Source organism: Pezoporus occidentalis, unplaced genomic scaffold, assembly GCF_034315485.1.
Source record: "Pezoporus occidentalis ecotype Australia unplaced genomic scaffold, CSIRO_AGI_Poc_V1 ctg346, whole genome shotgun sequence".
Lineage (NCBI taxonomy): Eukaryota > Metazoa > Chordata > Aves > Psittaciformes > Psittacidae > Pezoporus > Pezoporus occidentalis.
The window spans coordinates 161,900-227,310 of NW_026915440.1; the positions used below are offsets into that span (position 1 = coordinate 161,900).

The following is a 65,411-nucleotide window of genomic DNA, read 5'->3' on the forward strand; positions in this document are numbered from 1 at the left end:
CTGAGTATAATGCCAGTATGAGCTACATTTAAACTAAGATCCTAATATGAGCCCAAACATCCCAGTATGGACCAAGTGTTCCCAGTACAGTGCCAGCCTGGGCTGCAGCTCTCCAAGTATGATCCCAGTATGGACCCAAACACTCCCAGTGCATTCTTGGTGTTCCCAGTATGCACCCTAACATGGGCCCTGAAGCTCTAACTACGGCTCCAATGTACTCCCATTGTGAGCCCCAAGGCTCCCTGTGCTCCCAGTACAGGCCCTGAGGCTCCCAGGATGGGCCCCAAGGCTCTGAGTTCAGCCCCAGCATACTCTGGGTGTGAATCCCAAGCCTCCCAGTACATGCCCCAAAGCTCACAGGGCAATCCAAGCACAGGCTTTAGTGCTCCTCCAGTGCACTCCAAGTGTTCCCAGCAGACAGCAAAAACAGTTTTTGCTCTGACCCGTGCCTCTTTGGGCTGCACCCCTAAACCTTCATAATTCCTTCAAAAACAGTATTACCAGCCTGCCATCACCTTTATTGGTGGGTGGGTGCATTGGGTCACAGGATGAGGCCCCCACCAGTGAACTCCATTCGCTGCAGAGGGAAGAGAGAGAAATCGGGTAAGTGTGGGAAACCCAGTATCCAGGCCAAGGGGAACCCTGCCATCAGGCCAAATGGGGTGGGGAGACCTTGACATCTGGGCATACCTGCGGGGGGGCAACGAAGGCCAGCCAGTCGGAGGGGCGGGTGGGCAGCAAACCCATGGCTTGGCACTTGTAGAGAGCCAGTGCCAGCCCCAGCCCATTGCCCACCAGGAACACCAGACCCTGCAGTGCCCGCCGGCTTGAGCTCTCCAGTGCCTTCAGTGCTGCAGGGGTGACAGGAAGAGATGGGGAGGATGGGGGACCTGTCCCCACTGGGGACCAGGGGTAATGACAGGTGGGGATTCACAAGGGGGGGGGGGGGGGGGCCCTGGGTGGATTGCACAGGGGTGGCTGCTGGGGAACACACAGGAGTGACCAACATGGATGCAACTGTCTTAGGGACAACTGTAGGGGAAAGCATGGTGGTAAAGTGACATTGGGGTGACTGCTGCGGGATGCATAGGATGGGGGCAACTGTTCTGGAACATGTGGAGAAACTGATGAGGGATCATATCATAGGAATGACTGCTGGGGTACCTGTGAAGGTAAGTGACACAGGGCCAACTGTTGCAGTGGGACAGGTTTGGGTTAAAAGGGACCTTAAAGCTCATCCAGTTCCAACCTTCTGCCACAGGCAGGGACATCTTCCACTAGTCCAAATTGTTCCAAGCCCTGTGCAACCTGACCTTGAACACTGTCAGGGATGGGGCAGCCACAGCTTCTCTGGGCAACCTGTGCCAGGGCCTCAGCACCCTCACAGGGAAGAACTTCTGCCTAATATATAATCTAAATCTCTTCTCTGTCACTTTAAAGCCATTCCCCCTTGTCCTGTGGTGCCATGCCCTTGTAAAAAGCCCTGTCCAGGTTTCAATGTCCCACATATGTGGGGCAGGGGCTGTTGCAGGAGCAAGTGTGGCGGGATATGAGGGGATGACTTCTGCTGGGGAGGATGTAAAGCAGTGGACCACAGCAGGTAAGTGGGGCAAGTGTGGTGTGGCAGGAGCTGGTTGTGTGGGGACACCCGGGGAGCTGTCACCCACACCCACACAGGGCTGTACTCACTGGCAGAGAGGGACATGAGGGCCTGCAGTGGGCGCCAGCCCATCATACAAACCATCATGGCAGGAAAGATGGAGATGGTGTTGCCAGCCATATACATGATGAACAGGTTCATTGGGATCTGCTTTAGTGGTGCCAGTGCCACATCCCAGCAGCGCTGCAGGGAAAGAGAGAGCACAGAAGTCCATGATACATACAGGACAGCTCTCATACAGCACCTGGGCATGTGGGACTGGGACTACTCTGCCACGGAACACCTAGACATCCGGCGGGTGTCCCTCCTTCCCTCTTCCCCTCCCTCCCCATCCCCCCCCCCGCCTACCTTCTCCATGAGGATTTTGTCGCTTTCGTGGACACCTCCCTCCCCCAGCTGCCGCTCGGCGAACCCTAGCGGCCCACGGCCCTCTGCGGCTCCGCGGGGCCTGTATGGGGATAGAAGGGAGCAGATGAGGACAGGGAGACCCCTGGACCTCACCAAATACGTGTCATTTCCCCCCCCCCACCACCACCACCTCCTGTCCAGGCCTCACCGCCCCCCCGGCGCCGCCGCCAGCTCCAACGACCACTTAAAGCGTCGGCCCCGGACCGCAGCCGCTGCCGCCGCCATCTTGAGAGTGCCCGACCGGGAACGAGGGGGTGTCACGTGAGGAGTCGTCACGTGAGGAAACCGAGCCCTGATGCCCGCCACCTCCGCCGCAGGGCTTCGTGCACCGTAGCAGGTCTATAGTACCGCGGTGGCGGCGCTCGTTCCACGGCAGCGTCCTTGTGCACAGCGACGCGTCCCCGAACACGACCCTTGCAAGCGCGGGGCAGCGCCGCGGGGTTCACGCCTTCGTTTTTAACCCTTTCCTGTCTGTCGGATAAGATGTCTCGTCAAAATTCTCTGTTACGTCTGCTTCTATCCACTGCTCTGTCTTTATTTTTTAGTATTTCTTGCATTCTTTACAGCTCTCGTTTTTTGCATTTTCTATCTTAGTCTTCCTTTATTTGGTTCCCTTGGCCTATTCTGTCATTCACTCATCCCTCTTACCATTTGGATTTTGCAGATTTTGTTGCTATGTCTGCTTTTATCAAGCTTTATATTTAATTTGTGTCCTGTCGGTCATGGGGGGGGGTTGGTTTTTTTTCCCCTGTTTTAACATGGTTGTTATTTTTTTGTGTATGTGTATCTATGTAGTTTCTTGTCTCTGTTTTGTAATCTTTTCCTTTCTAAATCCCCATCACTTTAAAAAGTTGTTGTTTCTGTTTAATTTTGCCCTTATTTTTATGTTTTTCCTTTATTTTCGTAGTTCCCGTTAATTTTAATATTTCCTGTGTTTCCTTTTATCCAGTCCACTGTCTGTATTTTTAAACTTTTTTCTTGTATGTCCTTTTACCTTTGTTTTTTAAATTGTCTTTCCATGGTGGCTTTTATCAAGTTGTCATCCCTATTTTTTACTTCTTTTTTTCTCTGTTGTGTACTATGCTGGTTTTTAAATTTGCTTTTTTGGTCTCTGCATTAGTTCACTGTCCATATTTTTAGTTTTTTCATTTATCAACCTAATTATATTGCTTTCGTTTTGAAATACATATACTTTTATTCATTCCTGTTTCTATTTTGAATCATTTCCTGTCTGTCATGGGATGCATAGCTTTTTAAATTTTCGTTCTTTGTATGATTTTATCTAGTTATTATGGCAACAGAAGGGTGAATTATTTTTGGCCTGGTGGGCCCATGGCACCTCAGGCCATCAAGACAGAGATGGAACATATAGAAGGGGTTGTGATCGAGGGATGGACTTGACCATGGACACTATTCCCAGGTTATTAATGAATGTGAAATGTGCATTTAAGCTCAAGTCTGATAGAAAAAAAAAAAAAAACAACAACAAACCCACACCCGATTCCTTTACTTGTAGGAAAACATCATATGCTCAAGAAGCAGCATATTAAATTGCATCTGTGTAAACATAACCGGTAAGGTTTTGATACTGTGAAGCTTTACAGAAACCCCAGTTAAAAAGCAGACTGAACAAACTACTAGAAAAAGAAAAGCGGTACCAAATTTCCAAGGCTGTCAAGTAGAAATTTTTACCACCAGCTGGATGTTACAAAGAATGTAATTAAGTATCTTAAGAAAAAAGATCTGAATCAATATTCTGAAGTGAAAACTTAAAACCCAACCAGCATCTGTTTAGATAGGTGATGTGGAGCTAAAATAGTATTATGGTTTATGATATGCATGCAAATACAAGTCACCTAGCTACCCTGGATTTGGAGGAGGCTGAAGGTTCTTAATGACTTCTTTGCCTCAGTCTTCACTGCCAAGTGCTCTGACCACACCACGCAAGTCTTGGAAGGCAGATGCAGGGACAGTGAGAATGAAGACCTTAGGCCCACTGTAGGAGAGGGTCAGGTTCAAGATCATCTTGAGAACCTGAATGTGCAGAAGTCCATGGGACCTGATGAAATCCATCTGTGGGTCGTGGGTCCTGAAGGAGCTGGCAAATGAAGCTGCTAAGCCACTGTTCGTCATACTTGAAAAACCACAGCAGTCAGGTGAAATTCTTGATAACTGGAAAAAGGGAAATATAACCCCCATTTTCAAGAAGGGGAAGATGGAAGACTTGGGAAACTACAGACCAGTCAGTCTCACTTCTGTGCCTGGCAAATTCTTGGGGCATTCTGGAAAGCATGCTAAGGCACAGGAAAACCAACAAGGTGGTTGGTGACAGCCGATATGGCTTCATTAAAGGGAAATCCTGTCTGAGCAATTTGGTGGCCTTCTACGATGGGACTACGGAACTGATGGAAAGGGGCAAAGCCATTGACGTCACCTACCCAAACTTGTGCAAAGTGTTTGACACTGACCCACGCAACATCCTTGTCTCTAAACTGCAGAGGCATAAATTTGATGGATGGACCACTCAGTGGATAACTAATTGGTTGGATGGCCAGATGCAAAGTTGTGGTCAAGGGCTCAATGTCCAACTGGAGACTGGTAACGAGCAAGTCCAGAGGAGGTCCACAAGGATGGTAAGGGGGCTGGAGCACCTCTCATTCAATGACAGGCTGAGAAAGTTGGGGCTATTCAGGCTGGAGAAGAGAAGGCTGCATGGAGATCTCATAGCAGCCTTCCAGTATCTGAAGGGGGGCTACAAGGAGGCTGGAGAGGAACTCTTCATCAGGAACTGTAGTGATAGAACAATTGGCAATGGGTTTAAGCTTAAACAGGGGAAGTTCAGGTTAGATCTAAGGAAGAAGTTCTTTACTGTGAAGGTGGTGAGGCGCTGGTGCAGGTTGCTCAAAGAGGTAATGCTCCATCCCTGGCAGTGTTCAAGGCCAGGTTGGACAGAGCCTTGGGCAACATGGTCTTGTGTGAAGTGTCCCTGACCATGGCAGGGGAGTTGGAACTAGATGACCTTAAAGTCCTTCCCAACCCTAACCATTCTATGATTCTATAATTAATTACTTCTATGTCTTAATATCTTGACTGTAGCAGACATTTTAATTAAATAAAGCAATTGAAGAATTTTGTATTCACAGTCTTCAAATACTAGGGTAGGAAATACTTCTATTAAGAAGAACTTGTGCAATTACAAGTTGCAAAGACTCCCAAGGTTCAGTACATCTTGGGTTTGCTTTTACAGACAGTTTCCTTATGCACAAGCTGTCTACATAGCAGAATTAGTTGAATCCTGGGCTGAATTTTTACAGTTTATGCACTATATTCCTAAAGAATCTCCTCAATTCTGCCAAAGAGACACTGCCCCTAACTCCAGAATCTTTCATAGGGTCCACCTCCCTGGATTGCTTATTTTTGCTGTGTGCTAACTAGCTGTAAAGGCAGATGTCTGGGTTCACTCCTATTGCTTCTTTGCTCCACACACTGACATACAGGGGGAGAAAGTGTTTGATCAGGATCACAGAATCATGGAAGTGTTAGGGTTGGAAAGGACCTTAACATCATCTTGTTCCAACCCACCTGCAGGGAGTGTTGTGAGGTAGGGGTGCCTCACACTAGACCATGTCATCCAAGGCCTCATCCAATCTAGCCTTGGACGCTTCCAGGGATGGGGCAGCCACAACCTCCTTGGGTAACCTGTGCCAGTGGTGTTGGTGATGTGCTGAAGCAAAGACACTTCCGGTTTCTGCCAAATGGACAAAGATGCCTTTGCTCCCCAAGACTTTCAAATTGTAAGACACAGTACAACTGATTTATATATAAAAAAAAAATATTGTTGGAAATAGCTGTAGTTAAATGATCTTGGCAGTACTACTGATACCATTTAAATTACAGTCAACAGTTTCAATCACAATCACAAACTAAAATCCCCCAATCAAAATCACAGTAACCATAATAAGGTTTATTAGCTTCCAGGAAAACATTTGCTTATGTATATGGAAGGATTATTGGTTATTAGCATAATTTTTTTCAACTGTAGACATTATGAATTTTCTCATGTTCTATGGGAGCTTTAATGAATTATTCCCAGAAACAAGCTGCATCCAAGCTTGACTTAATGTTTTGCATATTTTCTCGACGTTGCTTGGTATAAATATTTGCCTCTCCTTTTTGCAACTGTTGCCTCAGAACAGACTTTTGCTGTTTGGTCAGCTGACGTTTTATCTTCCGTTTCACCAGTTCCTACAAATAAACAAACAAGTATCAGAACTTTCTGAAGATCATTTAGGACTGAGACATGACACAATGATATTGCATTTTCAGTATCAACAGGTGAAAAAGGCCAAATTAAATCTTGAGTCAAGCATCCAATTTTAAATTAAGTAGTATTAATTGTGGCTAGCAAAAGAAGTGAATGAACTGATTACATGTTAGTACATTAACATACATTAACCACTTATTGGGTAAATGAGAGTTGTTAATGCTGATACAGAGCTTAGGTAAAACACTAAAGACCAATACATGAAGGAAAGATCTGGAAATCATTCCCCATAAAAACCTACACAGCTATCAGTCCTATTTTTCTGTGGGCATGGAAATGCAAACCAGAGAGGTACATGGTAACAGTCTTCTTTAAAGATAATTAATCCTGAAGAACATTTTTACACACAGGTACTAACAGCTGTGTTCATTTTAACATGGTCTGAGAGTAAACTAGATAGTAACATAACAACAATAGTACTAACTGCTGGTATGGTTGAGCAGCTCCCAGCACTTCTTACTGATGTGATACTTTCAGTCCTTGTTCTGTGCTCAGCAATGTAAGTGATGCTCTCTTCATTTCTAAAAAACATAAATAAATTTATTCCACTAGCAAGATAAACATCCTTTGCCTTTATAAGCACAATTTAAATCTTAACTTTGAGATATAATCTGAGAACTCCCAATAGAACACGCAAGTATTACAAAACAATTACATTTTAAATATTAAGACTAGTCCTTCAAAACAGGTATTATATGAAAGGAAGAATTTGTATCTATCAACAGGTTACCTATCATGAGATCAATAGGAAAGATACTGTGATTTTTTCTAAATAAACTGAATTATTAATCTTCAGTTTAAACAAGGGTAGCCAAAGAGTAGTCCTTTTTGAGCTACTTGAAAGATTTACATTTACTGGGGAGAGAGGAGGAACCACACTCCTAGATTGTAAATATAAATCTACCTGTAATGCCCGAATTTCTCATTTGAAGTTGACAAGTCAGCCAGATCAGGGCATTTGTCTTCATCTTCCTTATCATCAGAGCACCTTCTTCCACCTGTCTTACTTTTTACTTCAGCAGCATTTTCAGTTTCGCTTTTTCCCTTAAAAAAGGCAACTGCAGGACTCTCTGCACTTCCGTCGGACTTCCAAAGCATGGTTTGCTCTTCAGTTTTTTCTAAGGCTGAACTTAACTTTGACATATCCAGCCTTTGTGTATTTTCACTACTTTCAGTTGTGTCAGCCTCTCCATTGTTATACAAGTGGTCAGAGGTTCTGCTTCCAGAGAAATCACCCACTTCAGACATGAAGTCTGCATTATTTTCTTTATCTTTGCTGAAGAAGTTGAGCTTATTTTCAGCATCTTCTACAAATTCTGATGCCTCTGTTGTATTACCATCCTCATCAGAACTTCGTGAGTAAAGCAGTTCACCATCTTCCTGTATTTCTTTTGTATAACCACTGGCAGCAATCTCTCTATCAAGGGAACACTCTCTCCTGTGAAAGAAGTATGTTTTCTTTTGATAAGCTGATTCATCAAGCTACCAATATGCTACATTTTGGATTAAAATTACTAATCAAACTAGACTGTAATTACACATACTACTAACAAAGAGGGTGTACTCTGTTGAAACATACAAAACACCAGATGATAGTGCTAAGCTTTGCTTAGGTAAAGTATTAACAGAATGTGACCTGAGAGAAACAAACAGAGAATTACTCCATCTTCAAAACCAGCATTCACTTGTTTATTTATTTATAGAAATTATTTTATGTTAGCAGGAATACAATCTGGCTTTAGGTTCAGATTATGTTTAAGTAAACAGAAGAATAAAGGACACACAGAGACTGACTCAAGTGTGGTACCACATTGAAAAAGTGCTCAGAATGAAATAAAACCCTTTTAATTCCAACAGGTTCAGTCTTAAAATAAGTTGAAAATTATTTTTCAAAAGGGACAAAAGACATTAGGATGAAACTTTGAACACAATAATGTTTGACAAGGCAACCACTATTTACTAGCATTTAAAAAATAAATTTAAAATTGAAACCCAAGTTAACCCTCCAAATACTGGAACTGTCAAATAGCTTTGAGAAATGGGAGAAACTGATTCTGCATCACTGGTAACATTTCCCAGATCCTTTACCATTTGGATCAAGCTTTTGGATGGATCTTTCTTCCTTAGCTGCAAGAGGAAAGACAAAGGCGGCAATAGCTGATTTTAAAGCATGCCCTGGCTTTCTGGAAACCACTTACAGTAACTCTGGTTGAAGAAAACATAATAGGAATGACAAAAATATAATCTAAAAAATGCACAGTTGGGCATATTTTAATTTTTTTTTCTTTAATTTCTTCTACAGGTATCCTACAGACACCCATTTTTCTCATAAAACCAGAACAAATAGGAAACTCAAATTCATCTGGAAGTTTATACCTGACATCTTTGAATTCTGGGAAGACCTCACTCTCGTAGTTGAAGCGTTTCTTAAAGAACTCCTTAATACAGTTCACATCTCTGTCAAAATACCTGAAAAGAAAAAAAACACAGAATTGTACAAGCACAAAATCAAGGTAATGAAGTCTACTGCAATGACAAACTTTTACCATATATTTCTCACCTTATACTGAGTTCATTTGAAAATTATTTCTGTTAGTGATCCCAAGACAAAAGGATAGTGAAAAAAACTGCATGCAGTTTATTTCTAAGCATTTCTTAACTAAAAAACATCACTCTATCTGAGAAGCAGTGAATTATTTATTTATCCTAAAGAGACATTTCTACTCCTTCATAAATCAAACTATGTTTGAAATGTTATTCATGCTGCCTGACAACAATGGTAGAAAAAGCATCAGAGACAGGTGTATGGAAACAAATAATGGTTGACTATTTACTGTCACAAGCACTTGTCAGATTTACTTAGAAAACATCTTTAAATTTGAACCTACCATTCGGCATTTGTGTGTGATGTTGATATCATCTGAGGGAAATCAATCATAGTGACATGGTCATCATTATCCAATATGAGATTAAATTCATTGAAATCGCCATGAATCAAACCATGATTGGCAAGTTTTACAATCAAATCCATTAAGTCACTGTAGACAGAGGCAGGATCTTCCATGTGGTGCACCTGGCACCTGAAAAGTTCAATAAAATACTGTGAACCTCAAAAAACTCTTAATTTTAAAATATTGACAAAATATATGAAATACATCTGACAGAATTCCAGGGTAATTCAAGTTAAAAGGGTCCTTGGGTCTCTAGTCTAAGAAGCTCCTCAAAAGCTGAGTCACTTGTGAGATCAGACCAGATTGCTCAGGGCTTTGTTAGTTGTGGCTTGAAAAATTCCAGGAATGGAGACTGTGCAATCTCACGAAGCACACTGTGGCACTGCCTCGCTCTCTGAAAGGGGAGAAAATGTCTGTCCAGGCTAAATCTCATTTCAGCTTATGCTCATTGTCTTCCCTCTCAGGCACTACTGTCATGATGCATTATTTAAATAATAGATCCATAAATGTTTATGTCTCCTGTTTCAGGTACCATCTTATGGTCTCAGTAGAAAATAGGTATTGTATTGAAATTCAAAATCTCCACAACATTTTCTTTTGCAAAAATGTATTTTTTAGACCAAGTTATGGGAAAAAATAAAAAAAGCTGAAAGTATTGCTGAACATGTATCTGAGAAAGCAAAGTACCTTCAGTGTAACATGTCTTTAGAAACAAACCAAGTAAAGTGGCAGTTATCTTCTTGTACCAGGAACTGTCAGCATTTACAGTTATTGTGAAGTATTTTTATCTAAATGCAGCATTACAATATGATAAGAATGGATCGGTTGTACAGTACAAAGCATGAACAATGGAAATATAGCCGCTATTTAAAAGGCTTCTGTTGAACCCTTTCATATTTGTACCAAAATTGGTGACTGTTCTCACAGGCACAGGTCCGTATTATAGAATCATAGAATATTTAGGGTTGGAAATGACCTTAAGATCATCTAGTTCCAACCCCCCTGCCATGAGCAGGGACACCTCCCACAAAACCATGCCACTCAAGGCTCTGTCCAACCTGGCCTTGAACACCACCAGGGATGGAGCATTCACAACTTCCCTGGGCAACCCATTCCAGTGCCTCAGCACCCTTACAGTACAGAACTTCTTCCTTATATCCAATCTAAACTTCCCCTGTTTAAGTTTTGATCCATTACCCCTTGTCCTATCACTACAGTCCCTAGCGAAGAGTCCCTCCTATCCCACATGCTCTTTGAATTTGGAAGTCATGTTAACTGATACCTTGCAAGATAGGAATCTCAGGTCCCAGTGACCAGGGGGAAAAGGCTGAAGCAAGGAAGATCTACCCTTGGAGTTCACTAAATACTTAGGCAAATGGGACATAGAAGTCCATGAACCCTGACAGGATGTACACCTGAGCTTTAAGGAAGCTGGCAGGTGGCACTGCAAGGCCATTCTTGATAATCATTGATCAATTATGGCAACTGAGAGAAGCATCTGAAGACTGGAGAAAGGCAAATGACACTGAAGTTCAAGAAGGGCAAGAAAAAGGACTCGGCAAACTACAGGCTGATCAGCCTCACCTTGAACCTTGGAAAGGTGAAGGAACTGGTAACACTGGAAACCACTGTCAGGCCCATTAAGGAAAAGAAAATCATCCAGAATAGTCAACCACATGAATTTCTGTGATTAACTGACTGGCCTGCTAGATGGCATGGATAGCAGTGAATATTATCTACCTGGACTTTAGTAAGGCCTTTACAGTGCCTCACATATGATCCTCATAGAAAAGGATCTGATGTTGGTGTACAGTCTAGATATACAGTGAGGTAGACTGAAAACTGAAAGCCTGAGCACAAAGTCTCCTTGGAGACCAGTGACTCACAGTGCGGCCCCAGCAGTTGAAAGTGGTTTCAGTTTCCATTTAACATCTTCATTAATGAGCTGCATGATTGGGCAGAGTTTGCAGACATCACCAAACTGGGTTTGGCTGATATGCCGGAGGATTGTATTGCCATCCAGAGGGACCTCAACAGGCTCAAGAAATGGGCCAGCATGAACCTCATGAAGTTCAATAATCAGTGGAAAGTCCTGCACATAGGAACCTCATGCACCAGTATACACTGTGTATTACTCATCTGGAAAGCAGTTTGGCAGAAAAGGACCTGGGGGTCCATGTTGAACGTGAGTCAGCAATGTGCCCTTCCTGCAAAGGTGGCTGATGGTATCCTTGACTGCATTAGACAAACCATCACCAGCAAGTCAAGAGAGGTAATGCTTCCCCTTTATTCACTGGTGAGGGAACACCTGGAGCACTGCATCACTGCACTTACAATACTGGAGACCAACTGAAAACCACAATGATGATTAAGGGACTGGAGAAGCTCTCCTGTGTGAAAATGCTGAGAGCTGGGACCATTCAGCCTGGGGAAGAGAAGCCTCAGGGGGATCTAATCAATTTATATAAACACCTGAAGAAGGGAGGGTATAAAGAGGACAAGGCCAAGCTTTTTTCAGTGATGCCCAGTGACTGGGCAAGAGCAATGGGCACACACTGAAACACAGGAGAATCTGTATGAACATAGGAAACACTTTTTCCACTGTGGGTATGACTGAGCACTGGCACAGGATGCCCAAAGAAGTTGTGGAGTCTGCCTCCTTAATGATACTCAAGAGTCATAGGGGCATGGTCCTTGACAACCAGCTCCGCATGGCCCTGCTCAAGCAGCGAGGCTGGACTACATGACCTCCAGAGGTTCCTTCCAACCTCAAATACTCTCTGGCTCTGTGAAATGTGAAATAAAGAGGTAGGCTAAGAAAAACTGAGACCAATTTGCCAGAACTTTGAATAAGGTTGTACTTGTCAAAGACAGCATAATAACTGTTTACCAAGGTCACTAACTCTGCACTAGTTTTTCAACACAGGCAACGGACAATAATAAAACTGGCAACTGGCTGTAATCCCTCCAGCTTTTTAGCGATTATTTTATGTTGCTATATTTGAAATAATTCTCATCCAATCCTTATCTCCAAGTTAGAATCACGAAACAAGAAAAGCATGGTAAACTTCCATTGCAGATGTCAACATGGAACTTGGAAGTCCTCTATGTATATGATGGATGTGGAATTATTTAAAAAAAATGAAGGTGGGGAGAAAATATAATGAAGTCTCTTCCATGTTACTCTTCAACTGTTATACTTTGGGATTAATTTCCTTTTGATTAAACTGCCCACTTTAGATCTTGATTACTATACAAGAGCATGGATTTGTTAGTCCTAGAATTACACTTTAAGCCTCTGGATAAGTAGCTAAGTTATTCTACGTTATATCAACTACATAGGCCTTTTGCATTCTGTTTTGCAAGCGGAACAAACCATCCCTTTATGCTCAAACAAAGAGATTTAATTTTCCTAGATGCTGAACAACTCAAGCAAAGTAATCTGTTTTGGAGGAGCAGAACCAGATTATACATAAACAGAGCAGAAGTTCTAAACCAGTAAATTATAACCTTACCCAAACTACCAGAGCAAGGATCACAAACTGGAGCTCAGAACTTGAAGGATATTATATTCAATATTGTACATATCCAATAACATACAGAATATGTGGTTTCTGTGTAGGAAACTGTTGGAATACTAACCTGTGTCATGCTACTCTTTTACTGCATTCTTTAAAAAATTAGTAAATTTCACTAGTTTCATTGGACTAAGAAAAAAACAATTTCTCTTAATAAAAAGGTAAGAGAAGAAAGACTACAAGTTAAGTAGAATGCTAGTAAGTGTGGATTAGAGCACATTATTCTGCATGGTGAAGTCAGAATTCGCTCACATGACAATGAAAAAACATAACCCTGTTACTTTATTGAGCCTAACACTGTTAGGGTTTAATAAGACAGAGAATTCAAGCTTCAGTACTTACAAAGGATAGCCATCAATAAGCTCCATAACAACTGCATGCCTGTTGTAGTCTATGGGTTTCGGAACAGGAAAATTTCTGTCATGTAAAGCCTGGAGACAGTACATTGAAAAATTAAAATTGAATAGTTAAGAAAACATTATATATATTGACAAACTTCCACCTAAGATAAATGTTACTGTGGAGGCACCATACACTACTCAAATGCTAACTGGATACATCGTGACACACTTAAGAAGGAAGACTGTAACAGCCATTTCAGCTTTTGCTGAAAAAAAAAACAAACCTAAGTTTAGACACTAAGTGTGCTTATTAAGAGAAACAAGAAAATATATCTAGACCTGTTGAATAGGACAAAAGGAGGAGAGAAAACTAGATTTTTATAAATAATCATGTTTTTCACTATTAACTTTCAATCACTGTAGAACATCTGTATTTTTTTAAAGCAGGTTAAAAACAAAAAAATCGGAGTAGCAACATATGCTTGGAAATGCGATCTTTTCCCACAGTATAGAACAAAGCCTGCCTTTTCAGATCAGAACACCTGTCTAGATTGAAAGATTTTCCACAACAGCACAGGAACAACTGCAAACACGGGAAATTAGGAAAAAGAAAAAAAAAAAGAAAAGAACGACAACTGAACAGAAAAACTCCCAGTAATTCTGCCAAATAACTGTAAATTTCCTCAATTTTTAAGGTATTTTTGCAAGCTTATGCAATAAATTTTAAAGGAAAAACAGCAGAACTGGTGATACATAAATTGTCTATCCCTAAGTAACAATTGTTGAAACTTTTTCATGACACCTGCTTCTGTTCCACAGGACTGCAGTGGCAGGACAAGGGTTAACAGGTTCAAACTTTAGCAGGAGAAGTTTAGATTAGAGATAAGGAGGAAGTTCTTTACTGTGAGGGTAGTGAGCCACTGGAATGGGTTGTCCAAGGAAGCTGTGAACGCTCCATCCCTGGCAGTGCTCAAGGCCAGGCTGGACAGAGGCTTAGGCGAGGTGTCCCTGCCCATGGCAGGGGGAATTGGAACTACATGATCTTAAGGTCCTTTCCAACCCTAACTATTCTATGATCTCCATGACAAAGCTTCATTTTGTCATTGGAAAGTGTAAAAGACATACAGCACTGAAATTCTGAGACATATACTTTAAGTCCACTTGGGACAAAAAAAAAGTGTAAATCTTACAAACATTGCAAATATAAACTGATCAAAAGACAGTTAGAAAAGTATCTTCCAGCCTATTACACCACTGTTGATACTGCGTGAGTGGTCACCTACCTTCATATAGGCAAACTCCTTCGTTGCTGCTAGCCGGGATAAATACAGCCATGACATTTTATGTCTGTGCTTGTGGTAGTCACGTTTATTTTTCAGACTGCGAAAGGAAGTTCTTCCAAGCCTATGTAATTTCAATGCAAACTGTTGTTCCTCTTCATTTGCAACAATATAAATATCTGCAAGGGACATAATGGCATAGGTCCAAGAAATAAATGATATCCAACAAGCTAGTATCTGATTAAAAAGGTGCAGCAATAAGCTTGCTACGTCACTTCTCACAATTACTATTTCTGGCATGGCCAGTTCTACTACAGTTAGTAAAGACAGCTACACAGTACCCTATTAGAAGAAATATCGATGTGATCTGAAACATCTCATGTAGCACTAGATTTTACCATTCCTATACTCATGTTAACATCCCCAGGCCATCTGCACAGCAAATAACAAGTATAAGCAATCCTTGAGAGAAATCTAGGGCAGATACTGCTGTTCTTAATCACACTGTGGAAGAGCCGCCTTTTTTTCTACTGAGTTGACAACCCAAGGGACCAGCTTCTAAATTTAAACATGGCTAACAAATACCCTATGTTTTATTTCTACCATTTGTCCCAAATAATCACCTTCTCATTCTTCAGTTACACAAGTTATGTACTTCATCAAATAAACATCAACATTAACATAATATGAACCAGTAAAGTATTGCAGTAGTTTTAAGATAGTAAAGTAAAACAGACTTAAGTGGGATGAAAAAGATTAATTATCTTTTTGCCAAAATGGTCCAAAACTCTTCACAAACCATGAGACTATCATGGTTTAAACCCAGCCAGCAACTAAGCACCAAGCAGCATCTTACTCACCCCTCTCTTTCCCCTCCCCCGGCAGGATGGGGAGGAGAATCAAAAGAATTTAAAACCAACGGTTGAGATAAAAACAGCTTAATAATTGAAATATAATAAAATACAATACTAATACTACTAATAGTAATAATAAGGGAAATAACAAGGAGAGATATATCAAACTAAAAGGGGGAAAAAAAAAACAAAACCAAAACAAACCCCAATGAACACAAGTGATGCCCAATACAATTGCTTACCATCCACTGACCCAACAAGTGATCACTCCCTTCCAGGTAACCCCCTGATTTCTATACCAAGCATGACATGCTCTGGTATGGAACACTCCTTTGGCTAGTTTAGGTCAGGTGTCCTGTCTCTGCTCCCTCCCGGCTTCTTGTGCCCCTTCTCACTGGCAGAGCATGAGAGGCTGGAAAGTCCTTGATCAGGGTAAAGGCTACTGAGCAACAACTAAGTCATTGGTGTGTTATCAGCACTGTTCTCAGACTAAAGCAAAAACATGTCACTGTACCAGCTACTAGGAAGAAAAATAATTCTATCCCAGCCAATCCAGGACAGAGACAAACAGCATCTGCATGCAAAGTACCTTTTATGGGATGAACTAAGAATCAGACAAAATGGTCAAAGTAGAACAATACTCCTGTGAAGAAATACTCAAATGCAGCCAGAAGCCTCACATAGTACTTCAACTAGTGAACCACAAATCTCGGTGTTTGACAGATTAACTGATGTGACTCTCCAGAGTAAAACTTGCCTAGTTTCTAGCAAAATATACACAACATTACAGGTGTGTTTACTTAAAAATTTTTTTTTTAATTACCTGATTCTTTGCCAACACCCATCTGGTTTCCAACAGAATTTATGACTTGTCGAGAAGACAGAGTTTTCAAAGCAAGGTAATCATATCCTGCATTAGTTAGCCGATAACCCTGTACAGCTAGGTAAGAATAAACACATTTCTCATTATGTATACATTACAATTGAAGTAAGTCTCAATTTAGTCTTCTTTTAGCTTACAGCACACTACATCCAAGTAATATTTCACCCATAGGCTAACATCAGTCCACTCTGACAGAATGGTAAAAACGTTTAAGTTCCTGCAGGTTTATGAAAATTGACAAATGGGCAAATGACAAACATGCCATCAGCCCCTCTCTAATAGAGACAATCGTAGTATTTTAAATAGCCTGGAAAAACCCAAGGAGCATTTCAGAAGATATGAATACAAGAGAAACAGCAGGGATCTGGGATTTGGGTTGATTACTGTGCACAACTTAACACTGTCTTAACTGATGATTCTTCTATTTTTCATGACTTTGCAAAAAATAAAGTTAACGGTTCATCTTTTTCTGTCTGTCATCCTTACAGGCATAAGCAACTCAGCAGACAGCTACAACATTTGGTGCTGCACAAATCCATTTTTCCAGGGTAGGTCCAGAAGGTAAGGCTAGCAAGTGCTCTGGATGCTCACACGTACCAAGCTGTGGTACTTCTGCAATTACCACTGTGAGACATTAGGGACAGAACAAGAGAGGGAATCCAATACAAAATTCAAACTCACTTTTAGTTCGTTCATAAGCTAGAAGTTTGTGTTTCACCAACTCTCTCAAAATTTTATTGCAGCCACCATGTTTAAGGCTGGCAATGGAAGCAATTAAGCTAGCAGGAACTATTTCATGGTTTTTCATGCCCATTTCCACCTAAAAGAATAAATAAGATTTGTTAGATCCTGTGTTCAACAATGGAATAATAACAGATCCCACTTGAGACTAAAATAGATTTTCACGGATAAATTGTTACTTTTTAATTACTTGACCAAACCTTTAATATGCACTACTGGCCCTTGATATCCTTTGAATAATTCTGTCTTGAAATTTCTACAGTATTGGACAGAAGATGAACAGCTTATTAGATTTCATTCTCAGGAGTTCTACATTTCTGAAATGAGACTCTTTTCCCGTACAATCATGGCTCACTTTGCCTTTCCACTAATAGTTCAGCTGTCAGTAGCAATCAGCATGCGTGGAGAAACTAGTGACAATGACTTATATCACCTGGGCAGCCCTAGTGTTAATAATCCCTTCACGGTGGTCAGAGGAAGAAAAGACCAGCACGACCTCACCGGGCCCTCCTCACCAGGAAACGCCAAACCGGACCCTCGGCAAAGCGGCGAGAACCATTCTCCTGCAGCCTTTCTTCCGCTGCCGTCTGCGTCTCCCATGAACGCACGAAGCGCGCCCAACCCTGCTTAACTAACTAGCCACGAGGAGCTCCGTGAGCAGGACTGGGCCAGGCCTCATCTCCTCCCCGCCTCCTCAGCCAGGCCTCCCCACCGACTCACCGCTGTCAGCACTCTGAAGTGCTCCCTGGAAAGGTACCGAAGCATCACCACGTTCAGCTTCCCCATGACTGCTGCCGCCGGCACGCGTTAGCAGCACAGTCCGCTCACGCCAAAAAGGTTTACCCAGTCGCCTCCGCAGCGAGGAAAGCACCGCACCGCCCAAGCGCATGCGCAGAGTGTTCCACACGGAGCAGCAAGCGCCGCCCAGGTAGGGGGAGTTGTGTGTGAGGGTTCTGGCGGTTGTGTTTGTCATTGGTGGGGGAGGCTAACGGAGCTGGCGAAGTGCCTGGAGTAAACATGTGATGAGGAGCAGCGGAGTTGGCGGTGTTTGGACTGGAAAAGAGAAGGTTCAGGGGGATCTTATCACTCTCTACAATTACCTGAGAGGAGGATAGAGTCAGGAGGTGGCGGTCTCTTCACTCCAGGAAAAGCAATAGGACAAGAAACGATGGCCTCAAGCTGCTCCAGGGGAGGTTTAGACTGGGTATTAGGAACAATTTCTTCACCAAAAGGGTGTTCAGGCATTGAAACAGGCTGCCCACAGAACTGGTAATGGGACCATCCATTGAGGTGTTCAAAATCCGTGTATAAGAGACCCTTAGTAACATGGTTTAGTGGCTTTGGCAGTGTGGGGGAAGTTGGACTTGAGGGTTGTAAGGTCTTTTCCAACCTATATGATTCTATGATGTGTTGGCTAGATAATGTATGTCAGTTAATGCACCTGTGTCAGGTGTTTTGTTGTTTTAGGGTGGTTTGTTTTGGTGTGGGTTTGTTTTTTGTTGTTATTTTGTGGTTTGTGGTGGTTTTGTTGTTTTTTTTTGGGGGGGGGGATGGTTAGTTTTTTTTTTGTTTGTTTTTGGAGGAGGTACTGTGTATTTTTGTTTGGGTTTGGTTTTTTTAATTAATACTATTTTCATTTCATCCATGTTCTCACAATGATGTATTCTGATCTGCTGTCTGGAATCTCTTCTGCAAGGTTTGCTGGGAAGCCTTAGAAGATGTGATGGCTATAACATCTTTGTGCTAGAAACACCAGGAGCATGTGACTGCAAGATGAGTTTCCAAATGAGGTATCTCAAGGCAAAAAAATGAAGACACTAAGCCACTGTACAATTACTTAATTAAGAAACTGGCTGTTAGTTAAGAGCCTGAATATACTTCTGTAATAATAATACTTCTTTCCAGAACTTCATTTTCATTGCCCTTAACAAGGAATAGTAACTTTAAAGATTTCCCTCCTGTCTGTCTCTAGTATGAGCTACTGCTACTGTCCTTCAGATACTTTGCATATTCTTAATATAGAATCACTTCTTTCCAGCACAAATACATTCTGAACTTACAAGGAGGTCTCTAGAAAGTTTAACATGTAAACTGAGATGTTAAATTCCCAGTACAAACAGTTAAAATAATTGAAGCTTTCTTAAAAATTGTTTGTGAGCTTAAAATTATAACCATGAAAAAAAAAATGTTCTCTAGAAGTCTGCACTCATATAACAAAGTTAGTGGGGGCTGTAAAAATATGGTTATTTTTGGCTGATCAGTGTACTTCTAAGGTCATATTGCCTTTATCAGGAAGAATATGAATAGCAAAATAGCATTTTTGATATTTTTAAACTTTGACTCATATGTGCTTGTGTATGTGAATAGACACACACACACACACACACCCCCCCCCGGTATTTGTAAAAACTTTTCTAATGATTAGCAAAGTCTATGCCAGGTGTACAAATGCTGCACATTCCTTTCTGAAGGTAGTTTTATAAATCCCCAAAAAGCTCTAGTTGGATATAAGGTTTGAACAGCGCAGTTCATGTAGTAGACTCTTCGATAGCAGTTTTGGAAAACTACTTTTCTCAAGACAGATATGAATGCTTATAATTTTATTGTCAGGAGTCACTTTTAAAATGAAAATTAGTAGTAATTCTTTAGGGGATAGTTTGTGGCAGTGCTACAGTTTCTAGTTTAGGTAACTCCTAGTATGTCTGAATTACTGAAATATATACATATACTGTATGTATAAGGATCCCACAGCAATTGCTGTATTTTACCTACATGTTTATACCTGGAATTCCAAGTCAGCATTTGGCACTTGAAGAGGTGTTTGGTCACTTTATGAATGTTAGTTGGTGGTCAGACAGCTCACTTTGCATCAAAGTTGTAGCTCATGCAATATGTGTGAGGTCTAGGTGTGATCCATTCCCTCATTACGGCTGAAAATACCCTCCTGGAAGACAGTTAAAGCAGGGTAGTTTTCAGAGTAGGTAACATGGGAACTTTTCTGTTCTAATTAAATGACATAGAATGTTTAACACTCATAAATCTTTCTCAGAATAGCTATTTGGTCAGCTATTCAGACTCCATTGTTAAAAACACAAACCACACCATTATTCATTAGGGACTGTAGTGATAGGGCAAGGAGTAATGGGTTAAAACTTAAAGAGGGGAAGTTTAGATTGGATATAAGGAAGAAGTTTTTTACTGTAACTGTGGTGAGGCATGGAATAGGTTGCCCAGGGAAGCTGTGAATGCTCCATCCCTAGCAGTGTTCAGGGCCAGGTTGGACAGAGCCTTGGGTGACATGGTTTAGTGTGAGGTGTCCCTGCCCATGGCAGGGGGGATGGAACTAGATGATCTTAAGGTCCTTTCCAACTCTAACTATTCTATTATTCTATGGTTATTGCTTTGTTACGGCAAGCAGTGTGTGAATCTTAGTGATCATGAAGGATATTAGTGAGGGTTTCTTTCCATGAGTGCAAACTTCCCTGCTTTGCCTTATTATGGTGATACTGATCCAAGTAGCAGGGGTAGGCTTATGAATGTTATAAACATTAAGCTACTATTTAGGCATGCTAGTAACCTTAAAGCATGTTCATACAAGTTCAAGTTTCCTGTTATATAACTTTATCTCTTTTAAATAATCTTGAAAAGAGAACTTTGCATTTAGTTGTCTAGTTTTAGTAGTGTACACTGAAAAGTCCTGTTTAGAATATGAGATGCACTGGTAGAGAACTTGGAAGAATTATACTCAGGTAGATGTGAACTGATAAATGTGATTTTTATTGTAAAGGTGATTTTGAAGTTTGTTATTAAGTATGGCATACATAACTAGCACAGATTAGTCTTTAAAAATATATTTGTTCATTTGGTCTGTATTTGAGCAAACTGATAATAAATAACACTCTAAAATACTTGAATTTCTTTGCATGCACATAGGACGTACATTAATCATATCAGAAGAAGTGTGGTAAATAAATGTCACAATTTGGTTTACTTTGCATAGAGTAACTAAACAATTAAATCAGAAGTGTACAGACATCTGCAGATAGGTATACCTGCAAAAGTAATGAGCTTGTATTTGGAGCTGTTCACAAAATCATTTAAAAATGTATTTGCTGAATTTTCAAGGTTTAAAGCACCACACTCTTAGGTACTTTAAGAAAAAAAAAAACAAACAACAAACCTGAACCCACAAAACTCCCTTTAAAAAATACACACAGTATTTAATAGTGGTACATCATGAGTGGAATGCTGAAAATATTCCACAACTTTATTGTCATAATACTTGACAATTCTTTGGCATTCTTACTTTAAAATTAAGTGAGGGACAGGAGAGACTTGCCCAATAACCTTCAAATTAGTGCAGTTCTGGTGGAAACAGTCCTAAAAATGGTTGCATTTTCTATTAATATCACTTGTTCTGCCAGACAGGAAAGTCATATGAATAAACAGATTCTGGAGTCAGGTTTGCACTGTGAATTAGTAATTGACTATCTTTCTAAATTCAGAGAAGTGGTATTCTTTACTGATCAGCCGAAGAAGAGAAGATGTTACAGACTGTGTCTAGGTAATTTTTGCCCTTCCCCCTTTCCTCCTACCTTTTTACTTGAAAGAGAAATTAAAAATTTTATCCAAACAATTGTTCCCAAGTTAGTTATTATTCACCTATTCAATATGTAAGTTTGAGTAGAAAACGCAAATGGACCTTAAATATACCTCTATACCCTCTTGGTGGGGACCTTTCCAAGGAATGATAGGCTAGTTAATTCTCTGCAGCATTGATTCTACAAGCAAACATGCTCTCAGTCCTGGTAATATGCATATACACTTGATTAAACAAAAGTGGTTGTTGGATATTGTAACTGCATCTTCTCAATCAATCTGTGCATTTCTTTAAAATCACTTTAGCATTTAACAGGAATCATAGGTCATGCCTTTTTTTTTCTTTTTTGTTCCCCTGTATGTCTTAAATCAATGTGTCAGAAGTCTTAGTGGCAACAAAAGTATTCTTATGGGAGGTGGTTCTAGAACTAATCTGCAATACCTGCCATCAAACTGGGACATATTTAGTGTTACTCAATTGTTCAGGTTTCTTTTAAGCTACAGTATGTAGCTTAAAACTGAATTTGGATTTGTTCTGCTTTCTTTACAGGGGAGAGTTGTGTTTTGTTGTTTGTCTGGGTTTTTTTAGTGTACCTGACTTGCCTTACTGATATGGCTTTTTTTTTCACCCGTCTTTTCCTTTTTCCTTGATGCACATTCACATATGCACTTTTGTTTTACCTGTATCCATGTAGGATGTCAAGATAGTTTTTAAAAATGAGAATATGATACAGGGGTTTGAAGAATGTTTCTTCCTCTTGCAGTATGTTACAAAAACGTAGAATCATAGAATAGTTAGGGTTGGAAATGACCTTAAGATCATCTAGTTCCATCCCCCCTGCCATGGACAGGGACACCTCACACTAAACCATGTCACCCAAGGCTCTGTCCAACCTGGCCTTGAACACCGCCAGGGATGGAGCATTCACAACTTCCCTGGGCAACCCATTCCAATGCCTCACCACCCTAACAGTAATCTAAACTTCCCCCGTTTAAGTTTTAACCCATTGCCCCTTGTCTTATCACTACAGTCCCTAACGAAGAGTCCCTCACCAGCACCATTATAGGCCCTTTTCAAATACTGGAAGGCTGCTATGAGGTCTCCACGCAGCCTTCTCTTCTCCAGACTGAACAGCCCCAACTTTCTCATCCTGTCTTCATACAGGAGGTGCTCCAGTCCCCTGATCATTCTCGTGGCCCTCCTCTGAACTTGCTCCAACAGTTCCATGTCCTTTTTATGTTGAGGACACCGGAACTGTACACAATACTCCAAGTGAGGTCTCACAAGAGCAGAGTAGAGGGGCAGGATCACCCCCTTCGACCTGCTGGTCATGCTCCTTTTGATGCAGCCCAGGATGCAGTTGGGTTTTGGGGCTGCGAGCGCACACTGAAGGTGGCCCATGTTAAGTTTCTCGTCTACCAACACTACCAAGTCCTTCTCCTCAGGGCTGCTCTGAATCTCTTCTCTGCCCAACCTGTAGCTGTGCCTGGGATTGCTCTGACCCAGGTGTAGGACCTTGCACTTGGCATGGTTAAACTTCGTAAGGCTGGCAGCAGCCCACCTCACAAGCATGTCAAGGTCCCTCTGGATGGCATTCCTTCCCTCCAGCATATCAACCGAACCACACAGCTTGGTGTCATGAGCAAACTTGCTGAGGGCGCACTCAATCCCACTGTCCATGTCACTGACAAAGATGTTGAACAAGACCGGTCCCAACACCAGTCCCTGAGGGACACTGCTCATTACTGGTCTCCAACTGGACATTGAGCCATTGACCACAACTCTGTGTATGGCCATCCAGCCAGTTCTTTATCCACTGAGTGGTCCACCTATCAAATTGACGTCTCTCCAATTTAGAGACAAGGATGCCATGTGGGACAGTGTCGAACACTTTGCACAAGTCCAGGTAGATGACGTCAACTGTTCTACCCCTGTCCATCAGTTCTGTAGCCCCATCATAGAAGACCACCAAATTGATCAGGCAGGATTTGCCTTTAGTGAAGCCATGCTGGCTGTCACCAAGCACCTTGTTGATTTTCATGTGCCTTAGCATGCCTTCCAGGAGAATCTGCAACATCTATAATCCTGTGTCTTTAGTACCACAGGGGCTTGAGGTCCTTAGGTCAAAAGGGTAATAGGGGAAAAACACACTTTGTATTTGCTGAAAAGCACTGTTAGAAGACACCAATGCAGAGAATTGTAGTGTATCAGCCAGAGCAGTGGTTGCAGTTGCTGGATCTAATAATCCATACTGTCTGAAGTGATTTCATGTAACCTGGGATATGTTTAGAGTCTTCTTTTAATATTAGTATTTAGGAAATTATTTTGTTTCCCTTCCATACCTGAGTCCTCTGCCTGAATAGGTGATTTTTTTTTTTAATCCTAATTTATGATCTGGATTAATTCTGCAAGAACATTACTGCAACAAAGCATTCCAGTGTTTTTCTCCTTTTCTTCATCTGAATGCCTTCACAGATTTTATGCAGAAAGAAGTATTTGTAAAATTTTTGTTTGCTTCTATCAAAGCTTGTTCCTTCCCTGTCCCTTCGATGTAATTGACTCATATATTAAGTATGTTAAAGCCCTTCAGAACAGCCTGTAAAGCCAATCTGAATTAATCAGTGCATGTTGTACTTGAAAAAAAAAAACCAAAACCAAACTTTTTTTATAACAATAAAATTTCATTTGTAAATCAATATTGCTATTTCATGTTGCATTTCAGACTGTAATTTTTTTCTTCTTCCTTCAAATCTTCCATGACTAAAAAAAAAAAAAAAAAATTATTGACAAAACAGAAAAAATAGCAATCATGTGGAAGAAAATGAGGAAGTAATGAAATTGTATTTGCGTTAGGATTGAGGGCCTATGTATCTAATGTTTATTTCTGAATTTTTCAGCTACTAAGGTGTCTATTCCTGTCAAGTATTGATTGCTGCAAATAATCCTGGAGTATAGATTAGTGTTACATTTGACTAGATTGGAAAAAAAGGATCATCCTGAATTTTCTTCAGTTTTCCATGTTTTCTTATATATCAACTAGAATAGTCATACCATATGTAATAGTTATTGTTTACGCAAAATTTTCATTATTTTCAATGGGATTTTAGGCTTGGGCTGGCAGTTTGATAAGGACGTTACCTCTTTAGAACCCTGTGGTCCATTCTTGCATATTGAAATTGATCCTTGTGTTTGCAAGCTCCTTCTGTCTTCTGTAGCACACTAGTTTCTTGAGCTTTTTAGGTTTAACTGAAGAGTCATGGAGCTTTTTATGATGTGTAGCCGTATGGGTTGTATGGAAGGCTCTTTGAAGCCTTTTAGACTTTCAAGCCTTTTGGACTTGCTTTCCCACTTGTTCTAGTTTGAGAGTCTAAACTCTGATGAATGCTGTTCTTTCTAGAACTGCTGTGTTTTTTCTCCTTTTATTTAATTTTTTTTTTTTTATAAGGGGGTGAGGTTTCAAGAGGCAGCAGTACTAATCAGGAGACCTAATGCCAGTGATAATGCACTTCCCCTTGACTAGATGCTTTTGCCAGTGTCCTCTGTCTCAATTGTGTGCCAGTTCAGCTCTCTGGGCTGGTCAGCAGGGCTTGAGGAGAAAAAGGGCTTCCTTGTGTGTATTCAGCCAAGAAACAAGAGCAGCCATGAGGGACATCTGAGGCCGTAACACCAATCAGGGAGTGAGGAGGGGACTATTTGCCTCTTGTGAGCGCAAGGAGGCAGTGGGATTTGACATCTGTTTCATAAAATTTTACCCTAAATGAGCCCTGGGATTCTGTTCCATATAACACCTCTCCAGCTTCTTTCCCTTGACATTCTTGTTTGGAGGCTATTGATCATGACAAGTCCACATTTAATAAAAATACTAGTATTTGCTGGATTTAAGTACTTTGTGTCTACATAACTTTCTTGTAGAGAGATGTCTGAATATGTGTGTCTTGCAATTGGGTCAGTAAATTAATTGAAATTGGTGTAGATTATAACATTCTGATTATTTGCTTGACTTTTTTTTATGAATAGAATTAATAAAATATATCCCTTTATTGTAATAAGGTTTCTAAGAAAGCCATTTGTAGGATATATTTGTGCATTTTAAGTTGTATCCTTAATTCTACTCTGCGTGTGTTTGTAGAAAAGAAGAGCAGTATTATAAGTGTATTTTTGTTCTCAGTTCTAATAATGCTCTTGTGGGTCTGTGGTTTTATTTCCTTAGGCCTCTCCACGTACTATTGCCACTAAGGTAGGTTTTTGGTTTTGTTTTTTATATATATAAACGTAATTCCTGATACACTTACTTTCTTCTGTTTTTTTTTTTAGTATCTCTTAATTGGTTTAGTATAGATTTATAGCAGTATTGCTGCTAAGAGAATCATAGACTCAGACTAGTAAGAATAATCAGTTCTAAACAAAATGCAGAAAACTTTACTATCAGAAACCATTTTGAAATTATTGTTTTTTCATAAATAAATAATTTTCTCATGTATCTTCAAGAATTAGCTTGAAATAGTATTTGTTGGGTTTTTGCTTGTGATGTTTGTTTTTTCTTTTTTTTCCCCAGATAATTTTCTTACATCTCTTCAAGAATGAAGGATACTTAGGGAAAGCAAGTAGTTAAAATTAACATCAACTTGACACTAAAAATAAAACATACATCACAAAGACCAAACATTTTCTTGTCAAAAGGAAAAATGCAATTTGGGTATCTATAATACAAATTTGGATGCCTGCTTTTCTTAGTTTCTGTTTATCCTTTTAATATTTAATTTTTAAAATTTGCATTTTATTTTTTTTTTAAAGTATTTTCAGAAGTCTTTTGAAAAGTTTTAACAACTGAGTTGTGTCATTTTTATTTAAAGTTTCCTGAAGTATTTCCCTGTTTCTATTTGATGCTTAATTTTATTTCTCTTCCATTCATCATAGTTCGTTGTGGTTTGTTTGCAATACCAAAAGGAGCATTGGACCGTTATACATGTAATTACAACCACTCCTATTTTTACAAATACAGTAAAAAACAACTGTCTCAACCAGGAGAAATTGGGTACCCATGATGTTAATTTTTCCCAAATTTCTTCGAATCCCCATGAGGTGTTGTCCTGCGCCATCTCATGAAATATTTTAACTTGTTTCCACATTTCCTTTAGATCAGTTGTAATTCTTCCACTTTGATCTGTATAGGAATAACAGCTATCATTGATTACAGAACAAACTCCTCCTTGGGATGCTAACAGTGTATCTAATGCCATTCGATTTTGGAGCACTACTTTAGACAGGCTGGTTATTTCTTCTTGTAATGCTAGAATAGCATCAGCAGTTCAATTTCCCATTTCCTCAACTGCCGCTGAGATATTTACATTGCCCAGCTGCAATATGGGTAATTTCCTACTGACATGTTGCCTTGATTAAGAGTTTTGTTAGTGGTTATACATTTAACTTCTGATATATTTGAGGCTTCTATCCTTAAAGCCTGTAAATTTGTATGGCCCTTATCGGTATAAAGAGGATCTCTCCATAATCTATTCCAATTTGTCTTAAAGGGGATAGGGAGGCTAATTAAAGGAATATCCAGTCTCTCTCCTGATTTAGGTAGATGAGTACAGATCCAACAATCACTCTTGTTTAAGACATTAGTAACATTTTGTACCAATCTCAGATACAGGTTTTCATTCCATGCTTCTACACCTATTATTATACAAGTCCAAATTATGATCGATGTAGTCTCATATGTGTGGGTCCTGAAGACTCGATGCACCATACTTTTTCTTGGTTCTGATGTCTTTCTGGTTCTTGAATAATGTATCCAAGCAGGTTGTTTCTTTATCTTCCCTGCTGTAAAGGTGGTCAATGTTATCTGGTGCAGTCCGCTCCACTTCTCCTGTAGAGAATCTCCTGAAAAATTGTTAACATAAACCCAGTCTCTGGATCTAAAAGGATGAGTCAGATAATAACACGCCTCTCGCTCTTGTCCCCAGTATTCTCCTATTTCTTCTAATTGTTTTCCCAGATTGACCAGAAACTCTAGGACCTAACCTTCTCCCACTTCCAGAAGACTTTCTCCTTTAAACTGGGACTGATACGGTCTTTCATATAAAATTTTACATGGCCTAGCCTCTTCTTTTGACTGAGGTTTAGTTTGAATTCTTAATAGAGCCAGTGGTAAACCTTGGTACCAATATTAATTCATTTCCTGACATATGTGACCAGTCTGTTGTTTGATCAGATGAACCATCTTTTCTACTTGCCCACTGGCCTGAGGCCTATATGGAACATGTAGTTGCCAATCAATTTCTAATTTTTTTTACTAATTTCTTGTAATTATTTTGCGCTAAAGTGTGAGCCTTGGTTGGAAGAAATAGCCTCTGGTACTCCAAAAAAAGGTATTACATTGTTTAATAAATGTTTTAATTACTTGTCTTGCATTATTTATTCCACAAGGGAATGCTTCTGGCCACCCTGAAAAAGTATTCGTTAACACCAACAAATATTGGTAACCTCCTGTTCTCGGTAATTCAGACAAATTTATTTGCCAATGCTGTCCCGGATAACTTCCTCCCCAGTTGTACCAATTTGATTTCTATTTTCAATTTTAGGATTATTCGTAAGACAGAGCTGACATTGTCACTAATTGAACTATGGTATATAGATTCCTTCCTGCAATTTGTTCGTCTAAGTATTTATACAAAGAGTTGCTACCCCAATGAGTTTTATTATGTTCCTCCTGAACTAGCTTCCAGAGTTGGTTATAGGGGATTACAATTCGCCCATCAGGTATCTGAACCCAGCCTTCTTTGTTTTCCTCTCCTTTGAGATCTCCAATCAATATTCTGTCCTCCTTTGAATATCTAGGTTTAGATTTCTCAATTGTTAGTTTGCTGTCAGGGATTAAGGGAATGAGTTTAGATTGTTCAACTTCTTGTTTGGCTTCAAAATTGGCCAAATTATGTCCAGTTTCCTGATCAGAGTCACCTTGTTGATGCCCTCAACAATACATAATAGCTACTTCCTCAGGTAGCTGAACAGCTTCCAGTAGTTGTAGAATTTCTGTAGCATGTTTAATCTGTTTCTCCTGTGTGTTCAAATGTCTTTGTTCTTTCCAGATGGCACCATGTGCATGGACCACACCAAATGCATATTTAGAATCAGTCCAAATATTTATCCTTTTGTCTTTAGCCAATTCCAGGGCTGTAGTTCAGCATGTTCCAGAGGTTTCTTTCAAATCTGGTCAGCTTGAATACACAGTCTGTATAGTGGCCAAGCAGTCATGTGTTAATAGTTCTGTTGGTTGTTCCTGCAAAAGGATGCTGGATTGACAACGTTAGTCACCACAATTTCTATATCATCGTGTTCCACAAGGGTGGCCTGGTATTTTAAAAAACATGAAGATAACCAGTGGGCTCCGTTCTGTTCCAGGACTGCTGTTAACAACATGGGACACTAGTACAGTAACCTTTAGTCCCAAGGTGAATTTGTGGGCCTCTTCAATATTCATGACAACTGCTGCCACAGCCCTTAGGCATCTGGGCCATTGATTTTTAATTCTTAATTCCATTTTGCCTTCTTTAAATGTTGCTTCTCGCCCTAATAAAGATTTTAAAGAATTTAGCATGCATAAAAATTTTATGCACTCCTATTTGTTTTCTCAATTTGTACTCTAAGGGTTTCAGAAAGAATGCCTCTTTTTGCCCCCCCCCTTTTTTTTTTCCCTTGGTGGCCAGTAGCTCCCGCATCTGTAACAAATTCTTTTCCCTCTGATTTAACGCCAAATAGGTTGCTCCTGTATCCACTTAAAAATTCCACTTTATTTCCTCTAGTTCCTCATTTTAATTTAATCAGTGGATCTGCTAGGATAGATTTCCCAGGTCCCTGTCAGTCTAGTTCCAGTTCAGTCACTGGAGCCACCCCATGGCACTGCCCAGGGCAGTCTCACTTCCAACATCCGAACTCCTTACAGTATGCACACTGATCCCATCCCACAGGAGAATTCAGTTTCTCACCTCTGCCTGTCATTCCTCCTCTACCTCTGCCTCATCCTCTCACATTAGTCCCTCCACCAGTTTCTACTTGTCCCAAAGCAGCCACTGCAGCCATGCCTATAGCACAACTCAGATCTTTCTTCTCTACATGTTTCCGATTCCAATACACTCCCCACACTTCTTTAACATTCTCAAGTCCTTCTGCTCTGTTACCAGTGACAGCAACCTCTTCCTCCTTATCAATAACAAATAGGGCAGATGCCAAGAGTGCTCCTCTCAGAGGTACCTGTGATACATAATCCCCCAACCTATCTTCCTGATTACTCTGTTTGGTTTGTTGGGTTTGGTTTTTTTTTTTGTGTTTTTTTTTTTGTGTGGGTTTCGTTTTTAGCTTTAAACATCATTCCCCCAATATCACAGGCTGAACAACATCTCTCCAGCTTAGCTTTCTGATTTTCTCTATCCTTTTCCAAAGCCAAAATTAAGGGATCTGATGGAGATATATTAATTTCGCATTCCATCTGTCACGTGGGGTGGTTTCTTAAAGTGAAAAACGTATCTGCATACATTACTTCATCTCATTTTCCTTGCCACCTCAAAACCAACATTAACTGTAACAATGTATTATAATTCAAAGTTCTTCCATTTTTAGGCCATTTTTCCTGATCTTCCAAACTATACAAAGGCTACCATTGGTTACAATATTTTGTCAACGTTTTCTCATTTACTGAGCCCCCAGGAAACCCTCCAAGTTCTTTCCAGTGTGCCAAAATGCATCCTAAAGGACTCTTTTTCAAGATCTCTCCACTCTGCTGATTTCCCATTATCAATCTCGCATTCACACACACACATGGGATCCCACAGACACACTCCACACAGTTACAACACTTGAGGCGGAGACTAAAATTGTATCAAACTAACAACCTGTCACCAATACAAAAATCACAAGACCAAAATCTTAGAACACCTGAAACAGAGACAACAATTAATAACTCATTTATAACAGTCTGTCACCAATACCAAAATCACAAGACCAAAATCATAACTATAATAAGCCACAACATAAGTCAAATACCACTAAAATCCAAAACCTTTTCTACAAGACAACCCACTGTGTCTTGCAGGACCCAAACCGCAAGATGCCCCCTGCTTCTTGTGATTGTATACCGGTAAAAAACAAAACCTTTTCTACAAGACACCCACTGCGTCTTGCAGGACCCAAATCACAGGAAGCCCCCTGCTTCTTGTGGGTGTATACCAAACGGACGCTAGCACCCAGGTATACGCCTTTACCCACGAGATTTCCTATCATGATTTACGGAAGGCTTCCAAACCATGCGTATGCTTACCAAACCAGTTTACCAAACCGAGATGCCCCCTGCATCTTACAGACTATATAAAAGAAAAGAATACCTTTTATGAGATGGTCCTTGTCTGCTCCCGCAGTGATCCGAATGAGTCGAGGGGTCCCTCCAGGAAAAACTCCCGAGGGCCCTAGGGAGCCCTGTCCTCAGCGGGTCCTGCAGCCGAGCAAAGAGGGTCCCATCTGGGGTGCCAAATTGATTCGGAGAAAACTCCAGGAACAACCTCGCCAACAAAGTTTTAGGTTGACAAGCAGGTATTCTTTATTGCAGTGCCAGGAGACACGGATAGCTCCTCCAAGCGTGTCTCTACCAGGCATCAACCAAGCTGTCATTATATTGTCCTTAAACACACATATTCATTACATTACATACATTACATCATACTTCTTAGACAATGCCTCCTGTATGCATACAAAAATGTGGCAGTGGGCTTTCGGACCCCCGGTGGTTATTTCTTCATCACTTTGTTTTAGGATCATTGTTATATCAGCAACCACCAGGTGGTTCTGGCAAAGCTTATTTTAGTAATTTTAGTTTTCTCTGTAGTTGCTAACAAAGCCCAAAGTTATTGAGGTTACTTATTTACAACCCTATTCTTCAATCAACCCCATTATTCAATCCACCTTATTCTTCAATCAACCCCACTCTTCAATATGAAAGGACTTCCTGTGTAGGTTTATTCTTTAGATAGATTTCCTTTAGAAATTGATAAAAGTATGTGACTTGATAACAGTCTTACATTGCAGATGGTGCTGGATGATTCTACTTCTCAAAGTCTGATACTGCTAGTAAGTTTTTAATTATTCTGTTAAGATAAAATTTTACCTAGTATCCTCAGGAAGCCTTGTCTTTGAATAGAAGTAATTGCTTAAGTTTGGAGGTATTCCAGACTATTTCAACAAATCCCTTGCTTTGTTTTAAATAGTTGTAATGACCAATATAATCCTTTGAATTCTGTTGATAATCCAGACAAAGTAGGGAAATCAAAGACTGAATGATGCCTATGTATAGCAGGCATTTGGCTGCTGATTGCCAAATACACAGTTCACTGTTAGGTCATCTGTGTCTGTCAGTTTAGTCCCTTTAACACAGTTCTCTGCACCCTCCCTGTTCTCTAAAGCTTATCTGGGGGCTTCAAACATTGCCTTGCTCATTATTTCCCAAGGAAGGTTAAGGCCTTTATTGTCTGACCAGAACTGCTCACTAATTAGAGCCGTTGTTTTGGCACTGAATGTGTCAGGCCTGCAAGACTTCCTACTGGCATCCAGTGGCATTCATGTTTGCTTTCATAAATGCACAATAGACAGGAATCTTGGCAAAGACCTGCTTACTTAGCTTGTGCAAAGAAACAGGTGCCTTTTTTTGAAATTATAATAGGTAGAAAGAGAGCTATTGGAATATGTGCTGATTATTCCACTGAAAAAAAAGTGTTCTGCCTAACAAGAGTCCAGTGTGCGGTTTGAACCCATCAAATATTTGTATCCATGTAGACATTTGGAGTCAGTAGTCTTTTGTGATGGTAAATATTCTTGGAATTTAGGAATTTTTGCAGTAAATGCAAAGTCTGTAAGCAATATGATTACCTCCCAATATGTATGTCATGTTGCAATTAATAAATAATGATTATTGGCATGGCAAATATTTCACTTCACTTAATTATTTCTTTTGTCCTGCTTCTTTTAAAAGATACATATGTTTCCACATATGAGGTAAGATTTTTCAAATGAGCTTGTTTTGGCATATGGGCATATGGTTTTCATGGAAATACAGACTTGGGCCTCTATTCTGTAGTGGCTGTTTAGGGATCACCCAAATATACTGTGAATATTCATTCCCAGTAAAGCAGTTAAAAGCATTGGACCTCTCTCATCCTTTTTTTCTTTTTTTTTTTTTCCCTTTATTCTTTTTTTCCCTCCCTATGCTCATATGCAAGTCCTTTCATGGAGTCCAAACCTGGTGTGGTGGATTGGCCATGGCTGGCTGCCAGACACCTACTCAGCTGCTCTCTCACATGCCCTTCTCAACAGGACAGGGGGATTGAAAATCAAATGCTTCTGGTTCAAGATAAAGACAGAAGATTGTTTACAGATTATTGTCATAGGCAAAACAGGCTTGCAGAAATTAATTTATTGCTGATTTAAAACACAGTAGGATGGTGACATAACTTAAAAATACCTTCTGTCCAGCCTTCTTCCCAGGTTCAACTTTACTCTTTTATTCCTGACTTGTCCACCTTCTTGCCCACTCTGAGTAGTACAGGGAGGATGGGGAAATGGGAGTTGTGGACGGTCCGTAAGAATTCCTCTCTGGCAGTCTTCACTGCTCACAGTGTTCCCCTCCTGCAGCGTGGGTCCGCTTCCAGGTGTTACTGTCCTTCGTGAACTGCTCTGACTTGGGTCATTCTTCATGGACTATGGTCCTTCAGGAACGGACTGCTCCAGCATGGGTTCCCCATGGGCCACAGCTCCTTCCAGAACACCTGCTCCTGTGTGGGCTCTCTGTGGGCTGCAGCTTCCTTCAGAGCATCTTCACCTCCTGCAGCATAGTGTCCTCCATGGGCTGATGTATGGAATCTTTCCTCTGCTCCAGCATGGTCCTCTATGAGTGGCAGGGGCACATCTACTCTAGTGCTTGGAGCACCTCCTTCTGCTCCTACTTTGTTGACCTTGGTGGCTGCAGGATCATTGTTTCCATATTTTTTTCTCTTTCAGTCACTGGGCAGCATTTTTTACCCTTTCTTAAATACGTTTTTCACAGAGGCACCACCAGCTTCGCTGGTGCAGCCCCTGGTCTCATCCACCCATGCAGTTCCTCCAGTGCCAAAACCTTGCCTCATCAAATCAAAACAGTGTGATAAACTTTTATATTCTTTTATAATTAAAAATACCAATTTTTCTCTTTTTGATATTTTTTTTTTTTTTTAGGAGGACATCTTTCCTAGTCAGCTCCTGTAGTAGCTGGACAAAGTTATCTTCCACATGCTTTATGAAATTCCTCATCCTGTTTGTGTCCACTGTTTGGTATTCCCAGTTGACGTCTTTGTGTGCTATTACTGCACTGCAACTAGTATTTCATGGTAACTTCAAAGGAAAGAGACACCTTTCATCTACTGTAGAGTAATTAGGTGGCCTGTGGCAGTAATAACTGGCCTGATGTAATAAATCAAATTCATACTCTACACTTCCTCCTTGAAGTACTTGCTTTGTTTAATGGATCATAATCTGTAATACTTTCATTACTGCATAGAGAACAGTTTATCTAGGAACTTTGCTAACCGTGACTGCATTGTTAAAAGGCTGTGTTTGCTTGGCAATTTTTTTAATGTGAAAATCAGATTCTAATCCAATTAATGTTGGATATATTGAGGTTGAGTGTGGGGGTCTTGCAAAATAAATCGAGTCAGAATATTAATAGAGAGAAGACAGTGGAAAGACATAGCATGTACAGCATGAAATCTGTCTGTGCTGATCTCTTCTCCCTAGTATCCAGTAGCAGGATGCATCAGGATGGTTCGAAGTATGGCATCAAGGGAGGCTCAGACTCTATATTAAATAACATTTCTTTACTAACAGGGTGGTCAAACACTAGAACAGGCTTCCTAGGGAGTGGTCCATGTCCCATGTTGTTGGCGTTTATGAGGCATTTGGACAATAACTTGAGTAACATGCTTTTAACTTTCGGTCAGTGCTAAATTTCTCAGACAGTTGAACTAAACGATTGTAGGTCCCTTCTGATTAAACTAATCTATTAATGAAAACCAGCAAGTATAAATAATGTACTAGAGATAGAACAGTTGTGTTTTATGGAGAAAGTGTAGAATCACAGAATCAGAACAGAAAAGAACAGAACAAAAGTCTTCTACAGGCCTCATTTCTTCTTCCACTTCCCGTCTTTGGCAACTGAGGTTCTCCTGCTTTGGCTCTTGGGCAGTTTGGTATACCCAAATATTATCTTTTTCTACTACAAAATATATTGTCTGTCTGAATTACACTTCCTGTAACTAATGGTGGTCTTCTAAAGACTAAGGCACATGGTTCAGATGATTTCAGAAACAATCTATGCTGGCCAAGAAATTACTACATATTAAAATAAGTAAGTTAATACCTTTCTCAGTGGCCCAGGAGACTTCGTGCCACTACAGGAAGATGTGTATCATTACTGAACTGAGTCAGTGCTCACTATTTCTGATTTATTTAGAAAATGACATTGTAATATTTGTTATAAAATGTTACTATTTGGTGAGAATATATTTCACTACAGTCAAATATATTCTGTTTCCACATTCCATTCACTGGAAAAAAAAACCTTAACATTTCAAACTTCACTGGCTTCATATTGATAAATAAAACCAAAGTATCAATTTCTGACAGTATGATTTTTATGTTCCCTTAATTTTGTTCTTAAGCATATTGCATGGCAGTCTTGTAGTTCCTTCAGTGACAAGTTGCGACAGCTGAGGAATCACATTTTATTGTCTTCCCCAAGAGAATGTTGATGTGACTGGGTTTCAAAGAATTTGGCTTGTTGACTGAATTGTAGGTTTCTGCCACAATGATGGATATCATAGTATTAATGGTGATCTGTATCTTCCCACCCCTGTGGTATTGAAATAAATTTCTACATCACTCATATTACTATTATTGGTCTCATTAGCTGCATAAATTGTCCTTGAAGTTTGCCTTTGCCTTTTATTAGTTAACTGCCACCATAAAACCATATGATCACCAAGACTTATTAATGTATTTGAGCCACTTGAACTATAAAGTGTAATTGAGTAAAACCCAAAGGATATTTCACAGTAGTCTTACCACATTCTATGCTCATCTGTTAAAGATATTAATTGAATTTCCTTTTTGAAATACTAAGCTGTTTTCATTTGTTTTTCCCTTAAGCAAAACACATCATTGACTAAACTCAGTGACATGAGGTCTTCTTGTTAAAGCAGAAATATCCTAGTCCAGCTAAACTTTGATATGATAAAATTGGCTTTCTTGTCCCTTTGGTATTTGACATAGTGAAAGTAACAACAGTAATCATGTCTGAAGAGATACTCTACTTTTTCGTAGATCTGAAAGGCCTCTGGTTACTTGCTCCAACATAACACATGTACCAAATGTCTTAATTTAGCTTTACTAGCACATTCACAGAGCTTGAGAGAGAGAGGGATAAATTGTCACATCTGGGAGCTCATTAATCTTGGGGCATGACCCCAAGATACATGGTGTATATTTGTTTCCTTCACTTGTCTTACAACTTCCCTGGTGAGCCTGAAGGTGTTGAAATTAAGTAACTGGTCTACTTTTTGTGCTGTGGGCTGTGTTTAGGAACAATAAAGAGCTTCCCTTGAGTAAGAAAATGGGTAAGTCTTTTGTCCAAAAGAAGGACTCATAATTTCCTATTCTAAAGTGGCATCATATGCTCATATGCTGAATTATCTGTGAGGGAAAAAAGTATGCCCTGAGTAGCACTGTTTATGTCAGGACACTTTTGATGCTGTGTGACAGCCAAATGAATAATTAAGCTGTGATGAGGTACTACAAAGAATTTGTGACTGCCGTGAAATTAACCCTTCCCAGGGGCTTTACAGCATCAACTGCAGATGAGTCCCCACATCAGTCAGACGTGATTGTATGTGAACAACACTCAGTAGACTTGCCTTATTTGATCTAATGAAATTCCTGTCAGTTTTTGTCCACAAATAATTCAGGTAAATAGCTTTAACCACTGAAGTTGGATGGGGGTTGGAGCAACCTGGGCTAGTGGAAGGTGTCACTGTCCGTGGCAGGTGGCTGGAACCGGATGAGCTTTAAAGGGCCCTTCAAACCCAAACCATTCTGCGGTACTATGAGGTGTGCCTTGGGCGGGTGACCACTGACTGATAGTGTTGGGACTTCTGCCTTACGAATGGCCGGACGCAGAGGAAGACTGTGTACCAGTAAATACAGCTTGTGGTGGGACGGGTCAGTCTGCAGGAAGTTTTACCCGTGCCTCGCTTCAGCTACGGTTTTACCGGTGCGGCCCAGCCCAGCCCTGCCCAGCCCTGCCACTGCGACACCCCCACCTGCACCTGGCCCGCTGGCGGCTACACGTAGCACCGCAGCCCCTCCCGCCACTCATGTTGCCAATCCCCTCGGGGGGGACCGCCGCGGTTGGCAGTAAGCGTGGCCGCGTCCGGCTGGACCGGGTAGGGGAGCGGCTTATTGCGCAGCGCCCCGCGGGGCAGGAGGCAAGGCGCGAGGGGGCGGGCCGTCGTGGGGCTCGTCGGACAGGCCGGACAGGCAATGGGTGGAGGCGGCCCTAGAGGGGTGGAGAGTCGTGGGGGGTGGGCACAATACGCGGGAGGCTGGTGGGGTGTTCGGGGATGCAGCAGCCGTGCCCGCGTTTGCCTCCTTCTTCACCCCCCCTCCTTCTTCACCCTCCCTCCTTCTTCACCCCCCCTCCTTCTTCACCCCCCTCCTTCGCCCCCTCACCGGTTCCTTCCCTTTGTGCGGATCTCTTTCTGCAGCCATGCCGTGCAGCCCCGCGCCCGCCCCGCTGTGTGCCAGCAGCCTCCCCTAGTCTCCGCGCCATTGAAGAAAGAAGAGGAAGCCGCAAGGAGGAGGTTGCCCGCCTGCCGCCTCATGCCGCGGCCCCGTCCCGCCGCCAGTCTGGGGACTTGCATGGATGGGCATGGGGAGAGCTGGGCCTTCCCGCGCCGCCTGTGCTGAGCCGGCGCGCCGCACGTCGCTCGCCGCCGTCTGTCTTCTCGCCACCCTGGGGCCACTGCTGGGCTCAGGTACCGGGGCGAGGGGCACCTTGCGGGTGGGAAGGGGAAAGCAGCGCTGGAAGTGATGGGAGCGAAGCCGGGCTGTGTGGCGGCCTGCCTCAGGACACAGGGAACCGCTGTTGCTTTTTGCTTCAGGTGGAGCCAGCGTTTGCCTGGCAGACTGTAAACCTTGGGAAGGAGGTGAAAGTTGCCCCGCACACTGGAGGTGCTAGCTGAAGTGGTCTCTGCTTTCAACTCGGAAGTGATCTGGAAAGTTGTATTTCTGTGAAAATGTTTTTTTCTAACTTGAGCTCTTTCGTATATTTATAGTCTTAATGAAATAAATTCTAGGGAGAAGTCATCCCATTTAATCAAGTCGCTGTTCATTCACCCCCCTCTGTACCAAGAGCGTACTAAAAGCAGCAAGCAGATTACCTGAAGTTGCAAGGAGTGTGCAGGAACAGATTTATTAGACTATTTAATAACTTGACTGACCTGCTCAGCTAGACTTTTATGTGATTAAAATATTATCACAAATCATAACTGAAAGGAAATACACGAAGTTTTGATGCTTTGACAATCAGGCTCCTGACCAGTGTTGCCTGTGTCATTTTGCTTGGCACGGGTTTTTTTGTTCGTGTATCTGAAAACCAGAATTCGATTATTCCCCTCACCCCACCCCGTTCTTTTGCCAAGCTACATGTCACTTGAGCAAAGATGAAGTGAGAAACATATTGCTTGTTCATTCATGGTCATGCTTGGTTTTAGGCTAGAGCCTTCCTCCTTCTACTCTGTTGTCTTGGGATTTTGATGGGAGATTTGTGTTAGCTACGCATCGCTGGCAAAACATGTTGCCCTTAAATTCGTGGTTTAGATATTCAGAGTAAGTCATGTGAGTGCTGACTCACAGGAGGGTCAGCTAAGGGGGAAGCAAAGAAATTGCTAGTATCTAACCTTTCATCACTGGGAACTGTAGAAAGTAACTGTGTTTTAAAATTAGAAGTGCTACATTACTATTCAGTCCATTTTCCACTCCTGGTGTCTCAGGAATATTTTAAGTAGGCTGCTAAGTGAGAAGTCAGGCTGGACCCATGCCTGTTTTACTTAGAGGACACACAAAGCAAGTGGGAAAAGGAAAAAAAGGGTTTGAGAGGAGGGAAAAGAATATCTGTTAGGTATTTTCTCTATTAAGTATCCCAGGAATCCCAAAGATATTTCCATGTATCTTTGTAAGCATTTTTGTGGTGTTCAAAATCTGCTTTATGACAGTTAAAAATTATACATTAATATATGCGCAGCTGAATTTTATAGGTTATAAATTAACAGATAAGTGCAGCATTTTTCTAGTAGATATTTTGAGTATTTTGCTAGTCACAGGTTTTTTTTGTTTGTGTATCTGAAAACCAGAATTTGATTATTCGCCTCACCCCCCAGGCTATTGGATAAAGTCTTGCACATACTTTTCATGAAGGTCCATTTTCTGTTAAGGCTGTTCTCATGTCTTTGGATGGGAAGGAATATGATCTCTCATTTGACTGGGGTACTCCTAATTTTAACCCCTGTGAAACATGTGGCTGTTGTTTCCTTAGTGCAGGGTGCAGTCTCATTTTTTTCTACTCCTTCTTCTGTAGAAATTACCTGCAGAAGACTGTTAACTGCCAGTGAAAATCTGGAAGGATTTCAGTTCATGACAATGAGAGCTGTGGAGGAGAGGGCTGTAAAACTCCAGTTTGCTTGCTGGGATGGTAATTATGCCTTTTTCTGTGGGAATCAGCTGACCAGATAAGGTATAACTGTTTTGTTCATGTAAACTGAAGTGTGTACCTGTTGTCCACATCTGATAAGTAGTAAAGGTTTTTGTGGGGAGAGTTTCTTTGCTCCTAATCTTATTATTGAATTGCCCTGTAAGACATACTGCTATTGCAGTGTATGGATTCCTTAGCTGGCAATATGCACTTCAGACAGCTGTGGGTTTTCTTGTTCATAAGTTGCAGAAGGTGAGCAGTGAAGTTTATAGCTATGGCAATGCCAGGGAAATAAAGCAAACTTAATTTATGGCCTGCCTGTTTCCCTGCCATCCTTCCCCCCCACCTTGTTTTGTAGAAAAGAAACTTTGGTTCATTCAGTCTGGTTTTGTCTGAACATATATTGCTTGCTGCCTTTACCACGTTCTTCAGAGGAGTAGGTTTCTGTTTAAAAGTTGAGTAACTTGTGTAAAGCACTGAAAGACAAAATGGAGGCTTGCTTATTGACTAAGCAATTAACTTAAGCACAGAATTGCATCATTACCTTGATATCTGGAAAGAAAGGCTGGGCTCTTGCTTGGCAGGAGCTAGTGCTTTTAATTTTCATCTAGACAATATCAAGTAACAGTTAAGTCATGCATGGGTCATCTCAGCCGTTGAGATAGTCTGTATTGCTATCTCTCTGCCTCTCAACCCCTTTTTCTCTATTATATGGTGTTTCATTAGTGGATGAGCACTGTAAATTGTTTTCAGGTTTTTTTCTACAGTATCTGTGGGTATGTCATGGGGTGTTGCAGTCTAAGAGGTTTGATTTCTTTCTGACATCTGTTTCGTGCTTAGGTTATGGCCAGCTGCAAACGCCTTGTCGAATCCAGAAGTGCACCACTGATTTTGTATCCTTAACTTCACATCTAAACTCGGCTCTTGAGAGCTTTGATTTGGAGTTCTGCAAGGCCCTGAGAGCATACTCTGCCTGTACCTATCGCAATTCCAAAGTATGCCGTGGAAACCTAGTTTATCATTCTGCAGTGCTTGGGATCAGTGACCTCATGAGCCAGAGAAACTGTTCCAAAGATGGACCCACATCACCCAGCAACCCTGAAGTAACCCGTGATCCCTGCAATTACAGTGGCCACCCAGAAGCCAGAGAACATCAGGGTGGGGAGAAGACTGATCCCCCTACTTACCTATTTTGTGGCTTGTTTGGTGATCCTCATCTGAGAACGTTTAAGGATCACTTCCAGACATGCAAAGTGGAAGGTGCTTGGCCTCTCATAGACAATAACTACTTATCAGTGCAAGTGACCAATGTGCCTGTGGTAGCAGGATCCAGTGCTACTGCTACAAGTAAGGTATGAATTGTTCTTAAGCGCTATGCATGCATGCTGAAGTGAAGAACTAAGACAGTAGAGTAAGTCACTTAGCCCTTAACAGTTAAGAAGTGTAGTAGCTTGAGAATCTTCTATGCAGTAGTCTAAGAAAGTAAAACTATTAGTCCCTTCTGAAAATGAAAACTTAAAATGAGTCACTTTTTTCTTTATGCTCCTCCCCAGCACAAGCAAGTCCTGTACATATCACAACGTAAGCCTGTAATATTTATGTTTAAGCCTTTACATTTAGCATTGTAATGCTTTAAAACAGCTCTTGGACTGCAGCATCTGTGACTGCCTCTGCACTATGTAGAAGTATCAGGCAAGGAGGAATGAAAGAGTGTAAGTCTTTGCTTTTCATTAATTCTCTAAATTGTGTAGCTGTAAAGGTAGAAAACAAAAAATACTGAGTAGCACAACAGGTGAGTTACCAAGACACTGAGGGCTCAGAGAAGAGACAAGAAGGGGAACTGCTGAGAATTGAGAGGGGGCAACAAAAAAATTACTTTGACAAATGGTTATCAGAACATTTAGTATCTTGGGTTTACTAAAGAAGCAGCAGTCTGAAAATTATGCTCAGAGTGTCCCTGTTCAGACTGGCAAGACTTAACATTACTCCTCTCAGCCACTTGAGGTGGCTAGAGGAGTAATACCTATTTCTCGTATTGATAACTTATACCGTTTCCTTACCTTAAGGAAAGTACTTGTCTCTTTCTGCTGAAGGCAGATAGCAAGTGTGTCTTTTTGAAAAAAATAAGGCAGTGTAAAGCATGTGCCTGGCTAAGATGTGCTTAGATTTTTCCTCTAGGGCTGAAAAATGCTCTGAACTTTTGGGGGCATCTTTCTTTAAGTAAAAGAAATTACTTGAACATGCAGTTGAAGCTGATGTTGTCATATGTCTTGTTCCCTTTTTGGAGTGAAATGGCCTTTTTATAACTGTGGAAGTGTAGCTCTGGCATTCACAAGGTAGGTCATGTTATGTGTACACAGTTTGAAGACTATCAATATTTGAGAATTATCACTGTTTTGTTAAGCTCAGAAGTAGGTTGGGTTTTGGTTTGGGTTTTTTCTTTTTTGGCTAGATCAGGAGCAGAGGGTGCTGATCACAGTAGGTTAGAGCCTGCACATCCTCCAGGGAGATGACTGTGCAGTGATAATTGAAAATCAGTTTTGTTGTTTCATTCATGCTGGTTTCTGAGGTACTGACTAATGTCAATGTTTGTATGACTTAGGTAAATTTTTGCATTTGCCAGAGGCTGGACTTACAGATTACTGAAATTCAGAATTGTCTTTTCCCAACTTGTGCCTGTTCCAAGAACAGTCTGCATTGTGAATGACATCTGAAGGAATACCAAATGAAGAGAATGAGTCTAACCTGAGTGAGCTTTGCAAAAAAGACTTGGGTCCATTGAAATCTGCTCCAGTGGCTACTTAAATAAGCACAAGAAAAGGCTGCATTTCATAATCTGCCGTACGCTTTTATTCTCAGCTTTGCTAAAGTCTTGTGGAGTGTTCTTCATTTCCTGTTACTGGTAGTACTGGAGGAGGAAGTCAAGAGTCATTTTGTGTATGAATTGTGTGGGTGGCTGGTGTCTGATTGTAATAGGTAGGTAATGATCTTACTCTTAGCCACATTCTGAAAATGATTGACTATAGTAGCATGTTATGCTGGTATATGTCTCCTCAAACAGATAACCAAGAGGAGAACTTCAGGAGATGTATGTCTCTATGTACATTTAAAAGGCATACCTTCTGTCTTTATTCTCAATGTTTTTGTGTCTTTCTTTGACTTGTCTTTCTGGAAAAAGTGGTAATACATTTTTTTTCTCTGTAATAGTATTTTAACATCCTTACTGTTGCACAAGTACAGCTAAGTGTGCAGAAGCAATTAAATAAGGTACATGGCTTAGGGTATTAGAAATGTATGTGTTAATACCTGTTAGATGTTGTAGAGTCCTTGAGGTTTTTTTTTTCTTTCTTTGCCAGGTAATCAAACTCATCAGCACCTGTTTGTAGGAAAGTAAGGTTGTTTGAATATGCAAGTAACTTAGCAAGATAAGTTTTAATAACTTAACTTTCTTAACTCCTTCATTTCTTTATGGAGCATGCTGGTACAGAAAAGATACAGAAAAGGCTTGTTAAACTACACTGCTACTTCTAGTTTCACTCCTCTAACATTTTTCTCTGCAAGTAGGCCACTTTGGTTGTTGTGGTAGACTGTCCACTGCTGGGTGTACTTTCCTAATTTCAGCCACAGGTTAGCTTAAGGCACCTTTAACTGCTCCTTAGAGAAGTTTAGTGACTTTAAGCTGTGTATTACTTTTTCCGTAGCTGAGAACATGATAATAGTTTCCAGAACATTAACCATTGTTAAGTCTCCCAGCTTTTTCATTGTGGATATTTGACATAGGTGCTTAATGGGAAATGATGACAAAGGTTTATGCAGAACTTATATTGTGCAGAAGCAGAAGCAAATGCTAGCCTACTTAACCCACTCTAAAACAGACCTAATGAAAGCAAAGACAAGAACAGCAGAAAATGCAGATGCTCCTGAATGCACTTTTTTAGGGGAAGTGATTTAGCAGACTATAGGAACAGAATATTTAATCTTCAACCCATCTTCAGTTGTGCTTTTGAAAGGGACATACTATCATTTGCCCTTGCAGGTAGTTACTGCCTTCAAATTTATCATAGCTTTCTGGTGTATCAAGCTTTAAGAGAATCTGCAATGAAGGGGGCATTATGTGTAAAGTAAGTTGCCTTCTATCCAAAACTTACAAGACTGAATAACACCTACAGTCTGAGGGCTATCCAGTAAATTCATAACGGACAAGAGAGAAGGAGACTTTTAAGAAAGAATGTGAAGAATAAGGGTATGTTTTCTACTATGCCCCACCCTATCTGGCAGGAATGTATGAAGAGCAGGGAAACTCTTCCTTTAATTCTTTAATGGGAAGGATACATCTCTTGTGGGATTTGTGTATTTATTCACAAAATACTCTTGGCAGTTTGTTGGTGTTTTGCTTATTTGTGATGGTAACAAGATCTCTTTATTCATAGTGAACAAAGTTACTCTGTTTTGTGGTGTAGCTGAAAATTGAAACTCTGTTCTATTTTTGACCTTGTCTGATGTGCTTATGCCCCTTGGCATAGGATCCTATGGCCTTTCAGTTGGAGAATGAAGAATCATCACTAAGTAGCAGGGAAACTGAGTTAAACCTTTTCTTTCTGATGGGTTTTCTGTATGAGTTTTGGGTAGGTTACTGGAATTTTTGTCTTATTTCCTCAGCTATGAAGAGCTGCCCTGTTCTGAGAGCAGTTTGTGGATTTTCTGAGGATAAATGGCTATTACAAGGGGTGGTATGGAGCAGGTAGGAAGGGTATTGTATACTACATTAAATAGAAATGGCTTTTTTTATTTGTTTATTGTGTACTTTATGTGGAGGTGTGCAAAGTCTTTATTGGGTTTCATTGCAGTGACAGGTGTTCTGGATATCACTACTGTAGTATCCCTGAATAGCAAATGAGGCAGAGATGCTTGGGCTTGCCTATGGAAAACTTTGCTTCTTGTTTGCAGTATTTGGAAATGGAGTTTTTCCTATCTGGGTGTTTCACAGTGGGTAGCTTAAGGGTGACAGTGAGTGGAAGGACAGAGAAGAAAAAAACCCACAGAACTTCTACTGTAGTGAATTTTAGTAACACTGCAGCTTTGAAACCGGGAATTGGTGATATTATCAGAGTAGAGGAGCATTGGGTCTAATGTTCTTTTTTTCTGGAGTCAAAATCTCTCTTGCAGCATGGTTTCTTTTTTTTTCAGAAAATCACTGCGGACTGAGCAGTGTTCTTAGTCTCCTTTAAGGAGTATTAAAACATTTGTCTTGCAGTTAGCATTTAGTTGTTGTTCTAAGTAGGATCATCAGGTAACTGATCATACATGACTTTTTTATTATTTTTTCCATTTTTATGGACATCCTACCTAAGCTGAAGATGAATTTGTCTTTACTTCTCAGAAGTAGTACATACTAATGTTTTGTTGGGGGACTGTCATGGTTTAAGCCCAGATGGAAACTCAGAACCACACAGCCACTCGCTCACTGTCCCCTTTCCTTACCCTCCAAGCTCTGTGGATATATGGATGAGGGGATCGAGTTCACCCTCAGTAAGTTTGCAGATGATACTAAGTTGGGTGAGAGTGTTGATCTGCTTGAAGGTAAAAAGGCTCTTCAGAGGGATCCGGACAGGCTGGATCAATGGGCTGAGGCCAGCTGTATGAAATTCAGTAAGATGAAGTGCTGGGCCCTGCCTGTGGGTCACAACAACCCCATACAACACTACAGGCTTGGGGAAGTCTGGAATGGGTCTGAAGAACAATGATGAAGCTGGTGAAGAGATTAGAGAAGAAGTTTTAAAAGGAGAGACTGAGGGAACTGGGATTGTTCAGCCTGGAAAAAAGGAGTCTGAGGGAAGACCTTACCACTCTCTACAACTACCTGAAAGGAGGTTGTAGCGAAGTGGGTGTCAGTTTATTTTCCCAAGTAACAAGTGATAAGAGTTGATGGCCTCAAGCTGTGCTAGGGAATATTTAAGCTGGATATTGTGAAAAGTTCTTCACCAGACGGATTGTCAAATATTGGCAGGTTGCCTGGGCAGTGTTTGATGTATCATCCCTGGAGGTGTTTAAAAGATGGGTAGATGTGGCATTTAAGGACACAGTTTAATAGTGGACTTTGTAGTGTTACATTAATGGTTGGACTTGGTGATCCTAAGGTCTTTTCCAGCCTAAATGATTTTGATTCTATAAAATGCATAGTAAAATCCTAACATACAGTCAGACATACAGAACTGTAATTACGTTATGGTGGTAGTGAAGACTAGTATGAGGAATCAGGGTTAAAAGTGTTGTTATAATGCACACAAGCCAGGCACCTTCTACAAATACATGAAGGTTTTCTAGGAACTTCACTTTAGCACCTCAGTAACACCATCCTTGTATGTGCAGTGGGATTGAAGTAATATCTGTGACTAGTACACTCAGTGAGAATGATGTTTCTGGCATTAGTAGGAGTGGGATTATGAAGTCCAAAATTAAATATTTCAAGTGCAAGGGGTTGGTTTGTTTGTTTTGTTTCAGAACTCTTAGTATAGCTAGTGTTTGTTTATTGTTCCAGAGACTTAACTGAAGATTCAATCTCATTTTCATCTTTTAAGTTTCCTCACTGCAGTAGCTTAAGAGCTTTATATGTGAGAACAAGTTTCAGACACTGATACTTGAAAAAGTATCCCAACCTTTCTACATCTGAAGACTTGGGCATTTGGATTTGCCTGTACTAAGTTTAGAAAGGCTCGTTTCTAGTCCGTAAAACAGTGATGCATGAGCAGCTTTGCAGGGATGTTCTTAAAACCCAGCCATAGAAGAACACTATAGAAAGCACTATAGGTACATGTACACTTATTAGACATGTTACATTTGTTCGAAATAACCTTTTTTACTATTTAATGCTTTCTTTTACCTTGACAACTTAAACAACTTTGCTGTTTAAAAAATGAAAGCTTTGCCGTGAAATTTGCTTCATATCCTTTTGCAACAAGCTGTTGAGTATCCCTCAGTACCAAGGTGTGAGACTGAGGCGGGAGTGGATAGTAAAAGGACCTTACAGAACTCTGCTTTTCCTGATCTGTCCTTAGATGCATTAGATGGATGTCACATAACAGAAAACATAATATCGAAATCTAGTGTCTTGAGCAGCAGTGTTTAAATATGAATATGTCTTTGGAAAGTCTTAATGGTCTCTGTTGATTCTCTGGAGCATCTTGCAAAGTATGTGGAGGCCTTTACTCTACTAAGTCATTTAGCCCTCATTCAGCATGCAATGTTATTGCTATTCTTGTCTTACGGTGAAGGCTTCTGTTCTTCCTCTCTGTCTCTGAAACTGTGTGCATTTTGTTCTTGCAGAGGAGGGAGCTTTGGAGAGAATAGTTTGGTGGCTGCTTCCTGATAAATTTTGTTATGCGCCTTGTTTTAACTGTTTTATGAAGTAGCCAGCGCTGTGTCTCATTAAAACCATTACCTCTTTTTGACTCCAGAGCTGCTCAGGTGCTAAGCAGACTTAGAGCTTTACTTCTGTTTAAATCATTCTTTCCTTGCAGAGCAATGAAAATGTGCTTGAGGAAGCAGGAATACTTCGAGCAGGCTGAGATAAAAGTCTATTTCCTCAAAACTGTCCTGATTTACTGCATCAGGGTTTGGATTATATGCAGGAAAAACAGTTACTTGACAGATCTCAGGTTTCTCTTCTCTGGGTTGCTGAGATTACATCACTAAGCATAGAGTTGTGAGGTGGTCTTTACAGGAACGAGGGCACTTGTGCTGTTGTTTTTTCTTTGTTGTAATCAGTATATAGCTAGCTTGAGATCACCTCTACTAAAGCAACTTAGTGAACTGATCTCTGTGGACCACAACTAAGCTTGAATGTCTATGCCCAAAAATGGAGAAAATGCACAAGTGGGCACATACTACATCAAAATAACATCTAGTGTATGTGTGTGAGAGACAGAAAAACTGACAGCATCAAACAACTGGGACAAACCAAACATTGAAAGCTAGCAATATACTGTTTAGAGTGTCTGTGTATTCCAAAGGAGAAACTGTTGAAGTGGAAAGAGGGAGATGGAAAGACTTTTTGTCTTGCACATCTGCTATAGAGAGGTGAGGCTGAGGAGGGTAAAGGTTTTATTCAGATTTTCTGGAATCAGCTGTTTGTTTAAACTCTAGATTCTACTTCAGAGCAGAGGGGCAGGAAGCAAAAGTTGTTATGCAGAAGTGTGCTGGTTAACTGAAGTGAAAATGTGAGGTTGCTATAGAGTAGATATCAAGGCAAAAGTTTAATATTAAATTGAAAATGCCTTCTAATGTATTTTGGAGTAGTCTAAATCTTTTAGCAGATTGATTAAATCATATACTGCAAGTAATTTTGATCAGTCAGGGATGAAAATAATGACTAAAACACCTATTTCTGGCGCAAAATCCCCTTTGACCATTTCAAGGAGTCGCTCCCCTCTGAAACTGTAAAGGAAGTAGCATACCTGTTTCCAGTATTTATTTATCTTTGTCGGTGACATGGGCAGTGGGATTGAGTGCGCCCCCAGCAAGTTTGCTGATGACACCAAGCTGTGTGGTTCAGTTGAGACACTGGTGGGAAGGGATGGCATTCAGAGGGAACTTGACATGCTTGTAAGGTGGGCTGATGCCAGCCTTATGAAGTTTAACTGTGCTAAGTGCAAGGTCCTACACCTGGGTTGAAGCAATCCCACGGACAGCTACAGGTTGGGCAGAGAAGAGATTCAGAACAGCCCTGCGGAGAAGGACTTGGAGGTGTTGGTCCATGAGAGAATGAACATGAGCCAGCTTCAGTGTGCGCTCACAGCCCAGAAAGCCAACCATATCCTGGGCTGCATCAAAAGGAGCATGACCAGCAGGTCGAAGGAGGTGATCCTGCCCCTCTACTCTGCTCTCGTGAGACCTCATTTGGAGTATTGTGTACAGTTCTGGTGTCCTCAACATAAAAAGGACATGGAACTGTTGGAGCAAGTCCAGAGGAGGGCCAGGAGGATGATCAGGGGACTGGAGCGCGTCCCGTATGAAGATAGGCTGAGAAACTTGGGACTCTTCAGCCTGGAGGAGAGAAGGTTGAGTGGAGACCTCATAGCAGATTTCCAGTATCTGAAGACGGCTGTAGGGATGCTGGGGATGGACTATTCATTAGGGACTGTAGTGACAGGACAAGGGGTAATGGGTTAAAACTTAAACAGGGGAAGCTTAGATTGGATATAAGGTGGTGAGGCACTGGAATGGGTTGCCTAGGGAGGTTGTGAATGCTCCATCCCTGGCAGTGTTCAAGGCCAGGTTGGACAGAGCCTTGGGTGGCATGCTTTAGTATGAGATGTCCCTGCCCATGTCACGGGGGTTGGAACTAGATGATCTTAAGGTCCTTTCCAACCCTAACTATTCTATGATTGTATGATTCTATGTGATTCCTCATTATACTTTTTATTTTAGAAAAAGCCATTAGACACTACAAAATTTGTCTGCAAGGCAGCTTAATGATTCCCTTCAAGTAAGACTGGAGGACCTACTCTTTCTGTTGTGGCTTATTCAAAGAAATGTAAAGGTTGAAAAGGCCAGTCATAATCTTAAAAGAATGAGTAACTGTTTTATGCTCCTGATTTTCTGTATTGGAAGTCAGTCTTCAGAGGCGTTGTTTTTCAGTCTTGTCTCTCCGTGGGCATATTTTCTAGCAAGAGTGGGCTGGAAGTGTCAAATCTGCCAGTTCCTGGGATAGATGGATTCAGGAGCCTTAAACAATTATTTGACTAGTTATTCTGCTTGGTCATGTATCTGAAGTCTCACTGCCTGCTGTGTTCATGGCTGATAAAGCACTAAATACATCAGTGCCTTTCAAGTAGTCTCGCACAACTAATCCTGCAATGCATGCAACAAGTGTACCACAACATGTGTACCCAGCAAAGGTGATACAGTCACTGCAAATGGAGTGATGAGAATATTGTGAGTGGGGGAAGCTGAGTTCTCTTGTACCTTTGTGTGATTTTGCAGAGTCTCATTCTGATTTTGCCATAGTGGCTACCTCGCATTGTCGGAATTACTTAGCAGTTAGCTTCTCTGTGACTGCAGGATGCATTCCAAAGCATTAAGAAACCATCAGGCAGGAGGGAATTGTGATGCTTAATTAAATAGAAAGCCTTTTCCTTTCCTTTCCTTGCCATATGCTAATAGTCTTACTTCCATGCCAACCTAAGACCAACAGGTTCAGGCTGTAGGAGAGAATGCTCAAGGAGACACCTTATAGTAGCCATCCAATACCTAAACAGGGCCTACAAGAAACCTGGAGACAGACTTTTTACAAGGGCCTGTAGTGACAGGGCAAAGGGGAATAGCTTTAACCTGACAGAGGGGAGACTGAGATGAGATCTTAGGAAGAAGTTCTTCCCTGTGAGGGTGCTGAGGCCCTGGCACAGGTTGCCCAGAGAAGCTGTGGCTGCCCCATCCCTGGCAGTGTTCAAGGCCACATTGGACGGTGCCTGGAGCTACCTGATCTAGTGGAAGGTGTCCCTGCCTGTGGCAGTGGAACTAGCTGATCTTTAAGGTAGCTTCCAGCCCAAACTGTTCTGTGATTCTATGATTTAACAACTGCTATCCTGTAAAACGTTGTTTCAAGCATATATACTGACTATTTTCCTGTAGGTATGAGTTGGGAACAGCTATCAAGCTCTGAGGCAGTGGGTGGTCCTAGATATGTTTGGTTGCAAAATGGAAAAGGGATTGAAATAAGTTTTTTTTCTACTAACTTCGCCTTTTTTTTTTTTTTCTACTTCCCCTCCCACCCTCACCCCCCAGATAACTATTATCTTTAAATCATATGAAGACTGTACAGATCAGAAAGTATATCAAGCAGTGACTGATGACTTGCCTGCAGCTTTTGTTGATGGTACAACAAGTGGAGGTGATGGGAACACCAAGAGCTTGCGAATTGTGGAGAGAGTCAGTGGCAAATACATCGAAATGCATGCCAGGTACATTGGAACCACAGTGTATATACGCCAGCTTGGACACTACCTAACACTGGCCGTTCGCATGCCTCAAGAGGTGGCTATGGCCCATGAGGAGAGCCAGGATCTGCAGCTGTGTGTGAATGGTTGCCCTTCAAGTGAACGTATCGATGATAATGGCCACTTACCATTACCTGTGATGGGTCACTTGGTCCCTCAGCGTGGTTCTGCTCGTCCCCAGTCAGTGTACACACTGGAAACTGCCACCACTAGGTGCCATGAGAAGATGCTGCTGAAGGACGTATATTTTTACTCATGTGTATTTGATCTGCTCACCACTGGTGATGCTAACTTCACAGCTGCTGCTCACAGCGCTTTGCAGGATGTGGAGTCACTGCACCCTAGAAAAGAGCACTGGCATATCTTTCCCAACAGTGAAGGTGGGGGTGTGGACAAGGGTAACAAATTCTTTGTTGGTCTTGGACTTGTGTTCTTGATCCTTGTGTTTTTGTAGGGCTTTTTTGTCTATAACAAAGTTTTGAAATATATATATTGTCATAATATATTGACTAAATATAAGTATATATGTATATACCATGTATATGAAGGGATGTTTTGTCTTGAGACACCCACCAGATTGTACATACTATGTTAAATATTTTCATGTGTGATTGCTGTAGTATTCTTTGCATCTGTTTTGCAATTGATGAAATATTTTATAATGTCCCTGCATCGGGTCCCGATAGAAAGCACTTTATTTTTAAATATGTTAAATATTTATGTGTGTCTGAGTATGTATTATACATATAAACATGTTCATACAACACTCAGTGCTACCTCTAAGTACTACTTAGTTTAACACAATTTTTTAATGGGATAAGTTCATGGGGTTTTTCTATCATTTCTCTTACTCCAGAGACAGTATGTCTCTTGTTCTGTAATGGCATTGGTGATTTGCTGGGCTTGCTAGTTAAAATCAATAAGAATGGAACTATATTCTGTCCCTTAACCAAATGTCTATCCTGTCTTTGGAATGAGAGAGTAAAATGTTTCCCATTAGCTCAAATGACGATCTTGGATAACCTGAATTACAGAACTGTAATTCTGACATTTCTTAGTTTCATGGCATGAGTTTCAAAATAAGAAAAGGAAGTGAGACTTGTAATGAAACTGTTGCAGCTGTCCCTAACCTCAAGGGTTGTCATTCTCCAAGATGGACTAGAAAAATCACAAGCCTGAAATCTGCCCCTTGCTTAGGTGCTAATCTTATCTCTACATTCAGAAGGAGAAGGGCAGTGAGAATGCAGGCTCTGACTAATTTCACTGAAGAGCTAGGAGGAGAATGAGATTTGGTGACCTGAATGCCTTAATCTGCTGCAAGGAGTGGAAGTTTTAATTCATTCTACAACAAACCCAGCTCCAAGACATGTTTATTTCACTCTTTAGAAACTGTTCATCGGAGACTGGACAGATACATTAGAAGTGTTATCTGAGTAAGACTCAGATAGCACTTGCCTTTATTTGGTAAACTTTGTCTAGTGTTTGCCTTGGTTGGAGGGAGATGGAGTTTATTTACAGAATTAAAGCTCCTAGTTTTTATGAAGCCTTGCTGGGTTAGGGACTGTTGACTGTTAAGGCCAGCAGCAGTCTTCTCAAAGAAACTAATTAATTCCCTGTCTGGGTGGGTAACTGCATACAGGTGTTACTCTGGGAATACCTGGGATGAAAGTAGTCAGAACTGAGTGAAGGCTGAAAGTAAAACTTTATTTTAGACTTTTATTTGCAGCTTGTTATGTCTGATGACACTGTTTCACATGAGTCAGACTTGTGGATAATGTGGCCCCTGCACCTTCACATAATGCTGGCAGGCTTCTCCCTCTTTTGTGTGGATTGGATGAACTTCCTCTTCAGTGCTCTGAATTTAGAGTTCTCATGGCTGAAAACTAGTGGATGAACCTAGTGTTGCTTGCAGTGGTGCACATACTTACTGGGCAGGCACCATATAGTAGTTAACTTCCTCTTTTCCTGGATCCTGTATGCATGTAAGTGTGTATGCTATATATATATTTATACTAGTATTGAGTTGTTAGCTTCTCAGATGAATAATATTTTGGAACTGTGGTAATTCCCAGCAAGAGTTTTGAATTTTCTTGTTCCTTCTGTGGGATTTCTTGAGAAAATGTTATTTGCACATGTTCATTGTTGAAGTCTTTAAGACAGCTTTAGTTAATGCCAAACATGTGGTCATTTTGAAGCTAGTGAATGGTCTCTGGAGATAGCTTAAGCTTCCACAGGTCCTCCAAGTGTCTGTGTTGTAGAAGGCTACACATGGTTTTCATGCTTGGAAACCCCACAATGTATCAGTCTTTGCCAAACCTTTTAGATGTGGTTCATGAATATACCAGTAAGTATATGCTTGTGTAAAAGAGTGGCTGAGCAGCTTATAAACACTTTAAATTATTATGAAAGAAGAATAAAGTTGCCTTCTTTGTTGAGGAACATCTATAATGTGGTATTAGTGACCCCTGGTAGGGTACAGAGAAATTTGGAATGTGATCTACATACTGGACAGGGAATCTATGAATAAAGCCCTAGTTTGTCTCATTAACTATCACTTATTGGATAGGAATGTGCTGAGCATAGTCATTACACTTCCTTGCAGATGCTTGTTCCCCTCTGCTATATAAGCTGTGTAGTGAAATTTATGAGCAGCAGCTGCAAACCAGGCTGGTACACTGGAGATAGTGTCTGGGAAAAAAACAGCAGGAACCATCCCCTCACGATCCCACTTGCACAGTTCCTTCACTGTGTTTGCAGAGATACTTGAAAGAGCTTTAACACAGTGATCTGATATTGCTGCATCCATCTTGAGAGGTGTTATGAAAATCCTCTTTTAAAGTTACTGAAGAACTCTCAGACCAGAAGAACCCAGGAAGAGAAAATTACTTGCTGTGATTTTAATTAGAACAACTGAAGAAGAGCTGCTGTGTTAAAAGAATAAATTACATTGAAGAGTCCAAAAGATTACAGAACTCTGTATAACAAGATGATCTCCTATGTATATGTGGGAGTTGTAGTATTTTAGCTGCAGGGCTGATCAAGCAGTATGAATTAAAAGTGCCCTGACTTAAAACCAGTCCTGTCAGGTACATACCCAGAAAACTAGACCTAATAAATACAATTTTGAATGTTGTTTTTCTAAGCTTGCGTTGTAGCTAGAATTTGAGGTATATATAGAACAATCTTATGTGGTAGATGCACCACTAAATGCTCTGTGGAAATAACTATAGGAAGCAAAAAGAGCTTTAAATACACATGTTTAGTATATGCAGGAGGATCCCTTCATATCTGTAAGAGCTTACTTTCAAAGGTGGTGATCTACCACCACAAGCTCTGCAGAAGGAAATATAGCATGATCCATCAGTATTTTAATGCAACAAATAGTAAGCTATTACTGATACTATTACTTGTCTTTAAATTGGAGAGACATAAATTTGAAAATGGACCACCTTGTGGATAAAGAATTGGCTGGATGGCTGCACACAGAAAGTTGTAGTCAATGGCTCAGTGTTTACACAGAGAATGGTGATGAGAGGTGTCCCTCAGGGGTCAGTATTGGGACCAATCCTGTTCAACATCTTTGTTGGTGATACAGACGGTGGGATTGAGTGTGCCCTCAGCAATTTTGCTGATCTCACTAATCTAGGTGGTTTGGTTGATAACACTGGAGGGAAGGGATGGCATCCAGAGGGACCTTGACACACTTGAGAGGTGGGCAATTCCAACCTCATGAAGTTCACCCAAGCCAAGTGCAAGGTCCTACACCTGGGTCGGAGGAATCCCAGGGACAGGTACAGGTTGGGCAGAGAAGAGATTCAGAGCAGCCCTGTGGAGAAGGACTTGGGGGTGTTGGTTGAGGAGAAACTGAACATGAGCTGGCTTCAGTGTGTGCTCACAGCCCAGAAAACCAACCATACCCTGGCCTGCATCAAAAGGAGCATGACCAGCAGGTCAAAGGAGGTGATCCTGCCCCTCTGCTCTGCTCTCGTGAGACCTCACTTGGAGTATTGTGTACAGTTCTGGTGTCCTCAACATAAAAAGGACATGGAACTGTTGGAGCAAGTCCAGAGGAGGGCCAGGAGGATGATCAGGGGACTGGAGCGCGTCCCGTATGAAGATAGGCTGAGAAACTTGGGACTCTTCAGCCTGGAGGAGAGAAGGCTGCGTGGAGACCTCATAGCAGCCTTCCAGTATCTGAAGGGGGGCTGTAGGGATGCTGGGGATGGACTATTCATTAAGGACTGTAGTGACAGGAAAAGGGGTAACGGGTTAAAACTTGAACAGGGGAAGTTTAGATTGGATATAAGGAAGAAGTTCTTTCCTGTTAGGGTGGTGAGGCACTGGAACAGGCTGCCCAAAGAAGTGGTAAATGCCCCATCCCTGGCAGTGTTCAAGGACAGGCTGGACAGAGTCTCAGGTGACATGGTCAAATGTGAGGCGTTCCTGCCCATGTCAGGGGGGTTGGAACTAAATGACCTTAAAGTTCTTTCCAGCCCTGACTATTCTATGATGCTATGATTCTATACTGTCTGTGGTTTGCCGTTGTCGTAAAGTTAGCTGATGCGGTGGATATTAGTGGCTTATTTAAAAGGTGATTTTAAGTGTTATTAAGCACTTTGAACTAGATTATTTCCTAATACTGTTGCGTTCTTAACAGTAGCTGTAGTTGTGTAATCTGACAGCTTCCCTAGGAAGCACGTCAGAAAACTGAGCAGAGTATCAGGTGCTTAATCATTCATTTTTGCATGTACATACACTCCTAAATAAGGGTATTATAAAAGGAAATAGCATGTTCATATCAAACCAAAAATAGTTTTTTCTCTCTTCCTGGAAAACCTGGCTGGAAGAATAATCTGCATAGAGGACCTATTAAACGGAACACAACCTGAGAGAGCGCAGGAGATCAACCTGGCTTTTGTTCTAGAGGTTAAGTTAGGACCTTTCAGTAGTTCATTTCCTCTCAAATTGCTGCCGTACTGCCAGAAAATAGATCACCCACTGTTTACATTCTCTTACTTTAGCAGTATGGATACTGTGCATTTGTTTTATGGTTTTGAAGATGTTTAAGTGGCTCTTTGTTTACATACACCCTGAAGTGCAGCAAGCAGTGTTGCAAGCTTTGCACTGCCTAATGAGGGTTTTGTTAGTGGACATGTTCTGAAAAAAACCAGTTTGCTTTTGACTTTCTTCTATTTTGACAGAGTTATAGCACAGTTTCAAATCTTGATTTTTTTTTCTTTGCCTTTTTTTTTTTTTTTTTTTTTTTTTTTCATTTGAGTACAGCTACAGTATTCTGCATTGAAATTTACCTGCTTCATGTTTGGGGTTATTTTAATTCCTGCCTGTGTCTTGACTGATATAAACTGTTTTCCTTTCTGTCTTTTTAGCTATTCCAGCCAGTAAAGAGTGCTGTCTACACAATGCCTAGACACTGCTAGTAATGACTCCCTTTTTTTGAAGGTATTATTTGTTGTTTTCAACATAAGCATTCTGTGTTGTGCTGCTAGTTCTCTCTATATTAAAAACAAACAAAGATTGTGTGGGTCAGTGTTGTTCATTAGATTTTATCATTATTAGATTTTATCATTCTTAGATTTAGATTTTTAGATTTTATCATTCTTATTAATTTGCTTGTTTTGAAGAGCAACACAGCCACAGATCAAGTATGCAGGTAAAGTTTATTGTGATGTTGATGTAGAACAATTCCATCTTATCTGATCCACAATTCTTTTAATCTGTGTTTGTGAATTTCACTTCACTGAAATGAAAAGCTGCTGATCATAATTCAACTGTGAACGGTACATTTAAATAAATAAAAAGATTTATTACAGACTTCAAATGCATGCAGGGGTATGTATCAGAACTGATAACTAGATATAAAAAGGACTTAATGTATGTGGAGTCCAGTAACTTTTATGGGAATTATTTTAATAACTACTACAGTTCTGAAGCTAAATTTCCACTTCTATTCTGTACCATAACAGTAGAAGAATAACCCATTACATACACAATCAATGACAGAACATGTCATTGATTCTAGAATGTGCTGAAGGCTTGGTCTGCAACAGATTTTGTATGTCTAGTTGGTGTTTGAAGTGTTTCAATCTTAAATTGACTTACACATTAAAGCCTTCTCAGTTTGAACCAAGACGTATCCTTAGGATCTCTACTTCTTTCTTCTTAGTCCAGTAAAGTCCCTGAAGAAACCTGCAGTTTTGCTACTAGGCAGAGAAAATGAGTGCAGTCTTGAAGATTCTGTATGCTCCCTAGCCAGATTCACATGTTCATCTTCCTGGTTTACTTGCAGGCCTTTTTTGGCAGACACTTGTCCTGCTCACTCATGTTTTGCAGATGATGGTGAGTTGCTTCTGGTGTAGTGGTGGTAAGCGTCCTGCTGGAGTATGGGAGAGGCAAAGTTAAAATTCCTCCTCTGCTTCAATTTTTCACATCTTGCGAGAATGCCAGTGCCTTAACAGCTGGGAGCTATAGTCAAATATATACAACTCTGTGTTGCTATAAAGTGATGATAGCTTTATACAAACAAAGTCTTAGGTGCCTTGAAAGAGATTGGAGGCATACTTTATGCTTGAGAATTACTGTGCCTGAATTCTGTAAACTAAGTTTGTAGGTCTTCTTTCTAGTCAGTGGAGTAAATGGCAGGATTGTAGGTTGGGTTGAATTGTCTTCTGGAGGTGCCTACTGATATGCTTCAATACAGAGGGGACCCAGGCAGCTAATTTTTAAATAGCTAAAGTCAGATGAAATTATTCCAACCCTGATGGGTACATTCTAAATTCCAGCCTAGGTTCCTATTCAGGGGCTACCTGTATTTGCTAGATGCAAGCCAGCTGACCCAGCATTTTGTGCACAGAATCACATCTATCTCCCAGTCCTTACTGACAGATACATTTAGGCCTCTGAAAGCTCAAACCTGACCGTCTTGCCCTTGTCTGTATACTGAAACTCTCAATATTTGATTTTTTTGAAATCATACATAAAGAAGGCAACAAGACCACCCCATCCTTTCTGTACTGGTTTCCTCCCTCCCAGAGCATCTGGGAATCAGCAGGGGAATGACACAAAGAAGAAGCAGGAGTCAGAAACAAAGAGGAAACAAGAGATGGAGTGGAATCATAGTGGGTAAGGCTTCTAATCTTAATTTTGGTCTTTAATTCCCAGACTGTTTACATTTTCCAATGAATGACATAAAATATATAACATAAATCTGCATAGGAGCAGGTGCTGTGTTTTCTAATTAGTGTGGTTTATTTTTAGGCTGTCCTTAGGTGTGTCCTTTGCTGCCATTAAGAAAAAACCTGTATTTTGTTGTGAAGTTAACAGTGCTTCATGTTCTCACTTTCCTACACTTCGAGATTTTCTACCTAAATCGAAGATATTCACAGCTTGGCCTTCTACACATGGATAATACCTATTCTGTTTCTGAGGTTATGTCAAGAAAAACCTTGCCAAAGCCACATAGGAAAATAAAAGCAGCAACCTTGAGATGTGGCAGTCTAGGGGCAATGAAAATGCCCATAAGATTGAATCGTGAAGGAAGACAAATACAGAAATGTATTCTCTTGGATGTAGGGAGGAGATACCACTGAGCTGCTCAGACCTTTGAAGCCAGGGGATATGGTGGGCATATGATCAAAAGCAAATATTTAGAAAAGCAGTAAATTTTAATGTAGAAAATTGAGGCCCTTCAGGTACTACCAGATTAGGCAACAGCTGTGCGCAGGCTCTGAGTATTGAATCTAGGTGTCTAAATTTTTTAGCGATTAAAGGCTATAATCCCTTTAAATTAACAAACACCATTTTTGCAGATGAGCTAGATTTTGAACAGCCACAAATCCATCAGACCTGACAGTATGCATGCCAAGATTCTGAGGGGTCTGGCAAATGTAGCCACTAAGTTGCTCTCTCTTGTATTTGAAAAATCATGACAGTCAGGTGAAGCTCCTAGTGACTACACACCACATGCATGTAGAGGTACCCAGTCACAGTGATTTTCCAGAAAGGGTGTGCAGAGCTTTTGCCATCATGCAGTCATCTATACACATTTGTGTGCGTACAGTTGGGGTAGGCCCCTTCTGCCCTATTTTCCTGGCTGTAAGGTCTCTCTGTATCACCCTGCAGTCTTTGCTTGTCAATCCAAGCCACAACTTGATTGTGAACCACCATTTCCATCCCTTGCTGTTCCTAGCTGAAAGCTCTTCTTACTAGGTTGGCCAGACTTAACAAACCTGTCAAGATGTTTAATTAATTAAGAGTTTAATTAAGATCAACCCTAGGGGTTGCACAGTGCTATCATGGTATTATCCAAATCCATGGTGAAAGTTTCACTTTCTTTATACGTCAGTTGAGACATTGATTTTAAATATCTCTTAAATTCTATGATGCTTTGCTTCTCTGTTCTCATCCCTCTTTCTGATGCTGTAAGCCTTCCTAGAAGTACTAATTTCCAACAATAAAGTACATCAGAAATAGTCACAATGACCTGCTTGTATTTGTGCCATAGTGGTAATTTCAGAATTATTGTTCTTTTGGTGTGAAAATGGGCTCACTTTATAGTCTAGAAAGATCTGAAACTAATTGTATCTACCACCTAGTTCTCAATTTTTCAGTTTCGGAATTCATTACAAGATAACTCCATGCTGGAACTCAGAGTACAGCTAAGTTATTTCACATACAAATTAAGAGAAACACACAGACCGTAGGAAGCACGAAAATCTCACCTGTCAAATTGAACTACTCAAAAAGCTGAAAATACGTACAAAAAAAATCTTATGGTTAATCTTAAAATATTTAATATCTAATTAACAATAAAACACTCCCAGTACTTCAGGAAATTATACACAATAAAAGCACTCAGGGTCCTGTAGTCTTTGTAATTGCTGACAATTACGAGTAAGTTTAGAGAAATCATCACTTACTACTTACATGACCGCTCATGCAAATGTAGATTTCTTTTAACCATTTAGGTATTAAGCTTTCACAGGCACGCAGTCTTAAAAGTGGAAACGGTGCTCCGAATTTTCCAAGGGAAGCATTGCTGTTCCACGTAATGTAAGTTCAGCTCCCTCTAGTGACTCCAACTGCTGCTTTGAATACCTAGCAAGAAAAGGAACATTTCCACCCCGATCTTCTGTTCAACATGGAAAATGGAACCCCAATTATAAAAATACATCTCTATCATATTGATTGAATAGCGGAGGAAAGGAGAAAATAAAGTATAACCTTTATTGTTACAGATACTACATCATTTAAAGTAAATTAAAAAAAAAATAAAAATGAGCCCGCACTTAGTAAATAAGCTTTTGCACTTCAAGCAGTATTTTCTGGTTAGCAAATAGCGCAATACTTTCTGCTTACTCATAAAAACCTCACCAAATTTCACTTTCTAAAATCATTGCCAAAGAAGTGGTAAATGCTCCATCCCTGGCAGTCTTCAAGGCCAGGTTGGACAGGGCCTTGGGTGACATGGTCTAGAGTGAGGCGTCTCTGCCCATGACAGGGGGCTTGGAACTAGATGATCTTAAGGTCCTTTCCAACCCTAACTATTCTATGATTATATGATTTTAAAAGGCAAAGCCAAGAGCAGTTATTAACTAAAAAATAGTCATAGAAATAATAAAGTGCTTGAGAGATATGAAACGTACAAGGAATCATTTACAGTAGCTGCCATAGGGCTGTTTCTTGGTGACATATATGAAGGGAAGAAACAATAATGAAGAAGAAATAAGGATAATTCATCAGAACCTGTCTCTTCAGGTATGTTCTGCTTACTTAATCAATCCACAGCATTGAATAATTAAATTGTTCAGTCTAGTAATTTTTACTGAAGTGACAGAAAAAAGCAATTATTTTAATATAATGCAGAATATTCAGTGCAAATTGAGAGTACCTCACTATCTCATTAAAGTTCTTAATTGATCAGCTAAAAGCAAACAATGCCTAAACCAGCTGGTACTATGGCGGATCTTTGCTAATTTATACCTGTGTGTGGGAGACCTAGAGTGTAACCAGCCCATGAAAGCACCAGAACTGGCACAAACAGCAGAGATGTGACATTGCTTCATTTGTGGGCAAGCAGTAGTCTGACGAGACTTAACCATGGTGGGGGGTGTGCAAAACATTTTTAAGCTTTCCTGTGCTCTTTCACTGCTTTCCTTAGGTGGAAGAAAAGCTGTGTCTACATTATCAACTCATGCAGTGCAGAGCAAGAAAAAATGAGTTGAAGACCCAACATCTACACCCCACACCTCTGGGGAAGGGGGAGTAAAATCAGCTGAGCTTTAGTCTTGATGCCTGGAGGGTGTTTTCCCCTTTGGCTTCTTCTGAAATTAACCAGCCCTATGTAGAGGGAGACTGGTCTACAGTGCAAATCCAAATGGAGAGTGTGGAAGGGATCAGGAAATTAAGTTCAGAAATCTATTCCTTACTCAATCTAAAATCCTGTTCTAGATGCAAGCTGTGTTTGCGAAGTACTTCTCATTTTATGAAAGCTTCTGTTCATCCACGATCATAACATAAGACACCCACCTCAAAATAATATTTCCAATAATAATATAGAATTTCCTCTTAGACTCCTTAGAATCTGAAGCCTGAACATCTAGGTGGTCAAATGGTTATCAAATTAACAATTAGCGACTTGTGGGTGCTATAGCTGTATATCCTCCCAATAGTAATTATGTTTCTTCAGGATGTTGCAGTTGAAGAATTAAAGTTATGACAGAATGAATAAATTCTTATAGCATCTACTGGTCTGCTGTTTGTATGGCAAGGAGAGGACCTTGGTGGAGGAGGTTTTGTATTTTCTTTAAATAGGTATAATCACAAAATTCTCTCTAAATTCCTTGTTGCTCCCATGTTCCCAAGAGGCATGATTGGAGGGATAGGCTGTGAGAGGCAGGTGGTGTTGACTGACACAGATCGCATGTGCTCTTTTATCTGCAGCTGTGTGCTAGCACTCCCTCCACAGAGCCACTTCTTTCACAGCTGGCTGAAATTCAGAATTTCTTTCACTGTCTCTGTGTAACAGTTACTTCAGGGCCAGTCTTCCAAACCTAGTATCTGCCTTCCAGCTCAGCACAGTGTTTGGCAAACAGCAGAAGATTTGATGCCTTATGGATTTACTTTGCTGTCACGTTCCTAAAGCAGATGGAAGGTATACTGGAGTAGTCATCCAGAGTCTGGTGAGACAACTGCTTTGAGAAAATGCTTTCCACAGATGATGCCGATTGCGTAGCCTAAATGTTGCTTATTCTGTCATTCTATGAAAATTTGGCATCTGAAAACACCAGGGTATTTACATATGGGAGACCAATAAGGACAATAATTGGATGTCTAATGTTTTTAGTTTTAAATTACATTCAATGACTTGCCATCTGTACAACTGATAGGTAAAGAGAACCAAGGGAAGGTTGCAGATGTTCCACATTTGCTCTCTCACAGAGCAGAAGTCTTGAGTATCACTCATGACCCTGATGGCCACCTCTGCTGCACTGGAATTCTGTCCGCTGGAACAATTGTGCATTGGAACTCTGAAGCTGAACTTCATAACTTTTATTCAGTTTAGCAGCCAAATTTCAAAGTGTGAAAAACAGAGGACGATAATTACACATAAGTTCCTATCTTGAGAATCATGACTACATCTGTACCCAGTTAATTTCCAGTATCTGTGAAGTTGTCAGAGATATAGGAAGAATAAAGGAAACTTTGTAAAAAGTGAGCAAGATACAGCCCTGGGAAAAAGGTTAGGATGATACCACAGATCAGCCAACCAAGGCAAACACAAAGAGAACAAAACTGCTGATGGATCCAAACAGAAGAGTACTTCAATTGAACCATCCTAATTAACATAAGACATACCCCACCCTTGGGTAGGAAAACCCCTACCAATGCAGCCCCTGCCCATAGCAAATGCACAGTAAAAGGAAAATGCTGGGACTTTACTAAGTAAAGACAGGGCAACTTGAGAGCCAGTGGGAATGAGGTTGATTAAACATGACTAGAAAAATACTGATAACTGTTGCTCAGCATATATAAAATGTTTACTGTGAATGGAAGCATGCTAGCTTTGTGAAGTTACCACCTAGCACACATCTCTGCACAGACAAGAAATTAACAAGTATCTCAACTCTGTTAATTTGCTTTCTGTACACAAGGTGAAGAACCCTGGTTTTTGGCACAAGAAATTGATGCATAACTTAAAACAGGTCTCCCTGAGATGACTGCTTTCAGCTTCGTCATTGTTTCCCACATCTGCTCAGCGTTTTATTAAGTCAAAAGCCAATAAAAAGATGTGGTGTAGTAATCAGAATTTCCACATGCTAATTTTCAGACAAACAAATGAGCTTGTCTCATCTCTCAGCTGTCCTCAACAAGAATACCTGGCACTGGCCATGACTGCCTTCCCACTTCAATCCAAGATCGTTCCTGGAGGGCTCAGGTACAAGCTACTGGGAAAAAATCCTGTTCCAAGAGATCTGCATCAATCAAGATGGCTGAAAGAAGACATTAAGGATAAAGAAAGGAACATGGAACTGTTGGAACAAGTCCAGAAGAGGGCCACGAGGATGATCAGGGACTGGAGCACCTCCTGTATGAAGATAGGCTGAGAAATTGGGGGCTGTTCAGCCTGGAGAGGAGAAGGCTGCATGGAGACCTCATAGCAGCTTTCCAGTATCTGAAGGGGGCCTATAGGGATGCGGGGGAGGGACTCTTCATTAGGGACTGTAGTGATACGACAAGGGGTAACGGGTTAAAACTTAAACAGGGGAAGTTTAGATTGGATATAAGGAAGAAATTCTTTCCTGTAAGGGTGGTGAGGCACTGGAATGGGTTGCCCAGGGAAGTTGTGAATGCTCCATCCCTCGTGGTATTCAAGGCCAGGTTGGGCAGGACCTTGGGTGACATGGTTTAGTGGGAGGTGTCCCTGCCCAGGGCAGGGGGGTTGGAACTGGATGATCTTAAGGTCCTTTCCAACCCTAACTATTCTATGATTCTAAGAAATACTGAATAAAATGTAGTACTTAGAAGCACCTGGTAAGACTAAAATAAAATTCACACATTCAAATATTTTGTTATTCAGTAGATACTGCTACTAACTGATGTGTGTCTCATGATCCCCTTGTTATGCTGGAATAACAATTCATCTCATAAAACAGAGCGTTTACAGTACTAAACTGAGTGCATCACTGCATCTGAGAAGAAATTATTATTTTTTATTCCATGATCATACACTGAATGATAAAAGAAATACTGAATTTACTTCATGCATTCACTGCAGTATACTCTCATCGTGTACTCTCTGCAATTGATAAAGTGGGCTTCCCTAGAAAAAGCAGTTTGAGGCTCTGTCATTAAAATGACATCATAAGAATTGCATAGAGAGGCCTGAATTAAGACGCTGCATGAAAATTTAGTGCAGCCTAATTTTAAGTCATTTCTTTTGCAGTTATGCAGATGTCAAGTCACTCTTCATTTATGGAAAACAAATCAAAAATACTGTCATCAAAAAATGTTGTTAACTCAGTTTTGACTGTTTACAGTATATTTATTGAAAACATTTTCAGTATTTTCCTATTTATTGAAAATATTTTTGTAAAGAATTGGTAGGCTGTCAGTCCATCTGTTTATTCTGTATGTTACTATACTACAAACCTATGAATTAAGCCCTTAGATTACAAATAGAAAAATAACTTGACTCACAGTTAATGTAAGCAGATTTCAAATTAATAATGACAATGTCTTTTTTGTAATTATGGAAACAGATTTTGGTTCCTTTCTGTTGGTGCAAGCATGGTACCTCTAACTATACTGGATCAACTGTGGCACCAGCGAGCTCTCACAATTTGCTAAAGTTTAGGATTAATGTTTTTGGCAAGAAGTCCTGAAAAGGAGAATATTTCATATAGCTTTAGTCAGTAGTGTGCATTTTCACTGACTCTGATTGACAACCTTCACACAAAAAAGGCACTATGTTGTATTAAAAGTTTGCAAATCAGTTCCAGAATAGAGCTGGTACAGCTGGATTGTCTGTTAGAATCTGCCCATGCTGTGGTGCCCTTTAAAAGTTGCCCAAGACCTGTGCAGTGTATGAATTGTTCTGGCAGTCTGTGTCCTGTTGCCCATTTCTTGAGGTGCCACAGGGTCCTATGTAGCCATGTGGTGGGAAACATTAATCAGTGCATTCAATCATGTAACAGATAACATGCTGCCAAGGAAACACTTAAGGAGGGTTAAGTGAAATAGAATCACTACTGCCTGACAATTGAGAGACTTACAATATGCACAAGAGATACATGTTGATTCCACAATGGAAGAGAGGTGCAGGTGCATAGGAACTTTCATATGAGGCTACATTACTTGCTGTAGCCAAAACCTGAGGGTCACTTGTTACAGTTAATCCAGGTTCAGAGAGCAGCTACCTCACACAGAATTCATGTATGTTATTGTAGACCTTTACACGGCTACATTTTTCCTGCTAGCTAGAATAAAAGAAGTACTATAATGAATCAAGCTTGGATTAAGTAGTTTGGGGTTACAGTTAGATCTCAGGTGTTGACTAATAATAGACCTGTAATTAATCACTTTGACGTTTCTTTATAAAATCCCGACAGCACTTATATAACTCAAAGGACTGTTGCTCAGTTTACTTCCTGTAAATGATAAAGATTCATGAAAATCAGTTGTATTATACAATGGATGAAAACAAATTTGAAATACAGTCCTGATAATCCACAATAAATACATGCAAATTTTCTGTATTTATTAGTTTAGATAATAGTGAAGCTTCGGAGTAAACTGAAAATGAGGCACTTGACCAGGACTTGCTACTTTTCTGTAAAATGACCCCTATCCCCCCCTATTTTTTTCTACAACATATACCATACAGAATATGAACACATATCTAAGATTTTAAAAACTATCCTGCTATTACATCCTCTCTGAATTGATGGGAATTCCTAG

General features: G+C 40.7%; 3 protein-coding genes and 1 long non-coding RNA gene across 7 annotated transcripts; 1 reads left to right on the forward strand and 3 right to left on the reverse strand.

Annotated features, from left to right (window-relative positions):
• Positions 1–497: 497 nt before the first annotated feature.
• On the reverse strand, positions 498–3,088 carry EMC4 (ER membrane protein complex subunit 4). Its single transcript, XM_062630027.1, has 7 exons — positions 3,063–3,088; positions 2,417–2,539; positions 2,217–2,360; positions 2,009–2,108; positions 1,690–1,843; positions 691–851; positions 498–577 (listed from the first exon to the last, which is right to left on the reverse strand). The coding sequence occupies exons 1-7, from the start codon at positions 3,086–3,088 to the stop codon at positions 542–544; spliced, it is 744 nt and encodes a 247-aa protein (XP_062486011.1). The 3' UTR covers positions 498–541.
• Positions 3,089–6,011: 2,923 nt separating this feature from the next.
• Positions 6,012–17,842, reverse strand: RIOK2 (RIO kinase 2). Its single transcript, XM_062630048.1, has 10 exons — positions 17,741–17,842; positions 16,961–17,099; positions 16,220–16,336; positions 14,546–14,721; positions 13,264–13,352; positions 9,281–9,472; positions 8,769–8,861; positions 7,297–7,830; positions 6,817–6,913; positions 6,012–6,313 (listed from the first exon to the last, which is right to left on the reverse strand). Exons 1-10 carry the CDS (start codon positions 17,804–17,806, stop codon positions 6,152–6,154), a joined length of 1,665 nt encoding a protein of 554 aa, XP_062486032.1. The 5' UTR covers positions 17,807–17,842; the 3' UTR covers positions 6,012–6,151.
• A 12,467-nt stretch (positions 17,843–30,309) lies between these two features.
• LOC134169497 (uncharacterized) lies at positions 30,310–30,714 on the reverse strand. Its single transcript, XR_009966902.1, has 2 exons — positions 30,571–30,714; positions 30,310–30,511 (listed from the first exon to the last, which is right to left on the reverse strand). It is a non-coding gene; the product is annotated as an uncharacterized LOC134169497 (long non-coding RNA).
• Positions 30,715–37,406: 6,692 nt separating this feature from the next.
• Positions 37,407–59,564, forward strand: RGMB (repulsive guidance molecule BMP co-receptor b). 4 transcript variants are annotated; one of them, XM_062630049.1, is made up of 4 exons: positions 37,407–37,726; positions 39,328–39,441; positions 40,282–40,793; positions 50,224–51,046. In XM_062630049.1, exons 1-4 carry the CDS (start codon positions 37,615–37,617, stop codon positions 50,887–50,889), a joined length of 1,404 nt encoding a protein of 467 aa, XP_062486033.1. In that variant the 5' UTR covers positions 37,407–37,614; the 3' UTR covers positions 50,890–51,046. The 4 variants fall into 4 exon arrangements, 2 of the variants coding, with proteins under 2 accessions (XP_062486033.1, XP_062486034.1); XR_009966901.1 differs by lacking the exons at positions 39,328–39,441; positions 40,282–40,793; positions 50,224–51,046 and adding exons at positions 55,823–57,575; positions 57,711–59,564; XM_062630050.1 differs by lacking the exon at positions 39,328–39,441.
• The last annotated feature ends 5,847 nt before the right edge of the window (positions 59,565–65,411 follow it).

What these genes read in the sequence shown, in the direction of transcription:
- EMC4 (XM_062630027.1), bottom strand. Translation starts at nt 3,088, where the DNA reads ATGGAAAGACAATTTAAAAAACAAAG. An exon ending in ACAAAATCCTCATGGAGAAG is followed by an intron (nt 1,844 to 2,008) that starts GTAGGCGGGGGG and finishes CTTTCCCTGCAG; the next exon opens with CGCTGCTGGGATGTGGCACT. An exon ending in CCTTCGTTGCCCCCCCGCAG is followed by an intron (nt 578 to 690) that starts GTATGCCCAGAT and finishes TTCCCTCTGCAG; the next exon opens with CGAATGGAGTTCACTGGTGG.
- RIOK2 (XM_062630048.1), bottom strand. Translation starts at nt 17,806, where the DNA reads ATGGGGAAGCTGAACGTGGTGATGCTTCGGTACCTTTCCAGGGAGCAC. An exon ending in ACTTCAGAGTGCTGACAGCG is followed by an intron (nt 17,100 to 17,740) that starts GTGAGTCGGTGG and finishes TTATTCTTTTAG; the next exon opens with GTGGAAATGGGCATGAAAAA. An exon ending in GGGTGTTGGCAAAGAATCAG is followed by an intron (nt 14,722 to 16,219) that starts GTAATTAAAAAA and finishes TGTCCCTTGCAG; the next exon opens with ATATTTATATTGTTGCAAAT.
- RGMB (XM_062630049.1), top strand. Translation starts at nt 37,615, where the DNA reads ATGGGCATGGGGAGAGCTGGGCCTTCCCGCGCCGCCTGTGCTGAGCCG. An exon ending in CCAGTTTGCTTGCTGGGATG is followed by an intron (nt 39,442 to 40,281) that starts GTAATTATGCCT and finishes TTTCGTGCTTAG; the next exon opens with GTTATGGCCAGCTGCAAACG. An exon ending in GTGCTACTGCTACAAGTAAG is followed by an intron (nt 40,794 to 50,223) that starts GTATGAATTGTT and finishes CTCACCCCCCAG; the next exon opens with ATAACTATTATCTTTAAATC.